A 60,464-nucleotide genomic window follows, 5' to 3' on the forward strand; every position below is an offset into this window, starting at 1 on the left:
CACGTAGTTCTGAGATTTCATAACGCTCTTCATAAGGTGCTGTGGGACGAGTACCATGCATCCACTGAATGGCTAATGCAGTAATGTACCCCTGTGCTGTCTCTTCCTCATTCTCTGTATCACTCCACCATCCCTAACCCTTGCTCTCAAATAAATTGCCCTCAAACAAGCAACCCTTTGTTTCAGGCTAAGATAGTTTCTTTCCAATTTAAAATTAGGTCACAAAAGAAGTATGCCTTTTTTTTGTCAGATTTACTTATTTATTGGAATTATAATTTTAGAGTTGTGTTATTTTCATTTGGCTGGCTCTTAACTCTTTGGTGGTTTCAGGCTCTTTGCCCTAAAGTTAATCATTTGTAAAGCAATCCATAAACCCACCAAAGGGGTTCAAGCAGTTAGAAATCTAAAGCATTGTAACAGAAGGGGTCAGGAGGACTTTCTTGACTTACTGGACTCTCTATGGCAGAGGCCAAGTTTTGTACTTCTTCGCCATCTTTCCTCAGTACCTAGTATAAATGTGGAAATGTTTTCAATATTTAAACGAAACTTCATTTTAATGTTCCTCTGATGCTAGGTTTGCCTCTGTGAAACCTTTGGAAGTATCCAAGGAGAGGAATTATTGGAGGAAAATGGGAAGCTTTCCAGTAGTGGAAAAATGGAGGAAAACAGAATGGCAGGGGTTGAATGCCTATTAGATATTCTTTCCTTCTTTGAAAGATGCAGGCCCCAAATGAAGTTGATTGTGAAATTTCCTCCCCAATCAGGAGGATGTCAGTAGGTGAGCAGTGTACTTCAGGGTATTGGTATGCAATCACTAGACCCACAGTCAAATGAGCCAAACTCCTAGCAAAGAGAACTCCAACCGACATTTTATAGAGATGACTTAAGGTCCTTAAGTTTAACGAGAAACCAGCAGTCAAGAGTATGGCTTTAAAGTCTAATAGACCTGCTTTGAATCTCAGCTCTGCCAGTTACTAGATGGAACACTTGGTCAAATTACTCCATTCCTCTGTTCCTTGAATTCCTTATGTATAAAATGAGGTTACTAATAGAGCCTGTCTCATTGGGTTGTTCTGAGGAGTCAGTGAAATGATGCATACAATAAATGCTTAATAGATGTAGGATTCTTCTTATCTTCTTTTTTTTTGCAGGCAGATCCTATAAGAAAACCAAAAATCAGATGGTTCTCCTCTAATCCAAACTAAGCCCAAAGAAAATATGCCAGAACATGTGGTTGGTCAGTTCTTTACCGACCAAGATGCTCTAACCCCGTATATCCCTAACTTCAGTCATTTGCATCCTATTCTTTATGCTGTTTACCATAGACACACACTGAGGCTTTCTCTTTGACATAATCAGAAGAGTGAAGGAGAAATTAGTAACTTCCTTATTGTGTGATTTTGTGTTAACCATTTTCTGTTGGGGTAACCCAGGCTTTGGGATACTCTCTTCTAGTGTATTCTAAACAAATCACAAGCACTGTGAAGAACCAAAAGAAGGGCAGAGCCCTACCCATTTTATGCACCATAAATCATAGTTCACCATTTGCACACCCGGGGAGGGATTCTTACTTAGAGTTCTTCATCTTCATTTTTAATAGAAGACATTAATCTACTTTTTAATTTTTTAAATGTTAGTTTTGAGAGAGGGGGAAAGAGAGAGAAAAAGAGTGGGGGGGAAGGGAGAGGAGAGAGGATCTGAAGTGGGTTCTGCACTAACAGCAGAGAGCCCAATGTGGGGCTTGAATCCACGAACCTTGAGATCATGGCCTGAGCTGAAATCAAGAGTTGGATGCTTAGCCAACTGCGCCACCCAGGTACCCTGAAGACAGTAATCTAATAAACACGGTTGTATTTCTTCCTCTAAATGATTAGAAGGGAATCCTAAAGGCAATTGTGCAAGAAGGGAAAGTAGGAAAGTAAGTAAGAATGCATCTTACCATTCTGTTAATATTAAAATTCAGCTGGTCAGGAGCGCCTGGGTGGCTCAGTCGGTTGAGCGTCCGACTTCAGCTCAGGTCACGATCTCATGGTTTGTGGGTTTGAGCCCCAAGTTGGGCTCTGTGCTGACAGCTCAGAGCCTGGATCCTGCTTCAGATTCTGTGTCTCTCTCTCTCTGCCCACCCCCCACCCCCCAACTCACACTCTGTCTCTCTCTCCTTCAAAAGTAAATAAACATTAAAAAAATTAAAAAAAAATTCAGCTGGTCAAATCCAAGTAAAGTCTGTAGTAACTTATTGTATTGTGCCAATGTCAATTTCCTAGTTTTCATACTGTATTATATATAAGATGTTACCACTTTATATATAGAAGCTGGTTAAAGGATGTAAGGGACTTCTCTGTACCATTTTTGCAACTTCTTGTGATCATAATTATTTCAAAATAAAAAGTTAAACAAAAAAAGAAAAAAGGAAACAAGTAAAAAAGATATACTCAAAACCTTGTAAATATGTCCCTACCCTTTGACCCTAAAATAGTACTTCTAGAAATATATACTAATGTAAATAAATTTATACCCCAGTATGTTCCTCATATAATCACTTTTAATAGTGAAATGTTAAAAACATTCTTAATGTTCAACAGGGGAGTGTGTAAACAGTATATATATATACATATGTGTGTGTGTATACTATCAAATGTATATATACTATCAAATATATATATATTTGATATATACTATCAAAAATGATAGTGGAGATGTATATTTATTTTAAAGTTAATTTATTTATTTTGAGAGAGACAGAGAGATGCAAGCAGGGGAGGGGCAGAGAGAGAGAGGGGAACAGAGGATATGAAGCAGGTTCCACACTGACAGCAGAGAGCCCAACGTGGGCTTGAAGTCACGAACTGTGGGATCATGACCTGGGCCAAAGTTAGACCCTTAACTGACTGAGCCACCCAGGCACCCCTGGGGAGATGTATATTTAATGACATAAAGGACATTCATAATGAACTAAATACAGAAATTTATAAGCTGTATGAGCCTAACTTATTTAAGAATGATACATAAATATATAATATTGAGACTAGAGGAATGTATGCAAAACCATCAGCAACAATTATTTCTGGCTTCTAGACTTATTGATTTAAATTTTTTCCATTTTGTTCATGTGTTTTTCTAATTTTTCTACAATGAGCATATGTTACTGGTGTAAAATTTTCAAAGATAATTAAAATGGCTGAAATCACTTCAGCTTTACTAAAACATTTACAACAGGGAGAATTAAATCCGGTAACACTAATACCCTATGCATTACCATTGATAACACAGCCATTAAAAAGAAAAATAAATTACAAAGCTCCGAAACTGCTGTATGTAGATGCTAAGCCATAACAGATACTGTGCCTTACAAAGGGAAAGGGCTATGATCACTTCACTCCTAACCGGTCTTCCTCCTCTTCCTTTACTGTTTCCTTTCTGATGAAATCAGTAAATGTTTTGATTCAAAACCATGAGCAGGATGCAACCTTAATTCTTATTAAACTCGGGGCAAGTCTGTGCAAAAGCTGACAGTTTGCCTAGGCTATTGGGTAACCACAATCTTACACTTTTGATCACAGGTGGGAAAGTTGCAAAACCGAGTAATCCCCTAAATACCCTGATTAGTCCTAGATGTCTCTCTTCATAGATGGGGTCTGCTATGATAACAAATACATGAAAATAAAATGTCTTTTTTTTTTAAGAATTAGAATAATTTTCCTATAACTGACTATAAACATTTGTCAAATCATTTAGACATTTCTTGAGCCCTGTAATGGTGTTAATTATATATTAATTATATAATATTATGTTATTTACTCACTTGGCCTTATAAATTGTATCTCTCTTCCACATAATCTCTGTTCCATAGTGCTGGAACCATCTCTGTATTGTTCATTTGTGCCTGAGTCTCTCAGTGCTTAATAAATATTTGCTGAGTGATGAGGACGACTCATTTGTGTTTGGAATTCTTAGTGCATTCCTAGGGAGAAAGCCTGGGAATGCTTTGGAAACCCATCTCCAGTATTAACAATTCTGTGACCCTGGGTATTAAACAGCTTAAGCCTCATCCATAAAAGTGCTCTCAGTAATAAGTACTTCTCAGGCTTGCGGTAAGGAATACACTTCCTAACATGTATTGGTACCACTTAGAAAAGTGTCTGGTGCGTAAAAGTTGCTTGAACAATACTAGTTGACGATATCTGAATTCCTCTTTTTGTCCTGTGATTTACCTTTTTTCTGTGATTGCTTCTAACTTAATATGGTGGTTAAGAGCAGAAACTCTGGAGTCAGAAGGTCTGTGTCATCTTATTAAATAACAGTGTGACCTATAGCAAGTTGATTAAACACTCTGCACTTGGTTTTCTCATCTGTAAAATGGGGATGATAATAATAGCACTTACTCCATAGGATTATTGTGAGCATGTAGTGAGAAAATGCTCATAAAATGCTTCAAAGAGTGTGACAGAGAGTAAGTGCTCAGTAAAGGTCAGCTATTATTCTCTTACCAGGCCTCTTATTATCTGTCGTTTTGCATCTAAAGTATAGTTTCAAACTGAGCCCAACTCCTGGTTTCTTTTCCTGAAGGAGTTATTCATTCCGATTTAGCCATGACATGAATGTCAACTCAGAGTAGCTGCCTAGAGGCTTATAAGGTTTGGGGCACTGCAGCACCCTGCAGAACTTTCAGAGGGGGTGGGGCTGGCTATTATGCTGGAATAAATAATAACAATTAACATTATTTTGTGCCAGATTCTGTGCGAAGAACTATAACCCTATTATTACTCCCATCTTCACAGATGAGGAAACAGAAGCATAGAGACAGCATTGCCCTCGACACTGCTTGGGGAAGTCAGGCTTGATGCCCAGGCAGTCTGCACTTCTAACCTTCAAGACATCCCATGTGCTGCATTTATCGTAAAAAAAGAGGCTATTTTAATCAATACTGTATTGCAATTTTGACTGCAGATTTTTATCTTTACTTCCATTCAGAAGAACCCAAGCCTTGGAAATATAAGCAGCCTGCACACAGTAACATCAGGTTAATCTACTAGAAACAGAAAGGGAAATAAGCCTGAAATACAAACAGAAAAAATATCAGAGGGTACTTCGTATTTTTTATTTATTTATTTATTTATTTATTTATTTATTTATTTATTTATTTATTTTAATGTTTATTTTTGAGAGAGAAAGAGAGGGAAGGAGACAGCGTGTGAGTGAGTGGGACAGGGGCGAAGAGAGAGAGAGAGACACAGAATCTGAAGTAGGTTCCAGGCTCTGAGCTGTCAGCAGAGTCCAACGCGGGGCTCTAATTCACAGACCTCGAGATCATGACCTGAGCCGAAGTCTGAACGCTCAATGAACTGAGCCACACAGGTGCACCTGGGGGGGGGGGGGGGGGTACTTCCTTTTTAGATACAATAATAAGAAATGCCAAAAAAACTAAATCAAAACTGGTCAAATATACTGATTTATTATTTTACCCAAATATATTTGGATAAAATGTTGATTTTTAATAACAAATGAAAAATCTCATAAATATAACTAGAGTTGTTAGCTCATTTTGTTTTTCAGGCCCCAATTTATGACAGAATTAATTTGTCAGCCAGAATCCTAATATATATTTGTCCTGTGAGGTCTAGTTCTCCATTCACAGTATTATCTTTGTAGTCGTTAGCCAGGGGTAGAGTAGGAGTATACGGGTATGGGTGTTGAAGAAGAGGGCTCCAATGGTGGACACTTCATCTCTCGAAGCCACTCTTGAACCTCAACCACTCCTTATTCCTTGCTTTGGGCTAAAAAAGTCTTAGATTCTAAACCAACTTCAGCATATTGGCATTATCTATTGAAATTTTATACGTGCGTCCCTTTGACTCAGTAATTTCCCATTTAGAAGCTGATTCAAGAGAAATGCCCACAAGATATGCAGAGTTACAAACAAGGGCATTTATTGTTACACTGTTTGTAACTGAAGACAAACGGAGCTGACCCAAATACCCAGCAGGAAGAGACTGTGCATGTACCATAAAGTAGTCATAACAGAGGAACAAATAGGTAGAGTTGTATATATTGACATGCATATAATGGAAAAGAAGACGGTAGGCGGTGCTCATATTATTCACAATATTATAGAAGGGCTTCGTAAGGAGAGACATTGATGATTGCAAACTCAGATGCATAAGGGGGCCAGACTGGTTTTATAAACGGGTCAGGTGGGGACTGTGACAACCTTGAGAGCACACTCTATGTGAAACCAACTGACACCACTCAGCCTCAGCTATTCTTTGCTAATGGGTTGACAGAACTTGGATTCTCCCAGAAAATCTATAAATCATGGTCCTGTTCATGCTACTTTGTGATAGTCTATTTACCTCTCTTCCACCTTGAAAGCTCCACGAAACTATTTCAGTTACATGAACCTCCTGATTTTTATTTTGTGGCAACCATTAGAAATATTAAAAAACATATATTCTAAGTGGTCATCTGCAAACTAGATGTGTCTTGCAGGCTCACTGCCCATCAACCTCTAAAATACTCTTACCAATGGCCCTCTCTGGGGAACCATGTTTTGGGCCATTATCAGAGTGGGGTCTTTCACTGTACCATCTGTACATTGCTTTATATTTGAGGGTGTTTGGGTTTCTTTGTTTAACCATGGCAAGAACCAGTTTATTGGTCCAGGGGAGAGGCAAAGGATGTATACAATGAAGAGTGAGGGCTCAGGCCTCCCCAGTGACCTAGAAATTCATTCCTCCACCAGGTCCTGAAGGCAGGCCTTGTATCAGTGGAGGAGAGGGAGAGTGGGTGGCTGTTGGAAATATGGGGTCCACAGTGTTCTCCAGTAAGGAGGCACCCCCTAATAGGTCCACGTCTAACAGGGCCCTGAGTCACGTGGGAACAACCGTGAGCATCACAAGCCTCTTGATCCACACCTGGTCCTGGGGCCATGACTTCCCCATGAAGAAACAGAGCGTGTAACTTGGGGAGTGTCCACTTCCTTGGATGAAGACAATCGGATCTGCCAGGAAAGGGCCGTGGTCAAACATGCTTCCTTACTTGTTCCTAGTGACCTCACCATTGGCCTGTGACCACTACCAGGAAGGAGCTTCTCACTCACAGCCCAGCTGATCTGGCTGGCAATGCCCCAGCCTCTGTGGCCAGAGCTGCTGGCTTGCCCTCCACAGAACCAGCTTCTCCTCCCAACCCACCCTGCCCTCAGGGAGCCCAGCACAAGCCTCACCTGGCAGGTCATGGCCCCATCAAGGGCACCCCAGGTCTGGCAGTCTTATTAGCTGTCCAGGCCATGTCCTATCCCCTGCTTCTGACCCCACCAACCAAGGGCTCCTAGGGCAGAAGACAGTCGGTGGAAGACATGAGGGCCAGGGGAGAAGGCGGTGAAAGGTGGAACTTTCACTCTGAGCAGCTGCAGCAGCGACACGAAGGGGGAGACTTTGAAGTGTAGAGGGCCCATCTCCCTGGCCCTGGCCCCTCCTGGCACTCACCTTCCTCGGGCTCCAACAGCCTCCTCAGTGGGTTTTCAGTGGGTTCCGAGTTTGAGCAAACAGCAGAGATGCCCAAGTTGGGGCTCAGCAAGAACTGAGGGTGGTGCTCAGGGGCCACAGGTAGGCCCGAAGGCCCCGCATCTGGGAATGGGGCCAAGACCATGTCACTCAGCAACTCTTCCAGAATGTTCTGCGGGGTAGCACAGGTACTGCTCTGCCCTTGTTGTCTGGAGAGGTATCTGGTTCAGGAAAGTCCCCAACTCCTGAGATGACAAACTTGAAGAACTGGCCCGCAGGTCGTGGGGGTCCTCACTAGGTCCTCGGCTGAAGACTGCGCTCTCTTCCAGGGGAGGGCGGACCGGAAACTCCTTTTCGGGGCGAAGGGTCAGCGTGCAGGCTCTGCGTGTCTCGTCTGGGTGGGGGCCTGGAAGAGGCGAAGTCCGCCAGCCCAGGGTCCTGCAGCCCGCGGGGCGCCCAGGAGGTGCGGATGTGGATGCTCCTGCCGCCCGGCCCGCCAGCGCCCCTCCTTCCTCCCTGGCCGCGACTCAGCCGGGTAGGATCCTCGGCCTTCCCCACGTGGGGGTGGGCGTGGGGGGCGGGGGGGGGGGGGCTGGCCCACCCAGGTCTCTGGACTCCCGGCACCTCTCCGAGTAGTGGGTGTGCACCCCCTTACCCGCAGCAGAGCTCTAGCGCGGTGGGGCTTTCTTGTCTATCTATCGCTTGTATAATAATCTACACGTGTATAATAAAAAAATACGAATGCTGAGAGCACATTTACACTGGCCTATACTAACAAGGTCTGAACCAAAGGGAGTTTCCACATTAGTTCAGACTAAAAGCAGTTCCAGGAATTTGACCTAGCTTTGGTTGTGTTACCGACCTCAAGAGTCTTGAATTGGGGGTTGGGGGCGACCTGGATGGCTCGGTGGGTTGAGCGTTGGAGTTTGGCTGGGGTTAGGATCGCCCGGTTGGTGAGTTCCAGCCCCGCATCTGCTTGCTGCTGTCAGCGCACAGCCTGCTTTGGATCTTCTGTCCCCCTCCCTTGTGCCCCTTCCCCTGCATGCATTCTCTCTCAAAAATAAACATTTGGAAAAGAAAAAAAAAGGGGGGGTGCGTCTGGGTGGCTCAGTCCGTTAAGCGTCTGATTTTGGTTCAGGTCATGATCTGACGGTTAGTGAGTTCGAGCCCCACATTGGGTCCCATGCTGACATTTCAGAGCCTGGAGCAGATTGGGATCCTGTGTCCCCCTCTCTTTCTGCCACCCCCCCCCCTTACCCATTCTAGCTGTCTCTCTGGCTCTCAAAAATAAACATTTAAAATTTTTTTAAAAAAAGAAAAAAAAAGAATCTTGATTTGGTGGATACCCCTGGGCTCATCTAGATACATCTAGATAATGATAATGGGCTTATTTAGATAATATTTTGGACTAGGGTTTCTGTGGTCTTGAGATACTTCTGACTTTGTTGGACTATATGAGTTTCTGGGGGTGAAAGTAGCATCTTAAGGATATACTGAGAGGACAATCACATCTCTCATTTCCAAGATGTATCCTGAGCTTGTGGGAAAATGAATAAGGGATCATCATTCATTAATTTACTCATTCACTCGTTCATTCCACAAAGATGCTTTGGGTGTTTACCATGTACCTGTTTGGCTTTGGGCCACAGATAACTTCATGGAGCTTGCGTCGTTGAAAGTGTTACCAAAGTAAATAGATGATCACAAAATAGGGTGAAAAGTAGTGTCGTGAGGGCCAGCACACCGTGTCATGAAGAGACCCCACTGGAAATCCCTAAAAAGGTGGCACCTGGGCTGAATTTTGGGGGATGAGCCGGAGTTGGAGTCAGCCTGGTAAAGAAGAGGAGGTGGGGATTCCAGGTGGAGAGACCCACAGGTGTGAAGGCGTGAGGGCAGGAGAGGACTTGGGATCTCCTGGGAACAGCCTGTATTCTGTATAGCCAGAGCACGAAGTCTGGGGCAGGGCAGGCTTCAGGACTGCAGGGTGGCTCGCCATCTGATCACAAGTGCTTACGAAGTAGTCTGGGGTGCCTGGGCTCTATCCTAAAAGCATCCCAGAGCCAAAGACAGATTTTAGGCTAGGAAGATTTGGGAACTGTTTTATATATTTATGTCAACACATATTTTCGCCCAGAGTTTTCACTTTATGTTTCCTCGATTTTATGAACCAAAGGGGAAAATACTGTGTATTTAAGCAAGACAGAGAAGTAACTTGTTTTTAAAACAAACAAACAAACAAACCTCTGGGGCACCTGACTGGTGCAGTTGGGAGAGCATTCGATTCTTGATCTCCGGGTCATGAGTTGAGCCCCACGTTGGATGTAGAGATTACTTAAGAATAAACTTAAAAAAAAAAAAAAAAAAAGCTCTGCAAACTGATGGCTGAGAAATTGTAGCTTCTAAGTTTTACACCTTCCTGTGCTCTTGGATTTTAGAGACATTTCATGACATGGCATACACAGCCCACAAGTTAATTAAGCCATTGGCTTAGAAGGTTGTTGGTAGATTCCAAGCCAGTTTCGAGGGTGTGTATGTATTCTCTATGGGGAGCTGGTTAAAGGCATCCATAACATTATGATAATCCTCACTGAATATTGCTAGCATTCCAACTGGTATTTCATGTCATTCCTGGCGTCCTTACCCACTAAGGGCCTTGCTTCCCTGGAAAGGTAGGTGAATACTCAATTAATAGGAAGAGCATAAACATGTTCACTTTGGTGAGAACTTGACTTCCCTGTCTCTCAAGGTGAAAGGGAAAAGTCTGTGGTTTTTGAGAGGAGGGAGGGAAGGGAGGAGCAGACTGGGGTGACTGATGATGCTATGAAAGCCACACAATTGCTGTCAAGGTGGTTTTTCACCCCTGGAGCAGGGTGATCTCATTTGCTGCTGCATATGCATTCATCCTTGGTTTTCTGGTCTTTTGGCCATGAGGACATGTGTATCTGCTGAATGTGTGAGTGTGTTCCAGGGAGGCTGTGATGATTTTAGAGGCAGACTAAGCAGGATTCAGATTCTTTGCAACTTGCTTAAGCTGTGAGAGCCTGGCACGGTTGCTCTCCCTCCCTGATCTGATTGCAGCATGCTTACATGGCATGGACTTTTGTGAGAATTAAGTGAAATGAGATATGTATGTGTAGCGACTGGCACATAACTGATGTTCCATAGATGTTAATTTCTTTTGCAACCCTGGACTGAAGCTGCCTTTAATTGGTTTCCAGGGGACTAGCCATTTGTCTCCTTTACTCTCTGTCACGCTTCCTTTTCACAGGTAGGGAGACACATTTAGGGTACTCGGAGGGACCTGCCTTCCAGTCCTCGTTACTACTCACTTTGGATAGGTGACTCCGTACTTTTGTGACTTAAGATTCCTCCTCCTTCTCTTCCTTCTTCGTCTTCTTTTCTTCTTTGAGAGAGAGAGCGGGCACAAGTGAGCGAAGGGCAGAAAGAGAGAGAGGGGGAGAATCCCATGAAGCACAGATAGAGATTGGGGGGGGGGGCAGAGAGAATGAAGTGGGGCTCATCTGGGGCTAGTGTTTTACCCAAAGTGCGGTGAGATGTAGATTCCTTCCCTATAAAATAGCAACAGTAATGCTCTATGTTTCTGTACCTTTCTACAGTCATTGTGAGGATTCCGTAAAGTAAGGCAGGGTTCTCAGACTTCAGAAGGCACCAGAATCATTCATTTAAAGCTTGTTAAAACAGATTGCTAGACTCCCTCCTCAGGGGTTCTGATTCAGTAAGTCTGGGGTGAGGCCTGAAAATTTGCATTTCTAACCAATTCCCAGGCAGTGCTGATGCAATAGTCCCAGGCCACACTTGGAGAACAGTGCCTGGCACACACTGAACCCAGATGATGTGAGCGACTGTCACCCATTGTCTTTTGGGGCAGGGGTGATACTATAGACACCACAACATGGCTATAATTCTAAGTTTAGGGTCTTTATTTTGACTATGTGAAATAATTGTTTAATTTAGTGTGTTTAGGGGGTTAGAATTTACAAGTCACTTCTGTCTAAGGTATCCATGTGACTCAGACACAGGAATGAAGGGCCCAGACTGACCAGGTCCCATTGGCAGTTTTATCAGTCTGGTCCCCTTGAGGCATGCCTGGGCTCAAAAGACAAATTCCTGGAATATTCTCCGATTGCTTTCTACCAGGTGTTGAGGACATGTTTCGGGGGAACTGGGGAAAATGACAGGAGACTTCCACACGCCCGAGTCTCCTTTGGTCTTGTATAAAAAGTCTCATTATCCTCAGGGTTTTTAAGTCTGTGAAGGAAGGATCTTCCCACTGAGGAAATCATAGGCCCCGACTCTTTTATTTTAGAAGGTGGATGGCAAAGATTAGGGGCATGGTGACACCCCTGCCACTTAATGAGCAGTCTGAGTTACAGATCTAAAATTAACAGCTTCTCCTCCTCCCTCCCTCCCACCCACCCATTACTTAAACTCTCCTTTGTCATTGCTTCTCAGAGCCCTCAGAGTTGCAAGAAATGCTGACTGGATCCCCAAACCTTCAAAAATGGCCAGGCGTGGGGCTCAGTGTTGCATTAGGGTTAACATTCTAGGTCCTAGGGGCTGATAGATGGGGCCCATCTCCTCATTTTGTGGCTTGGAGTGTGATCTCAGCAAGTGACCTTCTGAACTCCATTTTCTTATCTGAATTGAGGACAGTAACAGCACTCATTTCAAAGAGTTCTTGGGAGGGACAATTAGATAAGAATGTGAGGACTCAGGAGTGACAGCTATTGTTACTGTGGGGGGATTTTTAAGAGTTTGGGCACCGACTCCTGCATGCCGTCCCTGAGCTGTCACTTTTACAGAGTTATCCAGTAGTATTCATTTGGTTTGTGGGGCCTACCTAGACTCTCAACTTGTCTTCATTTGTTTATATAGCTTTGGGCCACAGGAGAAGGGAGAAAACCCTTCGCATGAGGCTTGGGGAAAGACATGGGGACACGGACGATGGCAGGTTCTGTGAGGATCCCAACCCTGCCTGACCCTGAGAACTTCTTCTCTGTCCCTGTGAAGAAGGGTTAGCGCCATGAGCTGAAGGATCTCTTCTCACCTGGTGATGTGGGACACTCAGCGGCTCCAAGGCCAAGCAGACAGAATGCAGAGCTGGGGAAAGGGGTGCATTGAGAACCTAAAGGGAACCCAAGTCTCTTAGCAGTCCCAGGAGGCTGAATCCTCGGTGGCACAGCCGGGTGTTCATAGCAGCCACGGCGTTCATGGGACAACAAGGTAATTCCTATAGAAACCCGTAGGTGGGTAGGATGTAGGAATGAATATGAGGGGGTTGTTCGGGGTTCTCCCTCTAGATGGGGAGAAATCCATAATGGGGGCGGGAGGGACTGCAATTATACGGGTGTGCATAGGTGAGGTGAGGGACGTTTGGGTGATGTGGCTGAAGCATGCTGCAGAGTGCTGGGCACATGGTGAGCACCCAGGAACCAGTCATTATTACTAGCTGTTCCCTGACACCCTGCTCTCTCCTTGTGCCCACAGGGCAGGGCAGTCTGAGCTGTGAGTATTGGAGGATGTGAGAGCCCTTATCCTCTCACGGACCTCTTTGAAAGATGCAGAGTGGGATGTTAACCCTATTTCAAGTTGATTTTCTCCACCAGAAGCATGAAGTATCTACTTTTGAGAGGAAAGAGTAACTTTTCCTTAGTTGATAGGAAGTAATGATGGTCCTGGATGGCTTTGAGGAATAATAGATTTGAGTCAGAAGACCTGGGTTCAAGTCCTAGCTCTGTTATCTTTGAAATGTGAGGCCACAGGCTAATTCTTTAACGTCCTCATTTGTAAAATGGGGCAAAACTGCCTGTCCTGCCAACAGATAATCAATGTAACAATGTTTTGTAAATGGTCACGTTCTGATAAGGCAGTTAAGGAAAGTGGTTTTGGTGTGGCTGATGATGTCTTCTAGGGCTACTGGCCTTCAATGAGGGGATGATCTCTTATTCTGAAATGAAGGCTAATGAGGGAGTTCGGGCATGGAACCAAATGCGGGATGTAGACATATTTTGGGATATTCTTGGGTATTCACTACCTACTCCTAAGGCTAGTTCACAGGACATGAGCCTAATAGTCTTACCAGAATGTGTCACTGGGCCAAACCTGAGGACCTGACAGTTTCCCCTCCCCCCCCGCCCCTTCTGCTATGGCCATGTATGACAGTCTACCTTCCAGGCTGGGAACTTGTAGGCTGTTAGCTCAGGGCCTGCAACACAGCAAGGTTGCCATCAGGGTTCACAAAATGACTTGGTAAATGAATGAGTGCTTGGAAGATGTGGTTTCTTTTTTCGGATCATGGTCCTTGACTATATTCTGCACACTTGCTCTCATTCTCATACCTCTTCACACCTCATCAAATATCCTCAAAACTGTGGATACAGACTTGAACATGGAAACACCCCTACTTGGGTCTAAAAAGCAGGAATACCTGAGAAAGAACAAATATGAGTCGCTTTCTTTCCTGAGCCATTGGTGCCTTGGGGATCAACTTTGGGGAAGAAGGGAGATTTGGGAATTGGTTGCTGGTGACGGGATGGGGTGGGGGCAATGGGCAAAATCTGTGCAGAATGTGTCTGTCTTAGCACAATACCGTTTTGTAACTTAAAAAAGAGATGTGGATTCTAGGGACTTCCAGTGTTTTCTGAAGGCTTTTATGATTTTAAGCCAGGGCACGTCTTAATTTTTTGTTGGTTTCCGTTGTTGCTCGCATAACCTCTTAGAAATGGTGATAACAATGACATCAATGAGGATGTGATTGAGGGCTTGCTCTGGCGCCTCCCCATGCATACTTTGTCTCATTTTCTACAACAACTCTGCAAGATCGGTTATAATCTCCATCCGATTTAACAGATGAGGAAACAGAGGTTCAAGGGGTTAAGTGATTTCCCCAAGGTAACATAATCAGTCACCTTAATTTGAATTATATTCAAATCCTGGTCTGATAGTTGCATCCATGTCCTTCTTCACCCCCTTGAACTAACTCCTTCAAGAAGTGTAAGGTTTTGGGGCGCCTGGGTGACTCAGTTAGTTCAGCTTCTGACTTTGGCTCAGGTTATGATCTCACGGTTTGTGAGTTCCAGCCTGCTTTGGATCCTCTGTCTCCCCCTGTCTCTACCTTGCCCTCTCTCTCTCTTTCTCTCTCAAAAATAAACATTAAAAAAAGTGTACGGTTGTCTCTGAAGTATTTTCTAAGCAGTTGAAATAAAGCCCTTCACAATGTAGATTGTGTTTCCTTGACAAGAAGGCCTCCCCCTCCCCAGTACATCCCTTCAAGGGCTTTTTCAGACAGTCCCCCACCCCGGAGTTCAGCCTAGGGCCTGGGGGAGAAAATGGGACAAGAGAACAATAAAACGAAAGATCCCAAGGCCTGTAACTGATCATGACTGAAAACACACTTTCTCAGCTTCACAGAAATGTCAATCTGAATCTCTTTGTTCTAAAAGTTCTAGTTTCACAAAGCATCAATTTCCCCTAATAATAAGCCTTTTTATTCTTCATCTAATGATGCAGCCTGGTCTTGAGAATTCTTATGATCTCTATTGCTCATCCAGGATGACAGGTGCACGCACAGTGAATTTATCACTTCCCTCCTTTTCCTTTACCATCATACATGATTTCCACCCCAGCACAAACAGGGGTTCTGAGCAGCCCCCCATATCCTCTGCCCCCTCGCTCTCATACAGCCAAGCACAGCTCTGAGCTCTCTGCTCAGCACCATCACTTCTCCATGAATAAGCTTGTCCTGTTTTTTTTGCCCACCCCTCCACGGTGACTGTTGTGTCAGCTGAGTGTGCTGTGGGCACTTCCTCATGGCGGGGGGTGGGGGGGGGTGGGGGGGGGCTGGGGGCGGTATTTTTGACTCGTTGTATGTTTGAACTAACATCACTCATGAGCTCTATTCCAGGCACACTCTGAGAGCTTTGAACAGATGATCTCATGTGCTGCTCACAACACCCTGATGAGGTGGGTCCTGATAGTAAACCCCCTGTACAGAGGAGGAAACTGAGGCATGAGCAGCCATCCAAAGACACAAAGCCCTCTAAGTATCTAGATTTTGGAGACTGTCTTAACCACTGGGACTCACTGGCTTGGGGTTGTTCTGGAAACTTCTATGTGAATGTTGGACGGTGTTGAGCGTAATACCTGGCTTTTGAAGTTTTCAGCCCAAAGGGTTCTAGAGAACCAATGTGGACAATAACCTTGAAACGGTCAAGCCAAGCAATAACAATGACTATAGAGGTTTACAGAATAGCCATAGACCATTTGAGATTACCAAGAAATGACAGAAAGCAGGGCACAGGAATGGTAGTGGGAAATGCCCCTGCTCCTGCCTCCACCCGTCATCACCTGCAAGACCTTCTCCCAGTCATCTGCATCTTCCCTCCCCTTCTGTCTTGTAGTGGCCATCCCAAGATAGCTAACAGGCCCTTAGGACAGTTCTCTAGGTTTCAGGTACATCAGTAGCACTTAGGGAGCCTATCTAAAATGCAGATTCTGGAAATTCTGATTCAAGAGGCCTGAGAAAGGGTCCCATAGTTTTTCATTCTTACTGTGCACCTCAGAAGGTCCTAATATAAGAAGTCTCCAAACCACTGTTTAAAAAGTCACCAGTGCTGTTTGGATTACAGCGTTAGGGGAAGGAAGCAAGGAGTCCATTTGGTCCGTGGCCTGGCTTGGCCTCGAGCACTCCCTCATGGATGGCTGTGAGCATAACTAGTCTCGTGACCCCATTGTTGTTGTTATTTACTTCTGCTGCTGGGGAGGATCCAGCTGAGTAGCTCTTCATCTTGATCTGTTCTGCTTATTGTGGGAGCTCAATAATATTTGTTATTATTTTTTAAATCTTCTTGACTAGAATCAAGATTTTTGTCTGCTGGTCTGAGATATCCGACCAGGGGATTACCTTACCTTTGAATCCACATTTAGACCTACTGAAATGATTGGGGAAGAATAGGGAAGAGATGCTGCACGAAAGAATGACAGCTGCTTGTTTAGGTGTGGACACAACTGAAGTTGCCCCCACACTCAACTTTCCTCTGATGATTTATGCTGGAAACCTCACCTCTCACAGGAGGGTTTTTCCCAAGAAGAGGAGTGGCCACCCTTCCCATCCCAGATACGATCTCCTGCCAGGCACTCCCAATTGTTGCACTCATTTTATGGCCAAATCAATGTCTAGTTGCCTTTAATCACCAGCTCCATCAGGTTAGTAATAAATCTCTGAACAGGTTTTGCAATTAGTTACTTGGTTTTTCTTGGTCCATATCATGCTTCTAAAACCAGTACTCATCTAATGTCCACATTGGCTATAGGCCCAACTAGGGCAAGAAACACATCTATCTTGAGAGGCTCACTCAGTGCCTGAAATATACAAGGTGTTCTGCAAATGTTTGTTGATTACGTGATTATAGTTTTATAAATCCACAGGTTTTTTGTTTTGTTTTGCTTTGTTTTGTGGTAGCTGCCGCCAGACTCTGTGGGGCTAGATAGATAAAACTACAAATAAAATTTCATCTTGGACAAAAATGAGAAGATTTAAGGCATTTGTTTTAATTTTTCTGTAAAGCTAAATTTATGTTGTGTAAAAATACAGCCTATTCTGAGACTGTGTTCTTCCTAATCTGTGAGTATTAAAATTACCTTTATTTTATGAGGTGATGGTAATAGATGTGCCTGTATTGATTGAATTGACTCCCACCCTGTTCTTTTGAGGAGGTTCCCACATCTCCTACCTGGATAACTGAAGCAGACTAGTTGACTTGTCTAGGTGACTCCAGAAGTAGCCTTCCTGAGTCCGCTCTTCCCCCTGATCTATCAGGACTTCTCATGACAAACCAGAGGAGTTGATCCTAGCTTTCACTCGCTTGAGGTACTTCCTCAAATATAGAAAGGCTTTTTAAAAGACGATGGGTTTAAATCTAGTGTGTTCTCCTCAGTCGGATCCTGGAACAGAAAAAGAGCACTAGTGGAAAAACTGGTAAAATCCTAACAAAGTTTGTAGTTTAGTTCATGGCAATCTACCAGTGCTAATGTCTTTGTTGTGCTGGATGTACCATGGTTATGTAAGATATTAATAGAAACTGGGTGAAGAATATAAGAAGTCTGTATTATTTTTTGTAACTTTTGTATGAATCTAAAATTATTCCCAAATAAAAAGTTTATTAAAAAAAAAGATAAATTCTTACAGTCTTGTGTGTTGAACAATCCAGTTGACTAGAGTTAGACTTTAAAAATGTAAATCAGAGGGGCACCTGGGTGGTTCAATAGGTTGAGCATCCGACTTCGATTCAGGTCATGACCTTGCAGTTCGTGAGTTCAAGCCCTGCATCGGGCTCTGTGCTGACAGCTCAGAGCCTGGAGTCTGCTTCAGATTCTGTCTGTCTGTCTATCTCTCTCTCTCTGCCCCTTCCCTGTTCACACACTGTCTATCTCTCTAAAAGAATAAACATTAAAAAAAACTTTTTTAAAATGTAAATTAGAGCCTATCAGATTTTTTCTTAAAATCATCAATGCCTTCTCATTGCTCTATAAGTAAAATTCCAAATCCATACCAGGCCCTTGAGAATTGGCCCTGCTTATTGTCTCCCACCTTATCTCCTGTCTGGCCACTCCACCTTTGAGCACTTTATTCTGGTCACACTGGTCTTCCTTCAGTTGCTCAGTGAGGCCATGCTTGTCCCTGCTTTAGGCCTTTGCCCTCGCCTCTGCCTTGGACCCTCTTCCTCGAGGTCTCCACATGGCTGTCTTGTCTTGATGTTTGGGTGCGTTTGCTGCCCACCTGCTCGAAAGTAGCTTCCCTTCATTTCACCTTGCTTTGTGTTCTTCACCACACTTAATACTATCTGTCAAATTATTTAAATGGTTTATTTGATTATTATTTATTTGTTTATTATCTTCTCCTCCTCCTGGGATGTCAGCTCCATGAGGACAGAGTTTCAGTTTTCATCACTGTATCTTCATCCCCCTTCATAATAGGGGCTCTGGATTTATTTGCCTAATGAACCAAAGAAGGGACATTTCATCCCTTCCTAACTCCTGGTTATGGGTGAGAACATTCAGCTTCCATGGCCTCTGGCACTTCTCTTTCCCACAGCTCTTGCCCACCTGGATTGTAACCATCCAGTGACCCATTTGTTTCCTTCACTAGGCCCTAAGCTCTGGTGGGTGGTACAATGTCACTTGCTTTTGTACTTGTAGAGGTGGCACAATGCTTGGGACAACACTGACACCCAATAGTGGTAAAACTCATTAGGACCCCTGCTTCAGACACTTGCCAACTTGGGGAGTCAGAAGTGAACTGTATTCTAGATAAGATCAGTCACTGACCACTTAATTCATCTTTGTATTGTCAGTGCCTTGCCTTGGAATACACTCAATCTGTGCATTTGAAAAAAAAATTTTTTATTAAATTTTTTAGAAGGTTTATTTATTTATTTTGAGAGAGAGAAGAGAGAGCAAGGTAGGGGCAGAGAGAGAGAAAGAGAGAGAAAGCATCCCAAGCAGGCTCCACACCGCTGGCACAGAGCCCGACGTGGGGCTCGAACCCACAAACCGCAACATCACAACCTGAGCTGAAATCAAGGGTCAAATACTTAACTGACTGAGCCACCCAGGCTCCCCTTGATCTGTGCCTTCTGAATGAATAAAGGAGAGGATGGGGAAAAAACAGGCTGGCTATGTGATTAGAGGGAGTTCAGAATGAACTTTGAAATTCAGCCACTATCTAAGTACTGTCCAGAGTGTATACTCAAGGGAAGAGTGAATTGGAGGTCTCACATTCATTCTGCCTTTCTGTGTTTTAATCTATTTGCTTGGGCCTTTTGTCAGTCTCATTTTCTCCAGGTAGACATTTTCTTGGCCATACTGTCTTCATTTCAGTCTCCCTTTCCTCCTTCCTTCTTTCTGTTACTGAGTTAAGGTCTTTTCCAAACTGTAAACCCAAAGCTGCTGCTTTGGCTTCCCTGGCAACCGCACTCAGCAGTCATCACAACCTGCAGGGGACACCCAGGAGGAGAAACGACCTCTTGCCTAATTAAGCAACAGTCCTTCATTCTTTTTGATTTAAGCAAGAGATGGCCTAAAACCATGGAAAGAGTCTGTAACTCGGAGGTAGACCAAATGGGTTTCAGAACTCTTAGATATGCAGGTGGCCAACAGACCCATGAAAAGATGCTGAAAATCAGTCGTCATCGGGGAAATGCAAATCAAAACCACAACAAGGTGTCACTTTACACTTGTCATAATGGCTAAATAAAAAATTTACTAAATAACAAGTGTTGGCAAAAATGTGGAGAATAAGGGACCCTTGTGTACTATTAGTGGGAATATAAATTGGTGCAGCCACTGTGGAAAACAGTAGGAAGTTTCCTCAAAAAAAAAATTGAAAACAGAATTACCATATGATCCAGTAATTCTACTACTGGGTATTTACTCAAAGAAAGAAAAAAAACACTAATCCAAAAAGATATATGTTTATTGCAGCATTATGTACAGTAGCCAAATTATGTAAGCAGTTCACGTGTCCATTGATAGATGAATGGATAAAGGCGATGTAGAGTGTGTGTGTGTGCGTGTGCGTGTATACATATATAAAATGGAATATTACTCAGCCATAAAGAGAGTGAAAGCTTGCCATTTGCAACAACATGGATGGATCTAGAGAGAATAATGCTAAGGGAAATAAGTCCGAGAAAGACAAAAGTACCATATGATTTCCCTCATATGTGGAATTTAAGAAACAAATGAACAATGAAAAAAAAAGAGACAAAAAACAGACTCTTAAATACAGAGAGCAAATTGGTAGTTACCAGAGGGGAGGTGGGTGTGCAGATGGGTGAAATAGATAAAGGGGATTAAGGATACACTTATCTTGATGAGCCCTGAGAAATGTATAGAATTTTGAATCATTTTATTGTACACCTGAAACTAATATAATGTTGTATGTTAAGTGTACTTCAATAAAAAAAAAAAAAAACACCTGTCTTGTAATAAGTGAGTTATTTGGCACAGGAAATTTAAACTCCTAGAGCCTTGGTTTCCTCATCCACAGAATGGGGAAAATGCACACCTCTTTGCTTGGTTAATGGAGAGTAATTTAGATTCACAAAGGTCAAGCCGTGGTCTGGGGGTGCTGATCAAGAGGATCCTATCTTCTGAAGAGGGATGCATGTGTTTCAGTGGCTGTCAATTTATGAGTGGCCCCCGAGTTTGAGAAGATAAAGTCTCTTGGCTGTTTCCTGCCCTCCAGTCTGCTTGTGTAGTTTCGATTTATTTTAGTAATGAATTCAGTTGGCATTTTCCCTCTGGAACCCTGTTATTAAAACAAAGTTGACAGAGACCCTGCTCGCAGGTACAACAGCGTAGGAATGAAATGAACTCCTAGGTACAATATGAGTCTCAATATTGGTTCAGCCTTGGCATGACACTTAGAATGAGTGAGAGCAGTGGGAATCTCATTAATCCTCACAATTTAGCACCAGCCTCCGGGAGAGGAGAAAATCATGTCTGATCGTACTGTCCTGTTAGCCTTGTAAATTCACAGGGGAGGGCGGTAAAAGGAGCAAGAGTATTTATCCTAACTCTTTGGTCATTTGCTTGTGGATCTAAGACCAAAGACTAATTGAAAAGGACTTACAGAAGTAAAATGGTGTTGTCGTGAGAAGGCTCAGGTAGGTGGAGAGAACTGTTATCGGTCAGCCCTTCACCTTTCATTTAATGAGCATCTGGTATGTGCTAGCCACTGTTCTGGGCACTGTGAATGGAAAGGTTAAGAAGCCAGTCAAAATCCTTGCCCTCAAGGAGGTTACATTCTGGTAGGAAGAGGTGGACAACAACCAAATGAGCAAGTTAGCTAATAACTTCTGTAACAAAAATAAAACAGCGTTGTTAGTAGGACTCCCATATGGGAGTGGTGGGGACTTTTAGGTTAATAGTCAGGAAACACTTCTCTGAAAATGTGACACAGGAGTGAAAAGTGGATTTTTGGATGGAGGCAGCTGCAGAGATGGAAGTTACCAGCATCTCGCTAAGGAACAGGATGAGGGAAGCCTTGTGCCTGGAATGGGTTCAACATTAGGGAGAAAAAAAAGACCCCTCAATCTCCTCTAAATGCTAACATACAAGTACTTAACATTTCCACATTCTTAACTACTTACTAGTGACGTTTATTACTTACCAGCAATGTGACCTTGGACAGGTTATGCAGTCATTCTAATTTGACAGGTATAACCTGACAGTTGTAAAGACTCCACAGCTCCATAGCCTTCTTACAAGAGGTATACATGGTACTAGCAATAAATGCTAGTAACTCTCAAGTGCTTATTATGTGCTGGGCACTACGGTAGGTGGTTCACATAGAATACCTCGTTTGATCTTGATAACTTTCTTAATAAAGTAAGAATCATTGTAATCCCTGTTTTGCAGATGAAGAAACTGAGTGCAGAGAGAGTGAGTAACTTGCTCATCCAGAGTTGGGTAAAGCTCTCAACTTTACCCCCATATCTTAGAACAGCGCCCATCGGGTGCTTAGCCCAGTGTCTGAAAGTGGTAGCTCTCAGTGCTTCTAGATCTATCGTTACTACGAACATTTTCTTTCTTCCACTTTATCACAGCTTTGGTTGATTTGAGAATCTGGGTTTTAGAATGTGACTTTCAGGAGTCAGGGATTTGCCATAGAGCCAGAGCTGGAAGCCAGACCTTCTGAGTCCTGATCCCTAGGTCTTTCCCCTATGGGGTGCCTCCCTGGAGTTTTTGCTTATTATAATTAGGCATATTTTGAAAGGAACCCTCAGAAATACACCCTGAATTTGCTTCAGTAGATCCAGCTGTTTGCAAAACAATAGGTTCAATTTCTTCCTTAATACTGCTTCTATTAACATTTAAAAGATGCCTCCATATTCATTGTTCCTATTTTAAGCTAAAAAATCATCAGAGTATTACAGTATTCATCAACTGATGAAGCCCACTGGGTTTCTGAATCGACACCTCCTCTGCCACCTGTTACCCGGGCATGACTCTCTGTGCCTGTCTAGCTCCTCCTTGTGTACGTCCCAGGAAGTTCAGGTCTCTTTGAGACTTCACAGGTAGGAAACTTTTTCCTGGTAAGTCTGTTTGGCTTTTTTGCATATGGTCATTCAATTCTCTTGGATTTCTACCATGGAAATTTAAATGGGAATTTTTTTTTTAAAGTCCTCTTGTATAGGATTGTTGGATGCTATCCTGTCTACCTCTGAGAGTGAAGGAGAGCACATCTGACCTCCCTTCCTTGCCAGGCAGTTGGAGTTATAAATGGAAGGAGGACGTGACAGAGGAAAAGTAAGGCAGCAAGGGTCTCTTTCCTCTTTATTATCCATGAGGCTAAAGCTTCTTCTGATCTTTCTCTGAGACTGGGGCTGATGTTATCCAATGTTATCTTTGGATTTGAGATGCCTACTCCATGTCTCTGCTTAGAAGTCTTAACAGGCAACTCAAATTTAACATGATGAAGACAAAACTGCTGACCTTCATCCCCAGATTTGGTCATCTCTCAGACTTCCCCATATGTGTTAATAGCAACTCTGTCCTTTGAGGTGCTCAAGTAAAAATTTTGGACTCTTCTCCATCATTTTGCCCTCCCTTACATGATCCTGTGTCCAGTTCATCAGCAACAACTGTTGGCCTTCACCTTCCAAATAGATTTGGAAGCTGACCATGTCTTTGGCCTTTGTAGTTGCAACTGTGGACCAAGCTACCCTCCTTTTTCCTGATTTCCATGGTCTCTTAACTGGCCTGCTTTCACTCAAGCCCTCCTTCTTCATACTCAGTATGATAGCTACAGTGATCATTTTAAATCTGCATTGGTGAATGCCCCACCTTTGCTCAAAACACTCCAGTGGGAGCGCCTGGGTGTCTCGGTTGAGTGTCCAATTTCGGTTCAGGTCATAATCTCATGGTTCGTGAGTTCAAGCCCCATGTCGGGCCCTGGGCTGATAACTCGGAGCCTGGAGCCTGCTTTGGATTCTGTGTCTCCCTCTCTCTCTGGCCCTCCCCCCACTGTGCTCTGTCTCTGCCTGAAAAATAAATAAACATTAAAAAAATTAAAAAGGAAACCACTCCAATGGCTTTCTGTCTCTTAGAATGAAAATTAAATTCTTAAAATGGCCTATTAAGCCCTCCAGGATCCTGCCTCTCCCCTTATAATTCTAATCTCAGTTAATCTACCCCCTTATCCATTCTAGAATATAAATTCTATGAGGGAGGAATATTTGTCTGATTTTTCAGTGCCAACAATAGTACCTGGCACATAGTAGGCACTTAAGCATATTTTTTAAATGAATGCATGAATGACTGTTAAAAGAGATTACCGTAGTGCCAACTGTATTAAGTCAGGAATCATTTCATTAAAAAAAGAAAACCAATTCAAATTGAATGTGGTTGGATCACTTCTAATGTGTTTGGAAATTCATTGTATTGCTTTTAGGGTAGCTCTGTGTAGGAACTCAAATGAACCCACTGGTCCTTGACTACCTTTGACCGATGTCTCTTTTTCTTCCTTATTAGCTTCATTCTCACGCAGGCTTTCTTGGTCACTAAAAACTTTAGCATTATGTAATACTACCTTAACAATACCAATGGACACAAGTCCAGGAGACAATCTAATTAACCTAGGTCGATTCAGGTGCCTCTTTCTAAACCAATCACTGTGATCTAGTGTGATAAAATGCTCCTATTGGCCAAATCGATTCATCTCACCACCCCTGGAGTAGAATGTGAGAGTAGGGGTTTCAGACCCACCAACAGTCCACAGACTGAGAAACAGAGAGGGCTGCCCCTGTAAAGAGAAGTATAGATATCATTGTCAGGTTCATCCCATGTTACCGCCAGATCTTTGCAAAACACGGTTCTGATCTTGTCACTTTTGTGCCCTAGGATCCTTGGTGACTCCCTGTTGAAATAAATGCCAGAATCCTTGGTCTGGTATTCAAGACTCATTGTAATGTAGTCCTAGCCTGGTCCTCCAGTTGTATGTGTCACCATGCACTCCCATATTCCCTTTACCGCAGAACCCCTGGACTGTGTGCTATTCTTGGAATGCCATTTGTTCTTTTATTGGTCCAAATGTACACATAGATGTACTCATATGTCTCCCAGCATTTGTTCATTTAGTGACCACTCTGTAGAATGCCTTTTGCCTTCTCTATGTGTATAAAAGCCAACACATTCCTTTTTAAAATGCTTATTTTTGAGAGAGAGTGCACAAGGGCAAGTGAGTGGGGGAGGGGCAGGGAGAAAGGGAGACAGAATCTGAAGCAGGTTCTGCGCTGTCAATGCAAAGCCCAATGTGGGGCTTGAACCCACAAACTGAGATAATGACCTGAGCCAAAGTCTGATGCTCAACTGACTGAACCACCTAGGCACCCCAAAAGCCAACACATTAATGGCCCAAGTTAAGTATCATCTTTTCTAGGATGTCCTCATTTTTCTCCTTAACCCCCATACAGCTCAAAATGATTTATTCCCTCCATCTCTCTCCATAGTACTTTATTTATTCCTCTCTTAATAAAGTAGCATTTTTTATTTTTGGCCTTGGTTGAATGTTATATCTGTACATACCTATTTCCCCTCTTGGACTCTAAAATCTTTGAGGGCTTGGACATCTTTTCCCCTACATAGCCAACCGGTTATAATAGTATTGTGCACATAAGAAGTATCTGAGAACTGTTTGTAAAATGAGTGAATAACAAACTGAATTGAGTGAAACTTTCAGTTTGTCCTTTTTCCTTATCACTGTGATCTGTTTATTTTTGTAGCACATGTATTTGTAGAACACGTTTGGATTTGTAAGTTGTTCTGAGGCTTTTCAACTTACTAATTTTTCGTAATGGTATTCTGAACTGAGTATTATCCCTATTTTAAGAAGGAAGAAGCTGAATCTCAGTCCAGGTAACTTTTTGGTTGTGCAGTGGTAAGGACAAGAATTGAATTCAGAACTTTTTAAAAAAAATGGTATTAAGGTTTGTTTTTATTTTAGAGAGAGAGAAAGCATGCATGCCAGTGGGGGAGAGGAGCATGGGGTTGGGGGGTGGGGGGAGAGAGAGAGAGAGAGAGAGAGAGAGAGAAATTCCAAGCCGGCTCCATGCTCAGTGCACAGCCAGATGCGGGGCTCAATCCCATGAACCATGAGATCATGACCTGAGTAGAAATCAAAAGAGTCCAACAGTTAACCGACTCAGCCCCCCAGGTGCCCCTGTTTATTTATTTTTAATTGAAGTAGACACATTAGTTTCAGGTGTACAAAATAGTGATTCGACTGTTCTACGCATTATGAAATGCTAAACACGGGTGCAATTACCATGTGTCACCATACAAGGTTATTATGATATTATTGACTATATTCCCTATGCTGTACTTTTCATTAACTCAGATATTTTGACTATAATTAGTCATGAGTCTTTTGGCAACAAGTGGCAGCAACTCAAACCAGCTTAAGCACAAAAGGAAATTTATTGGTTAATTGGTGACCCCACAGAACCATGCTTTTCGGTATTCATGATGTTGTGTAGTGTTATCCCTTAGTGACTCTGGGCTTGGATGTGTGACTTTTTTGGCTGATGGGACTTTAGCAAGCATGATGTAAAGAGAAGCTTGATTAGTTGCTGGCAAATTGAGACTTGTCTTCTTGGAACTTCTTGGGACTTGTCTCTCTTGGAGCACACCTGACATGCCCTAAGAAGCCCAGGCTGTAATGAAAGACTACGGGGAAGAAGAAGTGAGATGCTCGGTCAGCAATCAAAGCTGAGACTTCAGCTGCTACCCAGCACCAGCAACCACCATGAGTGAACACGGGGTGTGAGTCGGCATCCCAGCTGTTCTTGCCCAGTCTAGCCTCCACATGACTGAAACCCTGAACGATGACAGAGAATAAAGTGGTTGTCATTTAAAACTATTAAGTTTCAGGGCATTATGGTCTTAGCAATAGGTATCAAAAAGATAAGGTGAGCATCTGATATATTCTTTTGTTTTTAATGTTTATTTGTGTGTGTGAGAGACAGAGCAAGGAGGGACAGAGAAAGGGAGAGGCAGAGAATCCCGAGCAGGCTTCACACTGTCAGCATGGAGACCAATGTGGGGCTTGATCTCAAGAACTGTGAGATCATGACCTGAGCCGAAAGCAAGAGTCGGATGCTTAACTGACTGAGCCACCCACGTGCCCCCTGATGCAATCTTTTTGAGTTCACCTGCTCAACCCTGAAACAATCATTGTGGACAGGGTGGTAGGGTCTTGTGCCTCCTACAAGGGCCACATGGAGCAGGGTGGAGAGATGCTCAAAAATCCTCCCATGATTGGGAAATTGTGCAGAACAGACAACAACTGTAGCTACCAGAGCCTGTCCAAGCCTGGAAAAAGCCAGCTTAGCTTCTCAGTATGTCAGGCAAGAATCATAGTCAGTTAACAAGTTCAAGTGCAGCTGTTTCACTTTACAGATAATGCAATTAAGGCCCAAAGAAGACCATTTCCAGGGTCAAGACCCACTGGTTGTCAGGCCACAATCACAGTATCCCGGCTCCTACTCTGGGTCTCCTTCTTTCAATCTGTTTTCTCAGCAGTGGTGGTTCTCAGGAGTGGGGTGGATGTGGGGTTTATGTGTGTGAGTGTGTGTGTCTTTCTGGGAGTCTGACCTTTGTAGGATGGAGGGGATGGGGGAATTGATGTAACCCTACCAAAGTTCTGTTTTCAGCATACTCCTCTGGACAGATACCCATACTTACACATCAGTCAGCTTCCTGGATTTGGAGTCAAACCACACTCAGCCCCAGCCACACATGCTCTTTGGCCTTTGACACGACTGATTGTTAAACCAAGCAGCCCAGGACACATCTCTGAAGTGTTGTAAAATTTCACTGGGGACGAATACTACAGACACCACCTCAGGCTTCATGTAATGCCCACTTGATGTAAATTTGTAGGTCTTTAGACAATTTAAGAGCAATTTTTGTGAAATTTCCCAGGACATTTTGTTTCCTCAGGCAAAAAATGGTTTTTGCTGCATGGACAACAGTTGAGCATCCAGTCCAGCGACAATCAACAGTAGCCTCTCACAGATCAGTAAATATGGGCAGGAAATCAGATTCTTCATGTTCACTATATCCACTCATCACTCTTCCTTCTCATCACTACTAGAGATAGAGTTGTAGGGTGTTCATTCTGAGAGAGAATTTAGAGTTTAGTCAACTAACATTTTTAGAGATGAGGGAATAGAAGCCCAGAGAGTGCTAAGGGCTTGTACCAGTTGTCCAGTAATCTCATGGATTGACTTGGGATAAGAGTTCTCATCATTTGACTCTAAGTCAAACCTTGCCAGGGCCCTTAGATCTTTTGGTGCCTTCAGGGGCAGCTCTGATACAGGATAGGGAGGGATAGGGAGGAAGGCATGAAGAAGGAAGAGAGGGAGGGTGCCGAATGTCAATGGAAACTGATTTATAACAGGGGGACCTCAAGGAGTGAAGAGAATGATCTAGATTTCGCCAGTAGACGCTCTGGACCTTGTTGCCAGTCTTAAGCCACAAACAGGATGCCTGGATCTAAAATCTTTAAGGTTTTTAAAAAAATCGAAGTATAATTAACATACATTGTTAAATTAATCTTTAGGAGGTTTCTATACTCACAAGTGCCTCTAGAAATTTAGCCGTGCTACGTTACATTTTCTCAGGTCCCTGACTCACCTACCTAAGATTCAGAGAGGTTAAGCCATTTACCCAAGATCGCACAACCAGAAGGAGCTAACTCTAAAGCCTATGCCCTTTGCATTACCCTGCACTGGCTTTAAGGGGGCTAGACATAATCTTTACTGTAAATGCAATTGAAAGTATTTGTTCCAAAGAAAAAACCCACAGGAATAATACAGGAGCTTATTTATATTTAAATCATGCCTAGTACAGATGGTTGAGGTTGTGGGCTCCAGGGTCAGATGGTCCAGGTAAAATCCAAGTTCTATCACTTGCAGCTCTTTGACCCTAGGGAAACATTCAGTCCCTTCAAGGAATTCTATTTCTTTTTTTTTTAATGTTTATTATTTTTTTGAGAGAGAGAGAGAGAGTGCAAGCAGGAGAGGGGCAGAGAGAGAGGGAGACACAGAATCCCAAGCAGGCTCCAGGCTCTGAGCCGTCAGCACAGAGCCTGATGCAGATCTTGAACCCACGAACTGTGAGATCATGACCTGAGCCAAAGTCAGATGTTTAACTGACTGAGCCATTCAGGTGCCCCTGGAATTCTTTTACTTCTTACCTTTACAATGGACGTAACTTATTTACTTCATAGTGTTGTTATGAGGATAAAAGGGAGATAATGCTTGTGAATCGCTTAACACCATGTCTGGCACTTAAGCACTCAGAAATGTTAGCTCTTATTTGGTTTTATCATGCACAGTATCAATTGGGGAATGGGATGATGCAGAAAGGGAAAATACAAAAGAGAAAAGACTACCTCTTCTTCATGTTTCAGTTGGCTTAGCTCACTGATTCCTTTGTGTGTCCCCAGAAAAACACCTATCCTACCTGGTTGGTGAGATTAGATCAGCTCATTCCAAAGGTGAGAGACAAGTGAAATCCTTCAGGGGGAAGCCCAACTGGCTGTGCACAAAGATACATGTAACAGGAAAGTCTTTGTAGGATCATTTATAATAGAGAAGACCCAGGAATAACCTAAATGTGAGTTTATAAAGAACAGGTACATCTCAGTCAATGCACCAGAGTATCTCCAGGTGCTTAGGGTAAAACATTGGAATTGTGTTTGATTCCATTTTTTTTCTCTCACTCCGCATGTGAATACCATCAGTAAATCCTGTTGACTCTACCTTTAAAATATGTTCACAGTTTGACTTGTTCTCATTACCTGCACAGCTATCACCCTGTTCTCAAGCCACTGTTAGCTCTTTTGTAGATTTCTGCAATCACTTTCGACTTAGTCTTCCTGCTTCCCCGCTTGCCTTTCTACCTGCAGTAGCATCCTTGCTGTTCTTTGAATCCTACCTTAGAGCCTTTCTACTGGCTTTTCCTATTGTCTGGAAAACTCTTTTCCCCCGTGTTCTCATAGCTCCCCCCATCATCTGCTCAAGCCTGCTTCTCACTAAGGCCTGTTCTATCTGCCATTTTTAATTATGTTCTACCTCTCTCTGAATTTAGTAGTGCCAATCCCCTTTACCCTGCTTTTTCCTAGAATTTATCACTTTTTCATGTACTGTATATTATTTACTTATTTTTTAAGCGTATTGTCTATTTCTTGCCACTGAAATATAAGCTCTTTGAAGGCAGGATTTTGCCTTTTTTTTTCTTTTGGTTTTGTGGTTTCCTATTATATCCTTAGCACGTAGAATAGTTTTAAGCATATAGTAAGTGCTTAATAAATATTTGTTGAAGAATGAATGAATTATTTACAATGAGTTAGTATGGACTCTTGAAATCAATGAGAGGGAACTGTAGGAATTGACACAGAAAGATGTCCAAGATATATTTTTAAATTAAGTCACATTGTAAAACTTTTAAAATATATTTAAATATAAATGGAGTTATACACACATATGTATACACACATATACACACATATGCCTATATGTATATAATTTCATTTATGTTTCATTTATGTTTAAAAAACAACCAAGCCATTTATTTGTATTTGCATACTTATGTATAGAAATGCATAAAATGTTGGCAAGGCCATATTCTAGGCTGAAAATAATAGTTATTTTTGGGGGCAAGAGTGAAGCAGACTTTTTGCTTTATTCTTTATACCTGTCTAATTTTTAAAATTTATCCTGCAAAAGGCTGTATTCATGCAACACCTGTGTTAAGTTTTTATATAAATTTTCTCAGTTGGTATAAATTTTGAAAAAAAATATGTGCAGAAAATTTAGCACTCTTGTTAGATTTTCCTAGATCAGCTAACCTGAACAAGTTGCCAGCAGAGAGGTTTTGAAATGCATAGAAATCATCCTTCTTGCCCACATGACCTGATCCTTGCCTCCCCAGACCCACATCCAGTACTAGACTGTGAACTGCTTGGGAACAAAACTGTGATTGTTTGGTCACATCCATAGCCTTATCTTCCAGAAGCACAATACTTTGGACCTACTGGTGCAAAATACAGATTTGTTTAATTGAAGCAGCTCTTTCCTGACCCACATTCTTTCCAATGTGGCTTCCTTAATGGAGCCTCGGTTCGCTTTCCTCCCTGCAGGTAGCAGTCTTCATCGGCTAGACCTAGCCACGCTTCCTAGAGCAGGATTCTCATGCATCAGGTGCAATCCATGCTTTCAGTAACCCTTATTTCATAACACCTCCTTTACTATTCTAGAATGAAACTAATAGATTAGGGGCGCCTGGGTGGCTCAGTCGGTTAAGCGTCCCACTCTTGATTTCAGCTCAGGTCATGCTCTCCCAGCGTGGGATCGAGCCCCATGTGGAGCTCTGTGCTGACAGCGAGTGGAGCCTGCGTGGGATTCTCTCTCTGCCTCTCTCTGTCCCTCCCCTGCTTGTATTCTCTCTTTCTCTCTCTCTCTCTCTCTCTCTCTCTCTCTCTCTCTCGATCAAAATAAACATTAAATAAAGAAACTAATAGGTTAATCTACCTAGAAATATAACTTGAAAAACCAATACAACACCCTGTTCTTGAAAACCCTTGAGTATGAATAGAAGTAAAGGGAAAATAATTGATAATAAAATACTATGTATTGTAATAGTAAATGCTTGGGCGTGTTTTCCCTAGGAGATATTGTGAAGTAGTCAGTCGGATGGTCTGCTTATGTCTAGGACCCCTGTGAATGCAACAGCTACAGATGCTATCTGATGTAGGAAGAGCATTTCAATCTGTGATGTGATTTTCTAAAATGGTAGACAATTCTCAGCAGAGCTTTTTTAAAAATGTTTATTTATTTTTGAGACAGAGAGAGAGAGAGACCTCACACACCTACACACACACGCACGCACAGGTCGGGGAAGGGCAAAGAGAGAGGGAAACAGAATCAGCCCAGAGCCCAACACAGGGCTCGAACTCACGAACAGGGAGATCATGTCTTGAGCTGAAGTCTGATGCTTAATTGAGCCATCCAGGTGCTGCTCAGCAGAGCTTTTAATTAAAGTACAAACTTCCCTTAATTTATTTGGCTATTTGGTCCCCAGAAATGTATATTAAAGCCAAGCTCCTCACTCTCACCAGTAAACAAACAGATTCTAGACTCAGATAATTATAAACAGGTGTTTTACCTGCATGAGAGTCTGGGGTGTGGGACAGTTTTCGGTTGTGTAGGACTGCCCTTCTTATTGCAGAATGTTCTGCATCCCTGGCCTCCCACCCACTAAATATCTGTGGTGTTCATTCATTGTGAGTACAGTACTGAGAAAGAAGCATTTCCACATATTTCCATAATGCCCCTCAGAGGGCACTCCTGGCCCTCTTAAGAATTTCTGCACTATCTGTGCTGTATGGTAGTATAGCCACATGTCGATACTGAGCCTTGAAATGTGGCTAGTGCAACTAAAGAACTAAACTTTTTGTTTTTTAAATGTTGATTTATTTATTTTTGAAAGAGAGAGAGAGACAGAGCGAGAATCCGAAGCAGTCTCTGAGCTGTCACTGCAGAGACCGACATGGGGCTTGAACCCACAAATGTCAGTATGTCAGTGCAGAGCCTGATGCGGAGCCACGAACCCTGAGATTGTGACCTGAGCTGAAGCCGGATGCTTAACCAACTGACCAAACCAAGTGGCTCTTTTTTTTTTTTTTTTTTTTTTTTTAGTGTAGGTTTCAATCCCACCATGGAGCCCAGTACGGGGCTTGAACTCAGGATGCTGAGATCAAGACCTGAACCAAGACCATGAGTCAGATGCTTAACTGAGCCACCCAAATGCCCTAAAGAATGAAACTTTTAATTTAATTTACACATTTAAAACTAATGCTCTGTTCAGTTTTTGGGAAACTTTTAAGTATGATCGGGACAACTTAGTTGGGTAGTGAATCTACCTTGTCTACTGTAAATTTCCTGAACTCTGAATACAGATCAAATATTTCTAATAAAAGGTTTACTGAACTAATTGAGATGCTCTAAGTGTAAAATACCCAGAGGAATTTGAAGATTTAGAAAGCAAAAAAGAATATAGGGACTCCTGGCTGGCTCAGTCAGAAGAGCATGTGACTCTTGATCTTGGGGTCATGAGTTCAAACCCCACATTGGGTGTAGAGATTACTTAAATACATAAAACTAAAAAAAAAAAAAGAATATAGAATATCTTATGAACACCATTCCTATATTACATTACATGTTGAAATGAAAAAGGTTTGGATTTATTGGATTAAATGTTATTAAAATGAATTTCACTTATTTCTTTTTATTTTGTTAATGCTGCTACTAGAAAATTTAAAACTACATATATGGGGGCAACTGGGTGACTCAGTCAGTTAAGCGTCCGACTTCGGGTCAGGTCACGATCTCATGGTTTGTGGGTTCAAGCCGTGCGTCAGACTCTTTGCTGACAGCTCAGAGCCTGAAGCCTGCTTCAGATTCTGTGTCTCCTTCTCTCTCTGACCCTTCCCCACTCACACACTCTCTCTGTCTCTCTCTCTCTCAAAAATAAACATTAAAAAAAAGTACATATGTGGATCACATTATGTTTCCATTGGAGACTGTTGGGATCGAGAAAAGTCAGGGCCATTTTGTGGCCTCTGAGATCCCTTCTTGCTTTTTGTCTGGTAGAAACGCACAGTGAGTCAGAAGTGAGAGAGGAGTTTGAAGTATTGGTTCCTTATTCACTAGCTGGCAAACCAGGGGCTGCAGGGGCAGGGTCTCTGCAATACTAGAATAATCCCAAGTGATTATTAGTTTTTAATGAAGCCCCAGATTTTCGCCTGTGGTTTCTGGCAGGGTTGATGTTTTTCCACTACATGCACCCTCTGCTCAGTCCTCTGGGAACCTTCCCTTTACATTCTGACGTGGGGCTTTTGGCCTGTGACACAAAGACTTGTGCCAGCTCTACTCAGAGGCAATGAGGAAAAAGCATTTCAACGTACGCGGAAGATGGCCTATCGCTCCATTCCGGTGATTTACAGATAATACAGGTGGTTAAGTTTCAAAGCAAACTGTGGGGTCTCCTCTGAGGCAGAGCATAGAGAACCAACCTAGCCTGTGGGCAGCTCAGTTACATTCCAGCCACAGAGAGGCCTCCCTGATCATATATTCAGAAGTCTATTACGGGTTTTAGATTACAACTAGACTAGTTAAAATAATTTTCTGTTCTACCTTTAAGGAAATGACTTCTTTTTCCTTAAGTGGTCAGTTTGGTGACAGGAGAAGAGCAAAAATGGTGGCAAGCTTGAGCTTTAGGGACCAAACTCAGAGTACCAATTGTCAGATTTCATGGCTGTGGAACCATGGGCAGACAGCTTAGCCTCTCTGAGCTGCAGTTTCCAGTTTTCCTATCTGAAATACCTCTTCCATATATAGCGTGTACTCAATAAGCAGTAACGGTTGTTCACTACCAAGAAGTAGGAGTGGGAGGTGAGGAGAATTTTTAAGCGAGGAAGCATCTTAGAACAGCATCTCCAACACTATATTCCTCAGAACACTGGTCCAATGAAGTAGAATCCCAACAGTAAAAAGTTTTGCAGTTACTACATTTTGGAAATGGTGTATCCCTCAGTGGAGACTGGTAAAGTACATTAGCATATTTAACATTCTAAGAAGTCCTGCAGCAAAGAAATCAGTTAAAGTAATTTTTTAAAATGTTTGTTTTTGAGACAGAGAGAGAAAGAGACAGAAACAGAACATGAGTTGGGGAGGGGCAGAGAGCCGGAGTCACAGAATCCAAAGCAGGCTCCAGGCTCTGAGCTGTCAGCACAGAGCCTGATGTGGGGCTTGAACTCATGAGCTGTGAGATCGTGACCTGAGCTGAAGTTAGACGCTTAACTGACTGAGCCAGCCAGGTGTCCCGAAATGAATTTTACTTAGCTGAACCCAGCCTTTCCCAAACTTATTTTATTAGTTCTTTTTCCCCCTCAAGGAATAACTATTACCTCTGTGAAGCCTACTTTGGGAAATAATGGCATGAGAAAAATATCTAACCTTCTAATCAGAATCCATTGATCCCACACTTCGGATGGGCTGGAGTCCTTGTCAGATTGTCCTGTGGTGTGGGGGGAAAATGAGACAAGCCACTAGACTATGTCCCATGTCACCTAGGTCCATAATGAAAAGCTCATCTGTGAGGGAAAAACTTAGGGGGGAAAAAGTAGTGAAATGAAATGTAGTTTCTTGAAACATTGCCTTGGAAATTTCTGTTTTGGTTGGTTTTGGTGCAGGGGGAACTGTAAACTAGATATAGAGTCCCGTGAACTCTCACAGCTCTCCTCAAATGATCAATAGCTATCATAATCTTCTGCCATAAAAATATTTCAAAAGAGTTTCAAAATGCCAGACTGGGGTTTAAATACACACACACACACACACTCTGCATAGTTATATATGAGCAGATTAAAAGGATATGTTTAATTTATAAGTGCTACTTTGATTAGAAATGATAGATGTGGAAAGACTGCTAAAGGATAATGTTCATACTCAATTTGCAATAATTACACATTTCTTTCATCAAGACACATATCTAATATAATCTCCCAAATCCCAAAGTACACATAAAAATAAAGTCCAGTAAATGACACCAGATAGAATAGGATAAAAATTCTACTCCTACGAAGATTCAGAATACACCAGGGTCTAAATCTAAATGCACAGAAGCAGACCTAGATAGTTTTGAGTATTTTGGTTAGAGCATTATTGGCCTCCAATTTTTATTTTATATATTTCAAACAGAAGAACGTTAGAGTACAATACACAACCATCAAGAATTAACATTTTTCCCATTCGTTTTACTTCACATATGTACATATATATTTAAATATGTATATATATGGGGGGATAAACTGGTTCACAATCAATTGCAAATATGATACTTCACCTTAAATATTTCAGTATGTATCTCTTACAAAAAGGTCATTCTCCCACATAAACACATGGTATTATTCTGCCAATAATTCTCTAGTTCCATCTGAAACCAACTCTAGAGTCAAGTTTCTGCAGGAACAGTCAAGGTTCATATATTACATTTGTTTATATCTCTTTAAATCTAGAACGTTCCTGTCATCCCAACACTTTTTCCCCAGCGCATTGACTTTGTGGTGAGACTCATAGTCTGGTAGGATGTCCCACATAGTGGCTTAGTATATCTGATTGTTATCTCTTGGTGTCATTTAGCCCATTCTTCTATATCCTGTGCTTTTTATAAACCAAAAGTTAGGTTGAGATTCAGGATTAGATAAACATTTAACTATACCTCATCAATGAAATGATTATTCCCATTTGCCTTTTTCCCAGTGTAGGTGTACATAGTGCCTTTCACCATCAAGAATGTTCTGGTTTGGGGCGCGTGGGTGGCTCAGTTGGTTGGCTGATCATTGGCTCAGGTCATGATCTTACGGTTTGTAAGTTCGAGCCCTGCATGGAAGATCTGCTTGACATAAAGCAGGAAATTGGGGATAAGGTTGTTGGATGGCTGGGTCAGCCTCTTGATGTCGTTCAGGTTGCAGCCCAATTTTTTAAGAACAACTGTACTTGTCGTACAAATTGAGGCATTACGCGAACAGAAATTTGGCTCTAGAAACAATGCAAAACCTACCTGTCCTTTTGATCAATACTAAAACCTCCCTTATTTATCTCAAAAGGCTTGCAGATAATGTAGAAGATCTGGAATTTAGGGAGGACATACTGCCCTTGGAGAAACTTATACATTCTTCTCTTTGCTTTTGAGTTGTAAAGGTTCTGCCTGTTTCCTCCAGGAACTCAGAGCCCTTTCTTAAAATGTGAACTTCAGGGAGATAATTCTTTTTTTTTTAATGTTTATTTATTAATTTTGATGAGGGGGGAGGGCAGAGAGAGAGAGGAAGAAAGAGAATTCCAAGCAGGCTCTGTGCTGTCAGTTCAGAGCCCAATGTGGGGCTCCATCCCATGAGCCGTGAAATCATGACCTGAGCTGAAATCAAGAGTTGTATGCTTAACCGGCTGGGCCACCCAGGCATCCTGAACTTTAGGTGGGTAATTCTGACCAGGAAGGGAAAAAAGGTGATAATTTGGAAATTAGGTGAATGAAAATCTTAAAAGTCTCCTCCACAAATATTAGTAAAATTTTAGCCATCTGAGAGGTAACCTTAACTTATTCTGTCTGCCAGAAACACAATTTGGACTCCATTACTCTTTATAAACTAGAGTATTTTGCATTATCATATCTGTCTTAAGGCTAATGTTTTAAAATGAAAGTTATAAGATTTCTGCATCTATCTTTATGTTTGTGTATGTCGATGTGTTTATGTTACAGATGTGTGATATTTTTCTATCTTTGGATGGTGTTGCCCAAATTAATTTGTAAAGAGCTCTTTTAATTAGCTTAAAAACAAACAAGCATTTATATTAATCAAGTATACTCTCAGAAATATATAAACTAACACAAATATTTTTCAAGGTCATGTGATCTAGGTTAGTCTTTGGTGTATAATTGCTAGTTTAAGTTTGTTGGTTTAATTCAAACACATCTTTAGAATTATCAGCATTAAATATAATATTTTATGCTACCTAGGTTTACTATAAGTCAAATAAACATGTTACCTCTGTTACAGAATCTGTCAACAAGAAAGATAACTTAAAATGGTTGTTAGCTGTTTAATGTCTCGTGAAATTTTCATGAGTAATCGAAACATAACTATTAGGAATAAGTAAATCAGATCTAAGTAAGATAGAAGTTTATAAATGAACTTCCCAATAATAAGTATGCTTTGTGGTATGTCTACTTAAAAATAGTTTCCACAGTCTTGGAGTGCCTGTGTGGCTCAGTCAGTTGAATTACTCTTGATTTCGGCTCAGGTCATGATCCCAACATTGCTGGATTGAGTCCCGAGTCAGTTTCTGCACTAAGTGTGGAGCCTGCTTAAGATTATTTCTTTCTCTCTGTCTGTCTCTCTGTCTCTCCCTCTGCTCCTCTCCCCCTGCTCATGTGTTTTCTCTCTGTCTTTCTAAAAAAAAAAAAAAAAGTCTCCAAAATCTTTTTGGTAACTTAAAACCATAAAGATATAGTGAAATAAGTTAAGTGATGAATATGCATCATTCCCAAATAAGATAAAGTACTGAAAAAATAATTACTGGACATAGGTTTATCCACTTTTGCCTTCCTTTTAAAGATGCTTGGGTCTTTTAGTAAACATGTTTTGTGCCACACTGAGAATTTGCCTATAAGGAAGCATATACTTCTAGAAATTATGAAAAAGATTTATTAAATTTGCAGTTCCACAGAATGCTAGTGTGACAGACAATCCAGAACTTCTTACTTCTTAGTTTTCAGTAGGAATGATGGATTTTAAGTTTTAAGAAATCTAATTAATGCATGTAATTAAAACCACTTAGAAATAATAAGGGTAAAAGGAAACAACTCTACATGGAAAGTAGGTAGGGAAAGTGGAATGACCAGTTGTTCCAGAATGAGAAAGAGAAAGCCATAGGCCAAAACCTGAATGGATATAAAAGGAGTTTTATCAGGTTTGTGGAAGAGAAATCTTGGAAGAGAAATTTTATATGCGGTTAAGGTGACTAAAATGGGAATGGATGTGTTCACGATTTTAAAGAGTGAGTTTCAGTATCAGAAGTACGCTGGTACAAAATTGGAATTTGGCCTTTCTCTCTATTAAAAGGACAAATTTTTCTTGGAATATTGATCTTCTCTTGATAAGAAGTGTATGAAATTTATTGTTTTTTGTTTTAAACTTTTGGGTAATCAATCTGGAAAGCAAAGAGTTTGAGTTTTACCAAAATAATTTACTGTGTATTTACTTGTTTTTATCAGATCTTTGATTACTTAAGAAAACACAGCCTTCTCAATACTGGAAGACTAAATTTTGTTCACAACTACATAACTTTCTGTATTTTCCTTTAAAATCTTCTATTGTCGCTTTAGTTAAATTGATAATTTGGTATTATTTTATAACGATCTGAGATTCTATTTAGTCAGATGTTCAAACCTTTTGACAATTTCGCTAAATCAAATTGTGAATGCAGTCTTTTTGACCTCATAGTAACTTTGAGATTTTCCAGAAGGTCGTTAGAAAATCTCAAAGAGGGTGCCTGGGTGGCTCAGTCAGTTAAGCATCTGACTTTTGATTTTGGCTTAGGTCATGATCTCCTAGCCCCATGTCAGGCTCTGCACTGGAAGTGCAGAGTGGGATTCCCTCTCTCTCTCTCTGTCTCTTTTTCTGCCCCAACTCTGCTAGCACATATGCACTCTCTGTCTCTTAAAATGAATAAACTTTGAAAAAAAGGAAAAGAAAGTCTCAAAGCATTAGCCTTTCACCTTGTAAAAGAGAAATTTTAAGCTAATTAGGTTTATCTGGTATGTCAAAAGAAATTATGTGGGAAGCTTGTCAAATAAGTGATGACAAACCTTCTTAGGTTATATGTGTATGAATGTCTATTACTAATATATATATTCTAGAAATTGTTCAAAGTTGCTAGAAATCTGTCAGTATTCTCATTGTTCAGCTGTTATCTAAAATTATTGTATGCCACAGAAATAACATTTCCTAATTGAATGAACTTTCATCAGATCTATAACCATGGCTATTTTTTAAAAGTCTTTTTGTCATTTATAGACAATTACTATTTTACTCTGATGCTTCTGCAAAGGTACTTCATCTTCAGACAGATTCATGGAAAGGGTTCTAGAATATAGGTTTCTGATAACTTTAAGATCATAAAACTGAACTGAGTAAGAATATCCAGAACTAAATGAAAAACTGGAGTCAAGCAAAACAAGAGTTAATTACATGGGATTAAATGAATTGATGAAAATGATTATAATTTTTTTTTACAGCTGTTCCTTGAAACATTGCTGATTCCTTAAGGTTTTCTTTTTCTTCCAGATTTAAGGAAAGCCTTTTATCTTTTTCTTAAGCTCTGTATGACTTAGAGTAATTTTGTAAAGTATGCCTTTGTAAACAGAATTGAAACATTTACTTTTACTCTTTATCTGATCCCTCTAGAATTCAGAAACCTATTGAGTATTCTTATTTTCATGGCAGTATAATTATTTGCATTAGTTCAGTAGAAAATGTTCTCCTTATAACAGGACACAGTTGCAAACACTGGTTGTATTACCAAATCTTTGACTGGAATGTCATATTTGAGAATATGTATACCATCACATATAACCAGACAGTTTGAAGGAACAAAGATGACTTATGCAGCCAATAAAAGCCCCTTGGAAAAACTAGCCTGATAACTTGCTTAAGGGTTTTCTGTAGACTTACCAGCTGGGTGAAGGAGGTTGCTCCCTGGCAGCCACTTGGGAGCCCTCAGGACAGCCTTAAAAGAGAAGAATTCATGCAAATCTGTAAGTATTCCAGGTGAAGTCTGATGGTGAGTTCTTGGCTAGGTTTCTTAGTCTGGAGAGGCTTTTAACAGTTGAATCTAAGCTTCATTAGGAAAAGGTCCCTCAAAGCAGATTTAAAAAGAGCCTATATGGTTGATTACTATGCTTGCTGCGTTTATGTAAATAATTAGTCCAAATGTAATGAGACTAGACTTATTTTGCAAACAAATTAGTCTTAGTGTGTTGATCTTTGATAGAGATGAGGGTGACTGTAGAGGAAAAAAATTGTTTCATTGGAAATTGTACACAAACTTGCAGACATCAGATTCTAGTCTTGTTCATTGTCTTTGAGGTTTTGTTATATACCTATAAACTGAAGTGGATCCTGAATTCTACTGGCTACAACTCTCCGGTCTAAAGTTTCCAATTATCTCCCATCCTTCTGATTTGGAATCAGTAATAACAAAGACTGCCTTGAACTCTCCTTGGACGAGACCATATCAGGTCCTCCGCACTACCCACATACAAGTCAAACCTCAGGAACTTGAATCTTGGGTCCACATCTGCCTGTTAAAAAGGTCTCCTCCAGGGGCGCCTTGGTGGCTCAGTAGGGTAAGTGTCCACCTTGTGATTTCAGCTTCAGGTGGTCATCTCACAGTTCGTGGGATCGAGCCCCGTGTTGGGCTCTGCACTGAGAACCTGGAACCTGCTTGGGATTCTCTTTCTTCTCTCTCTCTCTCTCTGCCCCTGCCCATTTGTGTGCACATATGAACGCATGCACACACACACTCTCTCTCAAAATAAATAAACAAACTTTTTTTAAAGGGGGGAGTCCTCCAGATTCTTGGAACTGCACACCAGCTAGAGATCTAAACTTAAAGTTGACGAGGGAGTTTACTTCCCAGAAGCAGACAGCATCTTGAGTGGACAGCTCTCCCAAGTTCACAGATCAAGACCTTCATCTCCAGCATTAAAACTTTACTCTTTTTGCTTTTTTACTGCTTGCTTTTTCTCTCTATTAATGCACAGGAGGACAATGCTTCTTAATTCTGGTGACTATCACTGACTTTACCAATCAGGCCACAGCTGCACAACAAAAGTCCCTTAACTTTCCTGCTAAGGTGGTTTTAAATAATAGAATTGCTTTAGATTGCTTATTGGCTGAGCAAAGAGGAGTCCGTGCCATAGCAATTAACTCCTGCTGTTAATTGCTGAATCAATACTTTTGGTATTATACCAAATACAAGAAATTGACAAATATGCTGCTTGGCCAAAATAGGTTGATGCCCTTTTAGGTACATTTTGTCATTTATTTGATACCAGCTGGTTTAGTTCATGAATGCCCTGGCTAATGAGTAGACTTAAGTCTCTTGGTGTTATCTTCCTGATAGTTAGCACTTCAGTCTCCCTTGTGTGCTGTGTTCTCCAGGAGGTCTTAAGGGCATGTTTGCAGCCATCAGCAGTACATCAGATGGTCTCACTGCACTTGGAGAAACAGAAACAAGATGAACAATGAGAGGAACACAAAAACAATCCTTCCCCAGATCTGATGTCTTTCCCTTTGAGTTTCACAATGAGACCAGAGCCACTCAGTTTTGGTGGTAACTGAGAGCACGAATACCAGAAGTTTGGTCAATCTCTCGTGTGTAAGAGTGTGACCAAAATGGAGGAACTGCTAAATTAATTACACAGGGAGGCCATCAAACTGCTGTGGCTCTAGTGCTGTGGCAGCCTGCCTGAGCCGTGTAACCCACAATCTAAGCCTGTAAATGCCTAATGGTTATGAAATCAAAGCACTAAGGACAACCAGTCGCTAAAAGCCAATCAATAATTTTCTAACTTCTGCCTTCTCTCTATAGAAAGTCTCTCCCTGAGCTCCTGTTGGTGGAGCACTCCTACCAACCACTCCTAATTTGGTGCTACTTGATTCAAATCTCTTTTTTTCTGAGATAATATAAGATAATGGTATTCATTCTATATGCTGGGATAAATGAATGAGGCTAATGTAGTCAGAGATGACTACCTAGAAGCCTGAGGACCTACCTGGTTGTTCTGAGGGCTGAGGGACCCATGTATCAGCCTCCTACAGGAGGCTACGGGTGCATTCATGGTACATCAGGGCCAGCTCTGCACCCTAGGAAACCTAGAGAAATGTATATTCTGATGTTATGATGAGCACATCTTTCTTTTTTAACAATGGTGTTTCTCTTTGTGTGTGTGTGTGTGTGTGTGTGTGTGTTTCTTGTTCCTTGCATTGATTACACAGGACCTGATCATTGTGAAACCCCTCCTTAGTGGAAATATAAATGTCTTTCTCGACTACTTTCTGATCCTACGTATTCTTTTTAATTTTTTTAAGGTTTATTTATTTTTTAGACAGAGACAGAGCATGAATGGGGGAGGATCAGAGAGAGGGAGACACAGAATCTGGAACAGGCCCCAGGCTCTGAGCTGTCAGCACAGAGCCCGACGCAGGGCTCGAACTCATGGACCGCGAGATCATGACCTGAGCTGAAGTCGGCCGCTTAACCGACTGAGCCACCCAGGCGCCCCTGATCCTACGTATTCTACATGAAGTATGCTCAACTCCTGTTCCAAAACTTTGATTTATCTGATTTTTCTTGCCTGGGAGTCATACCTTCAACAGTTACTAACTGAGTTCTCTTATGTGCCAGTTATTTTGGTAAACACCAGGGATAGAGAAGTAAAGACTGTTTCTGACTCTAAGATATTTACAGTTCAGTGAAGGGAAACACAGGAATGGTAAGAGGAGGTAAGAAGCGCTTAATGGTGGTCAGTCCAAAGTTCCATGGCCTTAGACTTGGGGCAAGTGGGAAGAGTTCCCAGAAGCAGTGACATTTGACGTGTAGCTTGAAGGAGAAGTAGAAGTATGGCATTTCAAACAGGAAATAGAGCACTGAATAAGAGACAGAAACCCGTGGTTCTAAGAAGTAGGTGAGCTTGTCAGTGTGCCTGGACCACCAATTATAGGCAGCACCTGGAAGAGTGACAGAGGACGAGGGTGCAAGTGAAGGGACAGGTTTTGGGTTTTGCCTGCTGCAAAATTAGGTTAAGACTTTTTATGTAGGAGACTGACATCTGTAGATAGTTTTTTTTTAAAACATGGCTGTGGCATCAATATGGAGAATGGATGGGTGGGGAAGTCATTAGGAGATTGTTGCCATCTTGAAAACAGAAGTGATGAGGGCTTGACCTAGGGTCATGATGGTGGGAGTGGATGAAGGAAGGCAGTGGCGATAGAATCCATAGGAATGGCTGCAGGAATATAAGACAAATCAGTTTGGACAACTGAGTAAGTGATGAAATCATCAACAAAGAGGAGGAGAAAGTCTCAACCCCCCACCATTTCAGCTCTTCAAATCCAAGCCATCCTTTTAGACTCTGCTCACTCCTCCTTCCGGTCATTGTCTCCTTAGGGACCACCCTCTCCCCAGAATATCTATTCTAGGAGACAGCAGTGGACAGTTTGCCACCAGCAGGAGGCTGTTATTTCATATATGTTAGGTCTGTTTCCTAAACTAGAGTGCAGGACTCTCATTCACAAGCCCCACATCTCATACTGCCCTGATATTCCTCTCAGTGACTGTTGCACAGTGACAGGCATTTACTGCATGTTATCTGCCATAGGCAATGGGGCCTAGTGCTGTGCTTGCAAGTGAAATCTTAAATATAAAATAAAAATGAAGTGTAACTGCTCTGGTTAATGCTGGAGTACGAGGCCTGGAACCTAGGATCTGTAGTTTCCTCCCGTCTAGGGCTCCATGAGACACAGTTTGAAAACTTTTGGCTTAGTGGACTGGCCGTTGGTTGTGGAGTCAGAACTGAGTTCTGATCCCTGCTCTGTCTCTTACCTAGCTGCAATGGAGTAGCCCCTCTTTCCCCTCTGTAAAACAGGGATAATTATACTTCCAATGGCTTATGGGGAGGACAAAATAAGGCAGTGTGTGTAAAAATCTCTGGCACCTATTAAATACTCGCTAGGTCATTGTAGTTGGTAAGAATATTAAGACACTTGCTAGCTGATGGTGTAACTGACCCTTGTTGAATTGGTACTTTGTTCAGTCTATATAAACTTAACCATTGCTCAGGTTAGGAAAAGCCAGGGTTTGGTTGAAGTTATTGGGGAGTTTGGGATCAAAGGGGACCCAATCTTGTCTTATGCTGTGCTCTCTCTACTCCATAAACCCACAATCGCCTGCCTTTGCATGAGGATCTGTCAATATTTAATGTGTGGGTGTCAGTTGCTGTAAACTGAGCATACCCCAGCACCAACTTGAATTAATTATATGCAAGAGGAGAGAAAATAAAATGCCTCCTTCTCAGAGCCCCAAGTTTCATTGGCTACGCTGAAGCCAGGAAACCACAGGGTGAAATTTCTACTGATGGAGGACTCCGAGAAGAAGCTGAACCAGAAGAGTGACGGCAAACCACGGAAAGTACGATTTAAAATTTCCTCCTCCTACAGTGGCAGAGTGTTGAAGCAGGTCTTTGAGGATGGGCAGGAATTAGAGTCGCCAAAGGAGGAATACCCTCACAGTTTTCTCCAAGAGTCCCTTGAACCAATGGATGGCGTTTACGGGTCTGGGGAGGCCCCCAAGCCCCGACCATACTCCCCTAAGCTGACTGCTCAGAGGATCAGCGTTTTTAGAGAGGGCAATGCCTACACTTTGGCGGGCGGCCAATCTTTCTTCAATGATTACAAGGCAAATGACCATAAGGTTGGTATTGTGCATGATGTGTAAACTTTAAGGACTAAAATGTGTATATAAAAATGCCCGATTCAAATTTGTACATTGCTCATGCTCCAGTACCAACCAGAGCTGTAGGTGCACCAAATGGGAAGCCACTGTTGGAATAATATTTCTGGAACAAAAATAACATGCTTGCTGACTTCTTATTGGAAAGTGCAGTAAGCGGACATAGTATTCCCTTCCATCCAGGGTAGTAAATTGTAATTGGGTCATTCGCTGGGTTATCTCGGTAAGTAAATTTAATAGAGATGCAGTGGTTTTCAGGTTGCCAGACTGCCGTTTTAGAAAATTATGTGACAACTGGCTGTTTTGTTTCCAGAAAGAGCTGAGTGTTTGAAGGTGCTCATTTTACTCCAGCCAATTATTCACCTTGTGGTTTATCCCTGTCTTGTTTTATTTCCTCTCTCCCTCCTGCTGCCTACTTTTAAAAAATGTTTGTTTGTTTGTTTATTTTGCCTTTCCCTTGTGTGGTAGCATGAACACTGAGTGGTTGGAGTCCCGGGAAGAAATGGTGAAAAGCAAGCCAAGCAGAGGAAATGTTACATGGGGAAGAAGTTCGAGCTAGTAGTTCAGTTGAAACCTGTATTTTGTCTGTTAATTCAATTATCTTTGCCAGTACCATGGATGATCAAAAGCACATACATGATTTTCTTTTAAGCTAGAAGAACTTGGAAAATATTCATTGATTTCTAAAAATGAAGAGATGTGTGGGTGTTTGCCAATGGGATTGTGAATGCCTTTTTTTTTCTTTAAGATTAAATACAGTTATCTAATGTGCCAGGTCATTAATGAATAGTACACCAGGATATGCTCTCATCTTTAATGTGTGAAATTCAGATAATTACTCTCTAATCATTTTTATTGTTAGTTTCAAAGGGAACAGATAATTCATCTCTGGCAGACAAATGCATTGGCCTTTCTGGCCTTGGTGAAAGTGAAGTTATGGGCAGTCCACATTTATCAAAGATAATACCAGGTTTCTTTTTGATAACAAAGGGAGCTGGAGTGAACAACCCCTCATGTTAGTGCAGTAACTTAGACGTTATGAAGCAATATCACATACTTGCTTTTTTAAAAAAATTATTTATTTAAATTCAAGTTAGTTAATGTACAATGTAGTGTTGGTTTCAGGAGCAGAACGCAGTGATTCATCACTTATACATAGCACCCAGTGCTCATCCCAACAAGTGCCCTCCTTAATGCCCATCATCCATTTAGCCCATCCCCCCCACCCACCTCCCCTTCAACAACCCTCAGTTTTTTTTCTGTATTTAGGAATCTCTTGTGGTTTGCCCCTCTCTGCTTTTCTCTTATTTTTCCTTCCCTTCCCCTATGTTCATCTGTTGTGTTTCTTAAATTCCGCATATAAGTGAAATCATCTGATATTTGTCTTTCTTTGACTGACTTCGCTTAGCATAATACATTCTAGTTCCATCCACATTGTTGCAAATGGCAAGAATTCATTCTTCATGATCTCCGAGTAATATACTTTTCCATTGGGTCTTCAGCACAACTTTGAGGAGAAAGGCAAAATATGCACATTTCCATTTTGCAGATGAGTAAAATTGAGTGCCAAGTTGTTAAGGGATCTACCAGTATTAGAGGGTCATTAGGTACACAGTCAGAATAAGAACCCAGCTCTTCTGATGCCTCGTGCTTTTGACCCTCTGGAATGCTCCTTTTTAGAGAATAAGGTCATGAATCATAATGATGACGTTAATAGTAATAGTTGCCATTTACTGAGTGCTTATCATATCGTAGCTTCTTGGCTATATCTTGTACTTACGGTATCTCTTTTAAACTGAATCTTATTTGTAGGTTTAGACTACAAAGTTGTAGTTTATACAAACCTTGTATAAGCCTATGGTGGAGAATATTGGACCAGTTCACAGATCATGTGTCAAACTTGGCATGTATGTAAATGTATGATTTGGTAAGGACTTATAAAGCCTCCTATGAGGCTCCTATGAGTTTTCATAGGAGTGCTGCACCATTGGTTTAAACACAGTACGCTGGAGACCATGTTCAGAGTTTGATTCCTGTTCACCTGGTTTCCTGCATGATCCAGTTATCCTTGTTTTCTTTGTTGCCTGATCCAGTGCCACCTCCTAATCTTAGCCACCCTCTGGGTTAGAGGGGGATCAGGACAGATTCCTGCAGCTCCACCCACTGAAACAGGTTGTCAGTGTGGTATTCATGAAAAATAAGGAAACGAGAGCTGGAAAGCCATGATTTTTCAACAGTGAACCCAGTTGTAAAATAACCCTAGTAAATATTGGCTGTGAAGCAACAGTGGGCAGCAGTTAACTACAACAATTAAAAGTAAAGGCTCTGAATTTGAGCAGATATTTGTACACCAATGTTCATAGCTTCTGTATTCACAATTGCTCACAAGTGGAAACAACCCAAATGTCCACCAGTAGATGAATAGACAAATAAAATGTGATATATACACACAGGCGAATATTATTCAGCATTAAAAAGGAGGGCCGTTCTGACACATGCTACAACATGGATGAAACTTCAAGACCTTGTGCTAAGGGAAAGAAACTAGTCATAAAAAGATAATTATATGATTCCACCTGTATGAGGTGCCTAGGGCAATCAGATTTATAGAGACAGAAAGTAGAGCAGTGGTTGCCCGAGGCTGGGGGAGGGGCGAGGTGAGCGTTTAATGGGCATAGAGTTTCAGTTTGGGAAGATGAAAAAGCTCTGGAGATGGTTGGTGGTAGTGGTTACACAACAGTGTGAATGTACCAATGCCACTGACCTGTCTGTCCACTTAGAAATGGTTCAAGTGGTAAATCTTATGTAATATATTTTACCACAGTAAAAATAATAATTAAGAAACAGGGGCTCTGATGTCTGTTAGACCTGGGCTTTTTGTCCACTCTGCCTACTTACTGTGGGAGCTTAAGCAAACCACTTAGTCTTGCCAAGCTTTAATGTTATCGTCTATGAGATGAGAGTAATAAAAATACCTATTTATGGGGCACCTGGGTGGCTCAGTCAGCTAAGCATCCAACTCTTGGTTATGGCTCAGGTCATAATCTCATGGTTCGTGAGTTCAAGCTCCGCACTGGGCTCGGTGCTAACAGTGCAGAACCTGCTTGGGATTCTGTCTCTGTCTCTGTCTCTGTCTCTCTGTCTCTGCCCATCCCTCGCTTGCATGCACATACTCTCTTTCAAAATAAATAAATAAACTTTAAAAAAAGTATCTACTTATGAAGATTGTTGTGGTGATTAAAAAAAGTTTGTATGTAAGAAATACTTAGCATTATGCCTGAAACATTGGATGTGCTTAGCTAATGTTCCCTACCATTGTGATAATGACCAGGTTCCTATCAAAGAAATACTGAGTCTTTGTAAAAAGTTTTATGGGATAGAGAAAGAGAAAGTGGTTATAAACAACTAAATATTTTAAAGAATTGAAACCAACTGAAGTTTTATAAGGTTCCTTTAAAAAAAAATGGAAGGGAAAGGAAGGGAAATGGCATTTACTAAACATATACTCTGTATATATTATGTAATTTCATCTTCACAGTAATTCATTGACAAAGATTCTTACAAATTGGAGAAACAGTGCACAGGAGTTTAGTAACTTGCAAATCTTGCACAGAAGAATTCGCCTCAGGCCTGCCTGCCTCCAAAGCCCACTGCATTTCTAGGACCCAGGAAGGTGTTCCCGCATTTAAACGCAGAGCCACAGAAAGGTTTCGTGGTGTCTGAAGAGCAGTCTGCAGGCACATTGCCACTGTCAAGGGCATTTATGAAGCTCAGTCCCGTAAGTTGCCGTTCTGGGCACTATGGAAGGAAACAAAAAAATTCCTGGCTTCCTCATGGCCCTCTGTAATGGAAGAGTGGGTGTTTTCTCACGGGCAATTGGGCGTAACCAGATAACGTGAACTTTAGTTACACCCGGAGCGTTTCCTTAGACACAAGGAAGAACTTGGCTGTCAGGGTGACTGAAACTTAAACACACCTTAAAGGTGATTTGGGACCCTCCTTCTTTGGAGTACATTAAAAATAAATTTACAATCTTTGGTGTCTCACATATTGACCAGGTTAGAGGCAGGAGGTTGGACCCTATGACCACAGACTTTTTTTTCAACATGCTATGAGTTTCACCCCAAGAAAACCATTTCTATGTGTGAAAAAAAGTTCCCTAGTAATTGAACCTCTTTGGCTATTAGTGGAAGTGGAAATGGAACCTTCCAGAAGTGCCACCATCTTTATCTTCTGATGTTCAGAAACTGATAGTCCAGAGTGTGAAACAGGAGCCCAGTGAGCATCAAACAATAGGAAATGGAAGCTGCCACACGATCCCTTGAAGAGAAGGAGAGAAAACAGGCCCAAGTAGGAAGCTTGTGGCTTCATAAATAATGATTGAAAACTCTGCGGGTGTTTCAAGGAAGGGGGCCTGAGTACTGAAGTCCTGTTTAAGCCAGGTTGTGACTGAATGCGTTAGGGTTGTAAAGAGGAGACTGCTTAATTGTGGCATCTAAGTAGATTTGGTTTCTCCCGTTGTATAAGGGCGGGGCAGAGGATTTCACGTTGGGGTATTTAGCTGTGTAGCATGATTGTGTGTGGACTGCCAATGGACAGTTTTTCATACTAGCAATGTTAGGGGTGCCTGGGTGGCTCAGGGTGGTTCGTTGAGCGTCTGACTTTGGCTCAGGTCATGATCTCACAGTCCGTGGGTTCGAGCCCCGCGTCGGGCTCTGTGTTGACAGCTCAGAGCCTGGAGCTTGCTTCAGGTTCTGTGTCTCCCTCTCTCTCTGCTCCTCCCCACTCATGCTCTATCTCTCTCTCAAAAATAAACGTTAAAAAAAAATAGTAGCAATGTTAACAATGCCCACCAGTATATAGTATTTTTAGCTTTTGGAAACCCTGTCTTATATACTCTTCATTGCACCCCTACCCCTAGAAATTGATATAATTAGCCTCAGGGATGGGAGTCCAAATCTTTAACCACAGGGACATTGCCCAATCAGCACAGAAGCCAGCAGAATATTGGGGCAGGGTCCTGAAACGTGGACTTCTGAGCAACAACCACTACATTACTGGGTTTAGGGGATGTGAGAGGTTCCCTGAAGAGAGCTGTGGGTGACAGGAGGGCGCTCAGGAGTCTCAGGACAGCACCTGCTTACCACCCAGTATCAAAGTATTCTTCTGTTTTGATAATAACTTTGTGGTGAAGCCCATCAGTGAACCCCATCAGTTAGATGTCACCCCATTTGCGGAGGAGCAAACTGCTGTTCTGAGAGGTCACGTGATTCTCTTAAATCTCACAGTTGGTGAACAGCGGAATTGAGATCTGGTGTTGTTTCCCTCCAAGCTATCCTAGCTCTGGGAGGCAATATGTGTTCTTAGTTAATAATCCCTAAACATTTACTTCCCATGCTTCCTTACTGCATTGTTGTAGTAGTGTCTCAATTATTCCTCAGCAAATTGTCAAGTAAGACATGATAAATCTATACAAAAGAACGTGATAATGATAATGATGCCACAGGGTCCCTGGGTGGCTCAGTTGGTTAGGCATCTGACTCTTGATCTCAGCACAGGTCTTGATCTCAGGGTTATGAGTTCAAACCCTGCATTGAGCTCTGCGCTGAGCCTGAAGCCTACTTAAAAAAAAAAATGCTATAGAAGTATATTTTTTGACATTAAAAGATTTTTGTATCGTACAATTAATAAAAACATTACATATATGTAAGATGATTGCACATATATAAGATCATTATATATTATGTATTTACATAAGATCATTATATACATAACAATCTTACAGGTTTTTTGGGGAGAAGATGCTTGTGAATAGTGCAGGGTAGGTGTTGAGAATATGGACTTTCGAGTTAAACACACTGGGGTTCGAATCTCAGCCACAGACCCTGACTGACTGTAACCTTGGGAGGCTCTTTACCTCACTGTGATTCAGTCTCCTCATCGGTAAGATGTAGAAATCATAGCATCCGCCTCAAGGGATGCTTGAGGGGAAAGTGAGGTAATGCTTGTAAATGCTTATCGTGGTGCCCGACACAAAATAAATGCTATCCACTATAATCAAATAATGATAATCAGTAAATTTTATCTATTATTATTTATGCATAACAATTTTGGAGAGCTGTTTATTTTTTTAAGCCCTCTTCTGTATTTATTAAACTCTTTCTGTGTGCATCCCTGCATCAGCTACTGCTGTATGTAGTGGGAATAGAAGTTCTGGCTCCCACCCTGCAGTCCCGGTTTTACAGTTAGTTCAGCTTTGCTTGGTTACCATCAACAGGGGGAAGGAATCTGGGTTTTAAGGATTTTAGAGAGAGTGAACAAACCAGGGAGTGAATCGTAGCTTTGGGGTCTGTTGGAATCATAAATGCTAGATGGTTACAAGGTCCTTCTCTCCTGTTGCCTGGGATGTTGAACAGTTTCTGCAGCCCTGTATATGGTGATCGGTGTTAAATCTCCATGCTTATTCTCCATTTCTCTAGTCCCCACCTATTATAGATTTTGGAAAGATAATCATCTACACGAACAACCTGAAAATCATCCGAACCCCAATGGACAAGAGAGACTTCATGAGGAAAATGCTCCAGAAGGAAGAGGAGGCCGAGGAGGAGTCTCTGATGAGCAAAGAAGAAATCTGTGGAGACAGCGGCCTGAATGATGGGCATTTGCCAGACACGGAAAGCACATTCCTCCATAACCAGTACCCACAGGTGTGTCAGAATGGTTCGCTGTCCTACTTGGAGCTGGCCCTACAGCAGTGGTCTCTACATGGTTTTGATCTTTACACTACTTCAGAAAAAACTTGAATGTAAATACTTAAGATGTCTAACTGTTAAAGATGTTCAAGAATTTTAACTTTATTATTATATTTTAATGGTAAGTGATTAGCAAAACAGTTATGTATATATTTCAAATACGCACAGTTTTTTTTTTTTTGATGACTTCTTTTGAGATCCAATTAGGTATTAATTGTTTTCACTCTGCAATGTGGCAAAGAACAGCTTGTTCCAGAGATGGAAAAAATCAGCTCTGTTCTTTTTCTTAATGGGTTTGCTTGTGTTTGTCTTACTGGTTTATCCTCAATCCAGTTTCCTTGAAGAGATCTTATGAAGACATGTGTCCAGTTTTGTAGAGATTAGTTTAGTTGAATTAAGCCATATTGTCTCTAAGTCTTCTAGACCAGGGACAAGAGAACTTCAGTATGTTGCAAAATGCTCAAAGCGAATGAGTGAGCTGGGACACCATTGTCACTTTGCACGCAGTGAGGTCACTTTACGTCATGTTTACTCTAGGGTCCCCTGGGTACCATGTTTGGTCACTGCCTGACCTAGTGAAGGTGCCAGTGTCAACTAGTTTATTAAAAATTAGTATAACGGTTTATTTTGAAGATATTATTGATGCTTAATTTCTTGCCTTTTTAAGATAAAAAGTAAATATAAATAGTTAGAATTTTTTTTTCTTCCCACACTCCTCAGAGGTGTGCCCTCTTCACCTTGGAAACTGTTGCTTAGACATGCTCAGATGAGGGGGTAGAGTGATGATATTCATTAGTTCACAGTGTGGGGTTGGGAGTGGGAAAAGCAAGTTTGATGGTTTTAAGCTAAGGGAGTAAAAGCTTGGATAGCAGCAGAAATGAATTTTCTCTCTCTTCAGATTCCATCTCTTGGGAGCTGAAGCTTTCTGTGGGACTTACTCTCACCTCCCATGAGTTGGTGTGATGCAGTGAGCTGGCGGCTTCCTCGTACTTGAGTGATATCCCCACCCTGGCAAGGTTTAGAGGATGGGAATGAGAAAGTCATGACCAGACTCTAGCAAAAGACTCTTACTAAAGTGCTGCTCACAACGACTCATGTCTCTTTCCCACCTGATCTCACACTAGATAAGATATATTTGAAATGAAATATGATCATGCCACCCCTTCATCACTCTCTTCCCCCACCCCAAACTTTAAGTGACATCTCATCCTTTGCAATGAAACCAAACCTTCTGACTTGTTGTAGAAAATGTTGTATAGCCTGGACCCTCCCGGCCTGTTTATTCTCCTCTTACACATCTCTCCTCATTCTCTCTGTCCCAGACACACTGCCCATCCAGCTACCATTCATATGTTCTTTGCCCTTTCCTAGCAGAGGCAACTTTCCTCTGCTTAGAATGTTCTCCAGATTCCCCACCCCCTTCCCCTTAGCATCTGAAAGTGGAGACATCACTTCCTCAGAGGATAGACCCCTCAGAGTACCTCGCACCCCTCCTCGGTTGCAGTCTTCAATTTCTCTGTGTAGTTATTTGGTTAATGTTTGCTGTCACACACTAGAGTTTTGTCTGCATGAGGGCTGGGGCCATGTTTATGTTGGGTTTGGTATAGTAGTTCCAATGGCACAACAATAAGAATGAAAATAGAGGTTGGCACAGAGTAGGTGCACAGTGCATATTAGTTAAATATTTGTGGAAAGAATATTGGAATTTGGGACCAGAGTGCCAGCTGGTAAGGAAATATCGTCCTTCTGCCTTCTCTTGCCTTTTACATAGCACTATTCAGAACCCAGCTTAGCAGCAGGCAGACTACTAAACATTGTGATCCGAAGCATTACCTCCCCACTTTAAAATTCATTAATTCTATTCTTTTTCAAGCCGTTTTGTAATTTGTAGGAGCATATATTTTCAGAAAGGAGCGAGAAATGATAAAATGCAGGTCATGCCGCTGGCCTGAAAAAAAAAAAAAAAAAAAGCAACAACAGCCCTGACATGACAATTATCTGTAAATTCAATTTGGAGAGATCCATGTTTTCTGGCTGTAATACCACAAACTAGGACAGAGGCGTGCAGCAGAGAGTTGCCGTGAAAGGTTATACTTCACTTGCCTGTCTTTTAAACTCTGTTTTAAATTGCTATTTGTTTGCCAAATCCCTCATGCAATAAATGCCCAGCCAGGTTTTATTTTAAAAAAGAGGGTCAGAGAACATCAAGGTGCCCCTTCTGACCAGGAGACCCTTTGTTGTGTTATATGGAGCAGGGAAGCAGTGGGAACCTTGATGAAAGAGCAAGGCAAGGCTAACGGCCAGGCCATGCTGACCGTCTGTATTCACCGTAAAAGAAAAGGAGAGCAATAATTGAATTGAGCCACAGTGAAACATGGAAGGGGAAAAATCTGGCTGTATGTTCGGTGGATTTGAGACCATAACTCATCCGGACTTCTTTATGCCTTATGCGCTCTTGCCTTTGAAATAGGCAACAACAATGACAACAACTGTCATTTATTGAGGGCCTGTGATAGCCAACCACCATGCCCAGTGCTTTCTATGCATTAGTCTACTTCATTCTCACAAGGACTCTGTGAGGTAGTGATTGTTAGCAGTCCCACTCTTTAGCTGGGGAAACTAAGGCACAGAGAAGTTAAGTAACTTGCCAGAGGTTATCAGAGCCAGTGGTCAAACCCTGGACCACCTGACTACCAGTCCTATCATCTTAACCACTGTGCTGAGCAGTCTCCAGATTGGTGCTCCTTAGCATCATCAGGGCTACCACAAGCCTTTGAGTCTGCAGTATGAAAGCTGAGGCCCCTTTCCTTGGCCATGGAGCTAGTAAGAGGTGGTTTGGATAGGTCTGTCTGTTCCAGGACCTAAACTGTGCAGTACAACTATGTTCTAAGCCGTCTTACTGATTATCTTCTGAGAGGAGATTAAAAATGCTGAGAATGGAAGACAGAAGCTTATATCCCTCTTGCCTTGAATAGAGGCTCAGTAGCCCTTGATTTAATCATTAAATGATTAAATGACATGCTGAGAGCAAGTGGTTGGAAGGAGGGCGGTAACCCAGGGTAAGAATGGAAATTCCAGGGAGCCTTCTAGTAGTACCTCATACAACCACGTGACATTAGATAAAATTTGATCGATGATTTTTTTTTGTTCTCCGCAAGCAGGTGCACCAGGTCATTTCATGAATCTTTTCATAGCTGAACCTGACATTGTATGCAAATTAATTTTTGGATGACATGTATAGCATTTTGGTAGGAATTTACTATACTTCCTTTGGCAGCACTGACAACATTAAAATCTCACTGGGATCAAGTCCAAAACAGAAACATGTGGATTTAGCAGAAAAACGGACTGTGACCATTTCCTTAAAGAATATTTTGGCAAAAACACTTATTTTGAATACTCTGAATACTTTAAGGGTAGAAAACAGGTTTCTCCATTGCTGATGTATTAAAATATGGCCACAATCAATAAAATATTAACCGAAGGGTACATTTAGGCTTTTGTCGGTTGGATGATCACTTCCATTCCCTAAATCTAGAATGAATAAAATGTGGTATCTTCTTAGGCACTTTGTAGCACAATGGAACTATTTTCAGAACTCATGCCGCCCTTTTCAAGATTATTTTTATTCTTAAATTATAAAAGAAAGCTGTGTTAGCTGGGTTGAGCCACCCAGTGGATTCCGCCATCTTGTTAGGTCCTAGGATTTAAGAATCAGAAGGGTTCTCCAGACATCATCGTTTTGTTTGCTCATCTGACAAACATGTGAATGGCACGTGTTGTGCCAGGCACTGCACTAGAAGTCTTGGAGGTGATGGTGACAGGGACTAGCACAGAGAGCTTCATGTCTGGTCAGCAGGAACTTTCAGTAGAAGATGAGGCCTGCCATGCTTGGGGCAGGACAGGTGGGACAGGACTCCTGGCCCAGAGGTGTGGGGAGGCAAGGCTTCCTGGATAAGTGCTGCTAAGCCAACATCTGAAAACAAATAATTGTTGTCTGGTTTGGGGAGAGCCACCCACAAGACTAGAGGCAGGGCTCCACCCTAAATTCATGCCAGAGTTGGTGTGTATCTGGACTAGCATTGCGGTTGTGGGTGGTGAAAACTGGATGGATCTGAGAGATGATTTGCAAGTGAAATAGACAGGACTTGGTGCTGGATCCACCTGGTATTGATTTGGTACCGCCCCTTATTTCTTGGGAGGTTCATGGTCTATGCACAGTCTGCACAGGAATGCAAAGGTTTCTAGTTTCCTTGAGGTGTCTTAGGGAGGGAACATGACGTAGACAAGGGGCATATTCTGCAGGACGGGAGTCGAGCACTAGTAAGTCAAGACTCACTAGCAGGGCTTAGAAGTGAATTAACTTTTGTGGAAAACCTATAATATGCCAGGTGAAAATTGTGGTTTTTTTCACACTCTCATTTAATATTCCAGCTGCTCCGAGAGGTCAGCATTACTACTCCCATTTCGCAGGGAAAGAAAAACAAAGATGTAGAGAGGTCAAGGGAACTTTCCAAGGTGCATGATTGCTCTCTCAGGCCTTATCACAGGTATCAAAGAAAATAAAGTACTGCAGGAATTCAGAGCTCAGCTTTGAAGGATTGTAACATCGATTCATTCATCCACTCAGGCTCTCGGCCAGTCACACAAAAACAGTATCTCTTGAACGCCTGCTGCTGGACAGGTTCAGCGAGGGGCTGTGTATGGAGTCAGTAAGAGCATGAACTCTGGTGCTCAGTCATCTGGAATCAAAACCTGCCTCCTCTCCTCCAAGGCTGTGTGACCACTGGCAAATAACCGAACTTCTCAGCATCTCAATTTTCACATCTGCAGCAAGGATGATAATATTTGCACCACCTCACTGGGGTGTTGTATGGATTAACGTAAAGAAAGCTCTTAGAACAGCACCTCGCACCACCTAGGCACACTGCAGCTGTTCACTATTAGTATTTGGCAATGTGGATAAGTAGGTCCTTGTCCTGACGGAGCACACAGAAATGACATGTCAGATGGTGACAAGGGCATTGAAGGACGTAAAGCTGCAAAGTGCAAGGCATCGTAGCAGGGGATGGTGTCTCAGAGATTCCATCAGGGAGATCCTCTCTGATAAAATTGCAGTGAGAATTGTGTGCCTCTGGTCAGTTCCCTCTTTGGCATTTGTGGGAAGCATTTTCTGCTCTCGTTCTGCCTCTGCCTTTCTGGCAGCCCAGTGCTATTTCAACGTGTATTTGAACAGTGGTCTCTAACTGAATGCTGCCCTGTCTCTTGCAGGAAGGGGAGCTTCCCGAGGACAACTGTTTTCACTGCCGAGGGTCGGGCAGTGCCACCTGCTCTCTGTGCCACGGCAGCAAGTTCTCCATGCTGGCCAACAGATTTAAGGAGTCCTATCGGGCCCTGCGGTGCCCTGCCTGCAATGAGAACGGCCTGCAGCCTTGCCAGATTTGCAATCAATAGCCTGTGGCTTTGTATGTCCGCTGTTATCGCATCCTTCCTGAAGTTACTGCTTATAAACCCCTTCCTTCTCTTCCCTCTCCCAGCAAGGAAGCCACAGTGGTTACCACCACTTCCACCACTGGCAAAACTCAATTACTTGATGACATTTCGTGAGGCTGGTAACATCTCCATGTGGTTCTAAGTGGCAGAGGCATTTTCGAATTAGAGTCGGCTTTGAAACGGGTTCTAAAATTATCCTTCCAGGAACGTGTGCGTGTATCTTACTTGGCTTAGCTTGGTTTTTTCCTTACACTAGTGAGCAAATAAATGCACATTACAGGCAGCAGGTTGAAGTCATTTTCTGGTTGGGAATTATTTTGCACAATTATGCCATGAGAAAGGGATAAAAAAGTAAGAGTAAAAAAGGCAGGTTTCTGATTAACTGAATTTCTGTTGCATATAATGCATTTCAAATCATCATTGGTCAGATTTAATTTTTAATTAAGCAGAAGAGGAGAGGGATGCCCGATGCAGAATGTACCAGCAGGCCACTGAAAACAAAGCAACATGTATGTGCTTCGTGCTGAAGATGGGCAAGCTGAGGAGGCCTTTCCTTCAAAGTCCTGAGTCTCTCCTGTGTGATGTGCTTGGGTGATATTCACGCAGGCAGTGAGCAGTGCTGCTTCTTAAGACCAGATGAGATAAGACACTCCTACATATGCCTCTAAACTGCTGAGGCTATAAGCCAAGTCAGAACTACTTAGGATAAATTTGGTGCTTAAGTACGTGTGTGTGACATGACTTCTTCCAACCCCTGAATTATCAGCAAATAAATACATGTATTTTAAGTCTAGGATATAGCCACAACCTCTTCAAAAAAGACTGGATATTTTTATAGTTATCTATTAGAAACCTCTAAAAAAAAAAAACCAAGGATGATTTTTAAGAATTCTCATTCTACCGTCGGTGAATACACATACTAAAGGTAATTCTTTCCTCTTAAAGTTGGTTACAAAATTAGAAAGATGCTTTCGTTAATGTACTTTTGTGGCTCTAACCCCCACACCCTTTACCACTTGAGAATAACCCTGTAAAATCTGTTGTTTTGAGACACATGGCTTTTCTATGATGATTTTGATTTTCATTACCTGATTTTTTTTTTCAACATTTGTTATTCTCTAATATTCAGCTATTAAAATAATTCAATGAACGCTTTTCAGGAGACATAAATACTTCTAATAGAAAGATTAAAATATTTTTTGAAGCCATGATAAATTTTGCCTGTCCTCTCTTCCCCGGAATGATAGAACTATTCCTAAGAGACTTTCTTTGCCTCTGCACTAAACTGCTTCCTGAGTTGGTTTATGGTTTCTCACAGCTTTTGACTCTTCTATTTTTCCAGACTACTAGAGGAAGGAATGATAACAAGAGGCCTTTAAGTGCGTTCTTCTCTTTTTTGACAGGAACATTTGACAACGGCTGTTTTGAGCCCTGCGTGCCTGATGTACATTGTTGCCCAGATGGGCACCATCGCTTCGGTAGGGCACAGCGCTTACACTTTCAGTGGAGGAGGCAGATCTATCAACAGATAATCACAGCGTAGCATGACAAGTTCTGGGGTAGGGGAATTGCTAGGAGGATTTGAAGCACATGGAAGGTACATCTGATGTAGCCTGAGTGGGGTTAGAGAGGCTTCCCAGGGGAGGAGGTATAGCAATGGTGGTTTCTTTTCCTTCCTTCATGCTTTTTAGAGCCTTTAATCCTTTTCAGCCCATAATAAACGCATCCACTAATGATTACGTTTGTTTATTCAGTGAACAAGAATTTATCGTGCACTGGGAATATATCATTAAACAAAACAGACAAAATCCTAGCCCCCATGGAGCTTACATTTTGGTGGGGAGGTATTGAGACCTAAAAACATATAAATTTGACATAAAATATCTATATTTAAAGACAACTAAAAATTATGCAACAGAATAAAAAAATACAATTACGTATGCACGTATATAATGTATAAGGTGTTAGAAAAGGATAAATGCTTTGATGAAAAATAAAACAATATGGGGTGTCAAGAGTTAGGAGGGTTTGCAATTTTAAATTAGTTTTCAGGGAAGCATCACTGAGAAAGTTTCTTTTAAATAAAGGCCTCAGGGCATGAGGTGAACGTGTCTGGGGGTAAGGTTATTCCAGGCAGAGGAAACAGCAAGTGCGAGGCTTGTAGGCAGGAGAGCAGCAAAGAAACCAGTGTGGCTGCAGTGCAGTGAGCAAGATGACAAGTGTCAGGGAATGAGGTCAGAAAGGAAGGCGCATGTGTGTTGGCCTGAGGGGGCACCTTCCCTCAAAGCTCTTGTAAAAACCTGGGTTTCAGGGAGTGAACTGGCGCTCTGCATGGGGCATGTTTTCTGTCAACCTCACCAACTCTCCTTCCACATGCTCCTCTCACTGCTGGGGCAGGACAGCCACAACCTACACTTCCCAGAAATCTTGCCTGCTGGCTCCCTGTTAAGTCCTGCCAACGGGTGGAAGACGGGCGGAAGGAAAGTCTTCCCTCTTTTTCTTTTGGGGATCCTGACAGCCGTTCCCACGAGGCAGCTGTGTTAACAGCAACAGCAGCTGGGAATGCTGGCCCAGGAAGCCCGGCTCCAACTGCAGTCACTTTGGTGGCTCTGATTGGAGGTTCAGTGTTACACCATTTTCCCCTCAGCCTAAGGGGAGTGAGTAGTGGCTTGCTGCAGTTAGTAATCTTTGTAATCAATTCCCTATAATTTGTATCTATATGATATATACATCTATCTATATATCTATATCTATATCTATATCTATATCTATATCTATATCTATATCTTTATCTATATCTATACTTGATACTCTGAAATATCTAGAGTGGTTTCTGGTTTCCTGATTGAATGCCAACTGATAAAAATATTTTGAGCAGAGGAGGGTCACAGTCTGATTTGTATTTTCACCAGCTTCTCTGGCTGCTGTGTTGTGAGAAGACACCATGGGGCAAATGTGGAAGTAGGAACCCAGTTGGGAGACCCCTGCAGTGATCCTGGGGACAGTTAATGGTGGCCGGGGTCAGTGTGGTATTAGCGGAGGTGGTGGCAGTGGTTGGATTGTGGATATATTTTGAAGGTAGAGCCATAGAGTCTGTCCTCTGAACCCAGAAATACTGCTTATGACCAACTGCATGCAAACCCTTTCTGAGTTCTTACCTACCAGGGGAGAGAAGTTTGAACTAAAATACCACTTTTTGATTTGTGATGTACAAACATTGACAGTGGTTTGGGCAGTGTCCTGGTTAAGTTTAGTGTCATGAGTATGGGTGGCCAACTAGCGCTCCTAAGACTAGAAGAATTCCTTCAGAGCTAGACAAAAATAGGAAGGTTAAAAAATATCCTAATAGATTAAGAAGATGTGGGTGTGTGTGTGTGTGTGTGTGTGTGTGTGTGTGTGTGTGTGTGTGTTGGAATATTATTCGGCAATGAAAAAGAATGAAATCTTGCCATTTGCAACAATGTGGATGGAACTAGAGTGTATTATGCTAAGTGAAA

The 60,464-nt window shown here is 42.0% G+C and overlaps 1 protein-coding gene and 1 pseudogene across 1 annotated transcript; one reads left to right on the top strand and one right to left on the bottom strand.

Moving 5' to 3' along the window:
- Positions 1–6,724: 6,724 nt before the first annotated feature.
- LOC132680426 (interferon regulatory factor 3-like) lies at positions 6,725–42,053 on the bottom strand (annotated as a pseudogene).
- A 2,294-nt stretch (positions 42,054–44,347) lies between these two features.
- On the top strand, positions 44,348–57,864 carry GRXCR2 (glutaredoxin and cysteine rich domain containing 2). The gene is made up of 3 exons (XM_060635839.3): positions 44,348–44,683; positions 51,202–51,429; positions 56,746–57,864. Exons 1-3 carry the CDS (start codon positions 44,348–44,350, stop codon positions 56,926–56,928), a joined length of 747 nt encoding a protein of 248 aa, XP_060491822.3. The 3' UTR covers positions 56,929–57,864.
- Positions 57,865–60,464: the final 2,600 nt, after the last annotated feature.

Source organism: Panthera onca, chromosome A1 (assembly GCF_046562875.1).
Source record: "Panthera onca isolate mPanOnc1 chromosome A1, mPanOnc1 haplotype 2, whole genome shotgun sequence".
Taxonomy (NCBI): Eukaryota; Metazoa; Chordata; class Mammalia; order Carnivora; family Felidae; genus Panthera; species Panthera onca.

Coding starts and splice junctions, on each gene's coding strand:
- GRXCR2 (XM_060635839.3), top strand. CDS start 44,348: ATGGAGGACTCCGAGAAGAAGCTGAACCAGAAGAGTGACGGCAAACCA. Junction 44,684..51,201: donor ACAAGGCAAATGACCATAAG/GTTGGTATTGTG, acceptor CCATTTCTCTAG/TCCCCACCTATTATAGATTT. Junction 51,430..56,745: donor TCCATAACCAGTACCCACAG/GTGTGTCAGAAT, acceptor TGTCTCTTGCAG/GAAGGGGAGCTTCCCGAGGA.